We start from the raw sequence: 65,176 nt of genomic DNA on the forward strand, positions 1-65,176 counted from the left end.
CTCTTTGTGGGAGTCCTGGGAGAGTTTCCAAGCCAGTAACTAAGTGTGAGAACCAGTTAACTAAACCAACTGGACACTTGGTGGGTAGGCAACTAGACTTGCCATGCAAGGACTGAGTGCTCACTCACATGCTTATAGCAGCACAAATCGATTTTCAGCTTGAGGAGGCCTATTTAAAGGCATGCACACACACACACACACACACACACACACACCCATGCTCACACACACACAGTGCACACACACACACTTACACATACTCTGGGAAGGTGATGCCGGTTCACACACCTTTTGAAGGAGAAGCAAGGAGGGAGGTGCTGTCGAATTCTCGCCTCAAGAAGCTCGATTAGATCAGAAAATCGAGAAGATTATCAACCCTTAATCACGGTAACCACGGTTTAATTAATGCTATCTGTAAATTCCTTTCTCTACCATCTAAATTTCTCGTCTATTATGCTTATTCCTAGTCGTAATTCTCTATAATTACTCTCTAAATTCTCCTTAACCATATTCTATTATGTAATCATCATCCCATAGCTGAATTATCAGCCATTCATCACTTTTAATTAATGAATAAGTGCATGATTATTAGAATTTTCTCTCTCTAGGTAGCATAGAAATTAATCGGTAAGCTGGTAATTGTGTAGATTGATGAGAATCACTCTTTCTATCACGCATTAATATTGTATCTGATTTAGATTCATCTCTGTTATGCATTAAGATATAATTAAGGTAAGATTAATCTGTCATTAAGTCTCTAAGAGGTGGTTTTTCTCACACCTATGCATGCGGTGATTCTGCACCCTCTAATTGCTAGGAAAGAGATTAATCGTGCTTAATTCATCTCTCTGGTAATTCCATTAGTGAAATCCTATTATTCTTAATCATGTAAGCCGAGTAATTATCTTTAGAGCCGGTTCCCATAGGATTATGTGTCATCCATAATGATTGCTATATGGAAAAATCTAAACCTCTCATGTAGCAGGCATTGTTTGATGTTGCTAATCTATCATTTGGCTTGTTATGACGCTTACGGACATTAGCTCTTTTCCCCAAGTTAATTATTTAAAGTAGTGAGTTTAAAATGGCCCCGGTTAAGAGGACTCGCTTTGGTGGAGCCAGCGACCACGAGGCAGGAACGAGCAAGGTGAATGGGAAGGGAAAAGCTCCCATGGAGGAACAAATACCGGCCATCTCACGGGCCATCGACGAAGAAATGGAAGAGGTAGATCATAATTTCATTCAAGTTGTTTTTAACATTGCACACGTTTAGTTAGGAACGAAAATATCCCCAAACATGTTGGAGAAATCCGACGGAAACCTCGGCATTGAATTCATTGTACATTAAGTTCTAAAGTAGGAAGGAAATGATTGATGGGTATGCTGGTTGCAATTAGGAAAGAATGTCTACTAGGGAAAATTTAGCTCGACATGTTCATTTTATTTCCAGTGTTGAATCAGACCTGACCCCCCTACTGATCACAGGGGGCAGAGTTCCTCGTTAAGGGCTCTTGAATCCACGACTTGCGTTTTATGCGGTGGATACCCACGACTTGCTTTCTATGCGGTGGGAACCCACGTCTTGCTTTCTATGCGGTGGGAGTGTCCATGACGTTCTTTCTATGCGGTGGACATACCTAGTTGTATGGGCAGCTAGGCGACAACGGGAGGAGTGAACTCTCGCTGGAGGGGGGATGTTGTACCTCCAGAACATTGGAACTTTTATGAATAAGTTTGAGTAAAATTTTTACTAGAATTCTGTCTTGGTGCTGTTTGCAATACTAGTTGAAGGGCTGTATTAACGAACAATGTGATTCAAAATTAAACAAGGAATATCTATGTTGAACAACCTTTGTGGTAGTAATTAGGTCACACAAGGAAGTGTGAGTGTGGGGGTGGAAAGTGGGGGCTTGGCTCGGGTTGCCAATGCCTACGAGATGGGTGGTCCCGATTGGTCGGGAACTCTCTGTCCCCATAGTGCTTACTTCGATATTAGTAATACTCATTGCACCTAAAGCGGTGAAATCTCGAGAGTACGTGCCTCTGAAACATGGGAAAAAAGGCACTAGGGTTTTCTCTCCTCTTGGAAGGTGAGTCTTAGGATCGCTAGATAGTTCAAGTACGCTTCCCCTGCGAGGTGGAGCTAGATCTCCCTGCTAATAGGCTCGAACTCGACTCACCTTAGGATGAGAGATCGTCCGCTAGTCGAACCCTGAACCATTTTGTTTGCTTCCGCAATAGATCTAGTGGCCACCGGGTTCACCATCAGATCCGCCGTTTGATACGGCGGGGTGGGGACCTCACAGATTGACAACCTCTTGTAGCCTCTATCCACTAGAGGAGTCAGCTTTGTCCCATGGTTTGACAAATTAATCATGGTTCTCGCTAGTACTGCAATAAGATAGGATGGTGAGATTAGAAATGCGTCCCACAATGGGAGAAGTAGGGAGAGGTGCGTGTGTGAGAGAGAAGCCACAAATGTAACATGAAGAGGTTGATTAGAATGGCATAGGCACTTGTTGTGCTTGCATTATCTTTTAGCACTTGATTACACACGGATTTTTCTTGGTTTAGCAAAGGTTACTCCATTCTTATCCCTTATGTTTTGGACACTACTTCTATATATCATTTGGTAGAGCTATACCATTGACAGTCAGAAAGATACATTATACATATGTGAGCATTGGATTGATGCATTGATCATGTTCAATTAGTGTAGTGGTCGAGTGATCTCCCACTTTGATGCATCTACGGTTTCACTGATTATGACATTCATCATGTGTGATGGTTTCAATTTGACAATGACAGCTTGTGCAAGACAACAGTCTTGCTCATGCCAATATTTGAGATCTTATGGAGTTACTTGATATGCTCATGCGAGAAGCTCACGAGATTATGCTAGGACAAGTAGAACCACCTATGGTAGGCAGGACATGATGACCATCCGGATGTCAGATATGATACATCCACATGTGGCAGGTAGTCGTGATGACCAATCTTCTACACTTGGTTGAAAAAAAGGACTACTAATCAAGAGGAAACCGGGATAACCAATCTTCTACACTTGGTTGATAGAAATGCTATCAAGTTTTTGTTTTTGTTCACGCACACGTGACCCGACCCACACACACACACAATAGAAGTTTTAACATCGTAGAATAATCTAGAGAGAGAGAGAGAGAGAAGAAACTTATAGCATAGTATGAACAATCCCACCAGACCTCAAAGATCAATTGGTGGCTACGTGAACTCAAAGTCTCATATTCAATTGAAAATGGGAAAATAAATCCACCACACCTGCACTATAAAGCAACAACACATGCAACAACTCACCAGTTAGTGATCTCTGAGAGCCCCGACACCCTTGCCCTCATTTTTGTGAACAATGCAACTCTGTTGGCCTACTCCATGACACTACCTCCTTCATATATTCATTTGCAAGCAATGGCATGTTGAAGTGGCATGAGATAAAGAGAAACACACACAAACACATATAAAAAGATGAATTAAAAGAAGAGGACGAGAGATCCAAAAATCATTGTAAGAGATTGTGTAGATATATTCAAACTTGATATCTATTACTCAATAAGGAAATATGATAGCTAACATACCACACTTGGATGAAAGATAGACCATTCCAATTTTCCCCAGTTATTGACACACATGTGCATGTGTGGTGCAAACACGCGCGCGCACACACACACACACACACAGATTGATTGATTTTCATCCTCAGAGGTCAAATATGTCCTATGAGACCAAAACAAAAACATTAAAATGTGGCTCTATCCCATGACTCATACAACTCAATTGGGTGGGGCAGAAACTGGGGATGGTAAATTCTAGTTTTGGGAGAAATCATATTGAGGGATGGACTAGCCAGCTAACATAAGATGAGAATAGGTAGGGATAAAGTGAGAAAGAATCCTAAGGGGTGTTTTCTACCAGTTGTAGCAGGGCTTCTTAGGAGTTCAAAAATCTTGAAAGATAACTCGTCCATTCTTATGGACTACCCATTTGCCTTGTTTGCAGATGTCATGCATCTTCTTGAGCTCGCTTGCTTTGAGTTTCAGTTGCTTCATCGTCAATTCCTTGGCAATCCAAAGCTTCATTCCCTTGAGGAGGCATGATTGGCATAGCAGCTTCAAACGCTCCTGTTTGTCCTTTAAGGTAAGTGTGCATTGCCCGGATGGCAAGTGCCTATTTGTGTCCAAGAGACTGTGTTGGGTTTAATATTGGCTGGTTGGATTATTTCATTTAGCTTGATTATCACCTCTTCAAGATTTCCTTGTTGGTACACCATGGCGATGGGAGTCCCTCGATCCTAACTTTAAGACCGAGAGATTATTGTAGTTGACGCTCTTGAAGGGACGCTTGTAGCTGCCTGTTGATCTTCTTTGAGAGAGAGAGAGAGAGAGAGAGAGAGAGAGAGAGAGAGAGAGAGAGAAAGAGAGAGAGAGACCATGGGAAAGAGTCAACCAGGCACGTTCTATACTTAGAATATGAGCTTCAAAGAGTGTATAATATAATAACTAAAAGCAAAATAAACTTTATTGTTTCAAAAGACCCAAACAAAAGTTTTTGATCTCTTGGAGAGAGAAGAACATAAGAGAAGAGAAGACATAAAAGAAGAAGATTTGGATCTCCTACTCTATAGTAGAGTGCCCAAAGTTTCATCTCAAAGATTTTTAGGCAATAAAATTATAATCATGGTGGAGCTTCCAACTATGAGAGAGAGAGAGAGAGAGAGAGAGAGAGAGAGAGAAAATGTTTACAAGTCTAAAAGAGTGTAGCAAAAAGTACAAAAGGGCTTTGCTATCATAGTTATCCTCTTTTTTATGAGCTTTTGATCTCTCTCTCTCTCTCTCTCTCTCTCTCTCTCTCTCTCTCTCTCTCTCTCTCTCTCTCTATCTATCTATCTATCTATCTATCTATCTATCTATCTATCTATCTATATATATATATATGTGTGTGTGTGTGTGTGTGTGTGTGTGTGTGTGAAAATCCCCTCATAAATGAACCATACTTAAATAATTACATTAAATAACAATACTTTAAAACAAGATATAAGTGAATACACAAGATATCATAACAGTGAATAAACATTTTGTGTCTAGAATATTGTTCTCTCATACACCACTCAGCATCTGATAGTCAATACAATCATCTAGGATCTTTGACCATTACAAATTGGCATCTTGTTCTTGATTCTATGTGTGTCCACCCCTTGGAATGAGTCTCCACTACACCTATAAGGAGAAGGATACAGCTGTTACTTGCCTCCATACAAAAACATTCAGTTAGAACTAACTATGCTTGTGTGTGTTGCAGGTGTCGGCACTGGATCAAGTTGTCATCCATGTCACACATGTATTACGTTGAGCTTTTAAGTAAGATAATCTCTGAGTGTAGAGTCATGAGTATCATAATATGCATTGTGTTTCCTACTACCATATGTGATGCAAATACCACGGTTAGAGCATTGCAAAGAACAAACAAAACTCGGGCAACATCTCCCTTGTAATTTTGAGTTCAAAAGCTCAATTTAAGCCATCTCCCACTGAGACCCTCCATGGGAGGTTTACAGCTTTAGTAAAAAGACATGTATCTCATGTATCAAAAACTAGCAATACGTCTCATGTCACTAGCTCATAAACCCATCTTCATAAAAATCTAGTGTTTTCTTGTTTGTAATGCCAAAAAGGATTAGAGACTACTACACTTAGCAAGTAATTCCTTTTAACAATGTGTTGTATCATATCTGTTCAAACATGAATGAGAATCAATAATCCTCGTGAACCATGCACTCATTTCATTGAACATACAAGTCTCAATAATTTACTGGCTTATTTAATGTTAAACACCGTGTAAGAATATGAGTGAAATGTCTATACCGCAAACATAATTACTATTCCTTACCTTGGATAGTGGCTTATCAAAAAATTATAGCATTCTCAATGCTTTCTTTGATGAATAAATATTCAGCTATGTTATTCATGAAGTAGAAACTTGCCAGAAAATAATAATGTGATGAATGAAGTATCAATATGTCAAGTATACTCAAATTGAGCATCTACTCACATGTTAGCCATACATATGTCCTAGTAGCCCACACAAGAGTTCATGTCTTACTTAAATTTAAGAAATTTTGGCAACATTTCCCTTGTATATTGGATAAAATCTCCCAAAACTTATGCCATCTCACCGAGAAACCCTCACAAGAGGATTAAGGTCAAACCATTAAAAACTGTCACTTGGATATTCCATCATTAGTTTGCTTGTAATATTTTATGAGTACTAAACTTATTATCGAGGAAACTATATTTGTTTTGAATAAGCATCTAGCCTATAAGCGACAATAGAATGCATAACTGCAAAAAATGAAAGTTACCTCTTAGTGTGCTAAACATAACGTAAATCTGTAAAAGCATCCAATTTTCTAAGTAGGTGCAATTGCACCTACCTGTATGTATCCAAGTTTTCTAGCTGAGTTTGTATCCAAGTTTGTGAACTGAGCAACCTATTCTGATGTGTTGTCTTTGACACCATCCATATATCGACGATGATACTAGCTCTTTTTGTAAGCTACTTGTAAGTTCCCAGCTTTGTAACGTAGCCTGAACAGCCTTTGTTGTTGCTTGCATCTTAAATGCGAAGAAGACAAAACATCAAAAAATTCTAATAGTTTATGCTAGTATGTCAGTATGTGTGGTGTGTGTGTGTGTGTGTGTGTGTGTGTGTGTGTGTGTGTGTGTGTGTGTGTGCACCCATGTGTCCAAGAGGCCATAGATGGTGTCCTTTGTACCTCATGGGTATGTGATTATGGAAGGGACACCATTTGGCTAGGTGCAACAAAGGCAAGCATCATAATAGAGATATATCGAATGGTGCCTGAACCAAAAATATGTGCACTGTTCCATCTGCAATAGCAGTTGTGTGAGTGTGTGTGTGTGTGTGTGTGTGGGGGGGGGGGGGGGGGGGGGGGGGCTGTTGCCTACCAAATCGTGAGAGATGCATAGAGGTGGTGAGAAGAACACGAACCAGAAGGACTGCCGACTATTGACAACCTTCAGCAAGGCTTGTAGTGAAGAACACGTAAGGGTTTGTCCATAGCCACATACGCAAGCAAAGCAAGGGCTAGCATAGAGGGCAGCATAGAGGGCTTTGGAGCCTTCATGAACAAATCAAATAAATTGTGTAGCACAAGCCATCTCCCGATGTGTGTGTGTGTGTGTGTGTGTGTGTGTGTGTGTGTGTGTGTGTGTGTGTGTGTGTGTGTGTGTGTGTGTGTGTGTGTGCGCGTGCACGCGCTAGATCCTATGAGGGATAACAATGATAAAAAGCTCGCATGAGATTGCAGAGCATGATCCTTCATGCGATGGATGAGTGGTCAAAGAGACATGATGTGTAGAGTGATTCGTTGAGAGGTTTAATAAGGATAGGCCACGTTCCCCTGAGGGAGGCATTAAAGAGAAGTATCATTAAATACCACCGCCACTCCTATGAGCATATTACAGCTCAAGGTTTATGAAAAAAATAACAAAATGAACCGATAATGTGCCACGATACTACACAAGGGATAGAGTGTGTGTGTGTGTGTGTGTGTGTGTGTGTGTGTGTGTGTGTGTGTGTGTGTGTGTGTGTGTGAGAGAGAGAGAGAGAGAGAGAGAGAGAGAGAGGGAGAAGAAGAAGAAGAAGAAGAAGAGAATTTTAACGTTGTAGGAAGCTATCCCAAAAGACCTCAAGGATATATCTGAGAGAGCTAAGTAATGACTGCTTATCAATTGTCTTATTTGTTTTATTTTATTTTTTTGAAAAACTCACAATTGTGATTGAATCGTATTGATCAATTGTCTTATTTTCTAAACATTATGTAAACATGTATGAGTAATATTCACGATGGCACGTTAGATCTCTATCGTGCTCTGTTTTTATACAGGCTTGGTAAGTATACTAAGAGCAATCCTAATTCAAAGCTCTAGATAAGGCAATATCATCAAAAAAACATATGTAATCAAGTAGGTATGTAGGTCATCCACACCAAAAAATATCCTTGTAAATGTGTGTGTGTGTACATGCACGCGTGCATGCGCGTGTGAGCACGTGCACATGCGCCATGCATGTGAAATCATGTTTGTCATCAATTTTTTATTAGTATTGTAGGTGGTGGAAAGAATGTACAAACTAAAGGGCCAATTCATTTATAAATAAGTTCCTTTTTCAAAACAATTCGTGGTTCTACAAGTTACTATGAGCTAAAATTTTGGAAATCCTTTGACAGTGAGAGGCGATGCAAGAAAAAATTTGTGTATGCATTTGAATTAAGGTTTAATTTTTTAAAAGAGTAGATGTGCTTGACCTTAATTATTTATTTAACCAATGCACTATACTTGGGTGACCTATGTCACTTGGGTTACCAAAGGTTTGTATAGTTTCTTTAATTCACACACACATCCACAGTAAAAGAATTTTTATGGTTTTGAACAATCGCATTAGTCTTCAAAGTCATGATTCCAAGGAGTATATCCACCTTGAGTGATGATGCAAAATGAATTGGGGTGTCAGAAAAACTAATTCTTACTTTAGATTTAGCAGAACTTTAACTTATAGAAGGAGAGAGAAAATAAATTGGGGTGTGGGAGAATCTAACTCTTACTTTAGATTTAGCAATATTTTAACTTCTGAAAAGAGAGAATTTTCCTTACAAGAAACTAAAGAGGAGACTATAGGTTATACTCTGTTGATTTCTTTACATATTCACACATTAGAACATTAAAATTATACACATAATACAAAGAGATAGCACATTCAAGATTGACAACTTGATGAGGATCCGCAAATTTGCTTGGAGCCAATCCCCCTCCAAAGGTCTTTGATTATAATTCTCTCTCGAAGAGAGCTTTGATTACAAAACAACTTGTGCTCTTCTGGACCTTTCCTTGAACTAAGAAGATGGTGTTCTTCAAGATTACATGGTGTAACCCTCCTTCCCTAGCCCTAAACACCCCAGCGGGGAGAAAGAGTTGTGGGGTAAGAGGTAGATGAGGATAAAAGACCTATTTTTCAAGCAAGAGAAATTTTACTTTGTATATGTTTACTCCACAGGCAAGCTCTTAGCATAGCTTAGCATAACAGAGTAGTAGAATTTGATGAAGAAAAAGGACATGAAACTTCCACTTGCTTGGATTTGTATCCATAGGGTTCTCGAGCATGGAAACTATCTCTTAGCTACCATGAAAGAGAAGGAGAGAGAGAGAGAGAGAGAGAGAGAGAGAGAGAGAGAGAGAGGAGGGAGGGAGGGAGGGAGAGGGAGTGGCCAGAAGGTGCACTTTGCAAGAAAGAAAAAATGAAAAAGATAGTGCAAGAAAAACCCCTCGAGCCCCCTTGCTAATTTCTCATCCGCTACTTGCCCAATGAGAAGTAAAGTCTAAAAAAGTAACTACATGCTTATGCTAACACTTCACCCTCCCTCACCTTTCTATTCTTTCCCAAGTGGTGTCTCTTCCTTTTGACTTATGTTTTGCAAGGGTGCACACACACACACACACACACACACACACACACACACACACACACACATGCACACATCAACTCCCACAAAGCAATTGTGAGCTACCTTGGACAAGTGGCCTAGCCAAACTTGGAAGAGAAGTTCTAGGGTCAACTTGCCAAAAATGGCCCGATTGATCTGAACTTTAGGCTTTTTATTTTTCCTTGCATTAACTAAAAGCCATAGACTTATCTTTAATTTAACTAGTTCGGGTACAAGACCTTTGCACAAACCTTGGAGGCTTTATGAAGCTGACCTGGCTTACAACCTATCTGCTAATTTAGGACTTGCTAAATTAAGATGGAGTTTGGTAAAAATAAAGCCTACCCTTGGACTTTAAAACTTCACCTCATGTTCAAAACCTTAGCACATTGCTTTGGAGGTTCCATCAAGCTGTTTTCAAAACCTGCTAAAATCAAACCTATTAAATTTAAACTATTTGCGTACAAATTTTCCCTAAGACTTCCAAAACTTGATACAAAGTCTAAAGAGTTATTTTAATGTCTTGAACTTAACATGGCTACTTTCTATTTTTAGACTCTTATATTTACTCTAGCTAACCTCCTTTGCTGTGTACCTTTGGTCAAGGCTTCTTGGGATTTATTTATCCTTCCTTGACATGTACCTATGGACTTCTCCTCTTTTGATCCCAAGCCTTTGTTTGGTTGGTCCATAAGCAAACTAGAATGTATATTGAGATAAGGAAAGTACAACTGATATAGAGTACAATAGTGAGAACCAAGGAATGCTTTGAGCTAACACCAAAAGACTATAAGAGTCCAACTAGCTCCAATGGTGGCAATAGACTCCGCCAAAATGAGTAGTGAGCCCTATTTGTAGGTGTTGGGCCTCGGAATACTAGGGTTTGTTTCCATTGTCTATATTTCCTTCACTCCTTTCATTGAATTTTGGAATATTTTTAAAATTTCAAGTGTGTTGGTGAAAACTTCAGGTTTGTTGTTGAAAATATGTCTTAATCCACCCACTTTCCTTCCAGGTATCTCCTCTATAAGAGATCGCAAGTTCCTCTGGGTGCACCTTACTTCTTGCCAACTCAGGTTAGGCCTCTCAAGTCTTTATGCTTGTGCACTAGCTTGCATATTTGAACATTGTGTGGATGTCATCATTTCCTTTTATATGGATCCTTCTTCTCAATTTGGAATAGACCGAGGTGGAGCCTGAATTGCCAGAAATTGACCTATACCTTGACCATTGGTGCCACAGTTCTCCTTCTAAATAGACCAAAAAATAGCTTCGTGCTCTAGCTATTCCCTGTGATCAATCAACCATCTCCACTTTATAGGGTGTTAGGGCATTCCAGGTCTTTGTATCCACATCATACAACATTAACCTTCCTCTGCTTAGCATGTCTCTTGCCAATTCATGATAGACTATGTCATTAAATCTAATATCTAACCAACCCAAATGATTTTCTCATATTAAAATGATCATTTAATGTGGGATAATAAACAGGAACAAGGGTTAGAATATAGACATGTGCTTACGGATCTATCTCAACACGGGGCCAATGGTAAAGGGGCCCAAATGAGAGATGGTATGTCAAAGAGCAAGGTTAACTAATGGAGCTTAAAAGACCTTAGGGTTAGCTTCATTAAAGACCTCCAATGGTTAGTGTTAAAATTCCTTTGACCATAGGCAAGCTACGGCTGTGAGCTTGAGGTGGGAACCTGACCTAAACTTACCTTTGATCTTAGGCAAGCTAGGGCTGAGCTTGAGGTGGGAACTCCACCTAAGGTGCTTGTCATGCTTAATGACTAAGATACTTGAGGTACTTGTCATACTTAATGAGGAAGGTGCTTGAGAAGCTTCACATGCATGGGGGGTAAGGTGCTTGAGTCAAAAAGAGACCCTACAAAATTAATGAGGAAGGTGCTTGAGAAGCTTCCTATGTATGAAAGTCCCAAAGTTAGGGGAATCTTTGACCTAACATTCCACTCACCCAAAGGGCACCCCTTTTCTCAAAGGGCACATGGGACACATGTCAGACGCTCCCTAAGCTTAACCACATGGTGTGCTTGAATGCTATTCGTTGGGCTAAAGAGGGGTCCAATGAGATTCTAGTTCCATCCAACAAATAGAGTGTTGGTGTAGGCTCTCAACTTCTCTACTAGCTTGGAGAAGGAGATGGAGCTCTTGCACTTCGCACTTCACACAATGAGAGGGTGTGTAACTGTGTGTGGGAGTGTATACCTCCCAAGCTAGCCCCCTTCTTGCTTTGGTCGACCCCCTCTTCTAGCTCATGAAAGAAGCTTATTGGACCCCTTCAAGCCTGACCAATCACATGCAAGGTTCATATCAAGCAAGCATTCTAGCCTTGGGACAAGTGTTCCCCTTTCTTTTTGAGAGAGAGGACTTGATAAATGCATAAACCATTAATTAATTTAACTATATTATCATGGGACCCCTTGGGAGACCAACCAATAGGCTTTAGGTACACCATGAGGGCAACATGAGGAGGAGCTTGACAAGTGTTGTATTTGCCTTCTTGGTACCAAGCTTGCCTTGTGTGTGTGTGTTCTCTCTCTAGCCCCTACAATTGCCCATTCATGAGTAGGGATTAGATTTGACTTTTTGAACACCTTACCCTCAAGCACCTTAGTCATTGAGCACCTTAGCACCTTAGTCATTAAGCACCTTAGTCATGGAGCACCTTAGTACCTTAGTCATTAAGCACCTCAAGCACCTTAGTCATGTAGCACCTTAGCACCTTAGTCAGTAAGCACCTCAAGCACCTTAGTCAGCAAGCACCTTAAGCACCTTAGTCAACAAGCCTGACAAGCACCTCAAGCTTGTGCCGGGTTCCCACCTCAAGCACAGCCCTAGCTACCTAAGGTCAAAGGACTTTTAACACTTACCATTGGAGGTCTTTAATGAAGCTAACCCTAAGGTCTTTTGAGCTCCATTAGCTAGCCTTGCTCTTTGACATATCATCTTTCATTTGGGCCCCTTTACTATTGGCCCCATGTCGAGATAGACCCGAAAGCACATGTCTATATTCTAACCCTTGTTGCCATCTATTCTCCCACATTAAATGATCATTTTAATATGAGAAAATCATTTGGGTTGACCTAAGATATTAGATTTTATGACATAGTCATATTACAAAACACCGAAGGTAGGTAGAAGCCATCTAATAAAACATAATCTTATCATAACCATGCTATTATGAGACCAATATTAGCAATGCTACCACTTAAAAAATAATAGCCAAGCTAGCCAAATAACAATAGAAAAACATCAAGGGACTAGTCAGAAGAAACCATCTAGGAAATTGGGCAAATCCTTAGCTATAGAAGCCAAGTACAATAACCATCACAAAACCAACTGGCAAGAGAAACAATCCCACCATAAGAGCAATCACCACGATGCTAAAACCTATCCCTAGAAATTAATAATGTGCTAAAATACTAGAATCAAGCCTGCCAATAACTACAAAGCATGGTTAGAGCTATAGAACACCTTCAACCAGTAGTAAAAACCTTGTTGAAAACCAATGATGACCAATAAGGAATAAGTCAAGCATAAGTATCATAAATTCCCCAACATAGCCAAAAAAACTCTAAATTCATATCGAAGTAAAGTCCATGTAGTAAGCTAGCATAAATTGAAAGTCTATCAGCTCCTATCATCAATAAAAACATCAGAAGGTATATACCCACAAGTTTTTTAGTACATATTCATATAGAGTAGATCAAAACTAGTCAGAAAAGAGCCAAGTAAATGCCCTAGTTTTGTGCAGCATTTTCTCATGATCAAGAACTACAACTTTGCTCAACTTGATTGAATACCATTCAACGAGTCTAAAACCGTTGAGCTTGTCATCTATGATTGTACATCCATTTGTGGATAAATGAAGAAGAGAATTTAAGCATAGTACCCACATTCTAACACACTACTCTCCAAAACAAATTGGTAAATCGGGGTCTCTATCTGACACGATAGACTTAGGCATCCCATGCAATCAAAAGATATGTGAGCCAAGAAGCGTCAACCTTCATTGTCTTCTTCAATGATACAAAATGAGCCTGTTTACTCTAGCACAATAGCCCAAATACCACCATGCTTGCTCTGAGTCTTGGGAAGATCAAAGATAAATTCCATCTTTATACTTTTCCATGATTGATCTAGAATTCATAAAGGACGTAGGAGTCCTTTCAATATGTGACGGTCATACTTCACCTTCTCACATACAAATCAAGCAAGCAAAAACTTCTTCACATCCTTCTTGAGTTGCGCCCAAAGCCAGAAGAAAGTACTAGAAGAAATTCAGAACATTATCATCAACGCCAGGTAGACCTTATCATACAAGGCCACTATCATTAAAGGAAGAGTCAACACGTATAGGAAACAAGTTTTCACAAAAACCAACAACCAGCAGTAAGATAATCTCAATAATATCATGCTTGGTAAATACTAAGATTGAATTCTTGGCAAAATGGATGGAAGAGGACTTGGCAAATACTGAGATTGTAAAAAATATATCATGAGAATCAAGGTAGATATCGGTTAAACATAATACCAATTGACTAATTCCTTTGCCCTAGAAGCCAGGTAAATCAAAAACCAACAACCAACAATAAGATAATCTCAGTAATATCATGCTGCTAGAACCAATCCCAAACTTTTGAGCTATGCTTAAAGACCAAAATCCCAGTAGGACCCTCTTATTGGCACATTCGCCTTTAAGTGGGAGTTTGTTGGGGTTAAAGGCGGATGTGCCTTTGCCCTAGTCAAGACGTCAGATGTCAGACAACCCACTAATTGTACTAACTTGTATTCTTTATATACATAGAAGAATAACAGGTGAGGACTTCTTCCTGTCACTCTACTCCACCCACACACTCTGCTTCTACTTCTCCCCCTTCCTGCACGCACGCAATCGCACACACACAATTGCCCATTCAAAATATTGGTTAAGAACTTCCTCATACACATCCTTGAGTACATCATCATGGAAGGGTAAAAGGCCACTGATAAATTTTTTGACCAAGGCTTCACAAATGGTAAGCCAAGACCAAAGAATACCTAATGAAATAACAATTGTGATATGTGGTCAAACCATTGGGGGGATAATGAGAGAATTGAGACCAAACAAAGCGTTACTTGATTTTACGCAAAAGATGAGCAAGCTTTGAGCATACTCTTCACATCACTTGATGACAATTTTGTGCACTATTTAGTTAGTTGTATCCCGAGAGACTTATGTTGTTGCGTAAATCTTTCACATGTGGATTTGTAGAAACATACAACACTCAAAATAGACAACCTCTTATGTATCTTGGATCATGCCAGAGGAAACACTTTAATGCTATATCAAAGCACTCAAAGATTGCTCTCAAAATGTAGCTTTATGGCCTAATGATGGAGGCAACATATAAACTATCCTCTCTTGTCAATGGGCTCAAAAGCATATGTACACAATTGGCCTACATCCGAAGCCTAGTGGACAAGGATCAAGAAATAGCCTTACTCAAGGTTGTGACCAATGAATAGAGTCAAATTGGCATGATACTCAAAGAGAAAGATCCAGTGTCGAAGCTTGAGGATATCATAAATTCTCACCAAGAGCATGAAAAGAAGATGAAGCATCCAACCAATGGAGGAGCATTTGCATTGACCAACCTCAAGTACAAACTAGAAAAACAAGAGCAACCTCAAGTACACACTATGGCCGTACAAATCATCTATCAAAGGGTTGTTATGAAGTGAATCCGTGTAAACATTGTGGCAACAACAATCACTGATCCAAGTATTGCAAGGACAAAGATAAAAACAATAAGCTCAAGGCAACCACAAGCAACAACGACTAGTACAAAGACAAAGGCAAAACTCAAATCAATGTTGCTATTGGAATGTTTACCTACCCCTACTGTGTTTTGAGGGGAGATAGTGTCACTGCTTTAGTGCGATAAAACCACAAGGGAGGTTGTTAGGATGTGGATTTTGTAGCATCTAATATGTGTAAGCACTCTCTTCTGAGTGAAACTATAATCAACCTAGAGACATGTAATAAACCATGTGATTTAACCCATGTGGAATCTTCGTGTGGTGTGCAGCCTACTTGACAATCCCAATGACATCATCACTTATGTGTACAAATATGCTTAGCTCAAGGTTATATTTTCCACATGTATCTAATCTTTTCAATAATCAATAATCATTGTGTGTTTATGTTATTCTCTTGTGTATATTGATTATATAAGTGTGGTTATGCAATTGTATATTCTACTTGGTAACTCTGATATTTTATTCAGAGGTTCAGGAGATTCCTTCCTACCATGCGTATGCCAGGCTGCCAGCCGTTGTCAACCTTCACAGTCAATTGATTTCTCTAAAAGAGAGAGGAATTGACTCGAACTCGCGCAATTAGTAGCTACGCCTTGAGGGCGCTGAAGTAGCCAACCCACCACAACCCTAAGGATGCTGAAAAAGGCAAGCCATATAATAATAAAAAATATATTGAGCATGGTTTGCATGTCCAACAGAACTTAACATCGCAAGCTTTGCTTGTCTGTCTCCTGCCTCTCGCAGCCCTTCCTCGTATGTCCAGTGCCTTGATGATCGCGGCGCCTGTGCCCTTCCCCTGTTAAATCTCCCCGCCTCGCATCTTCGGTGATTCTGCATGTTTTTCGAATTAACACCAACTGGTACCCCTACTCTCTTAATATGTTATTAGCATAAATCATGTTACATTAGAATTATCCACCATAATCCAACATTAGTATGCTGTCTCTCATCAAAACCATATGTGCTTAAGTAGTCATACAAAAAACCCACCACATATAATCAAAGAAGCCCTAAAACGAGAAGTGAGATCTTCATTTGGTTGTGTGGCAACCATGTCATCTACATTCAAAAATAAGGAGCCTGCTTCAAGAAACACAAAAACCTCTTTAGGTAGCACACCTTTTCTTTTAGCTGCAATTGTTGAACGAAACCATGAGTTTGGCAAAAAAAAAAAAAAAAACCATAAAAATTGTGGTCTTACGTAGAAACACTATATACTTATCTACAAAATATATATTTATATTTATATATATATGCGGTGATCTTAAGAGGAAGGGGTGGCCGGTGCTTGCACACAAGTCTTAAGGCGCTGCACCTGCACACATACTGAAGAAAGCCATTTTGGAGTGGGAGCATTGGCCAAGCGAGAATGTGCCGGTCCGTAGAACGTTGAAGTCGCATGAGGTGGTGGTGGTGGTGGTTCTGACGTTTGCATCAGTTGAGCTGTAAAATTCCAGAAGAGAGCGCGATACCTCGAGCTCTTGTGAGACGGACGACGTGGGGGCCGTTTTACTAATAATAAGTTTACTTGCAGGCTTGACTCTACATGCCAGGTCGCTTAATCCCGATCCTTAATTACTCAAGATAGAAACAATCTCGAGACTTTAAAATTAACTTTTATCTTGAGTCGGTTCTTATCCAAAGGTGCTCACATCTATTGCAAGCGAACGTGCAGGAGTTGTGAGTGAAGGCAATGGGCTCTCGTCCCAAGGGTGACGGTTCAGTCCCAGATGCAAGAGGAGATGGATGTCTCAAGTTCGAGCGTCGCATTCTACGATCATTATTTCTACCACCATTTTTGGCATCCCAAAATTAGTTTTTATTAATCGAGAGCCTTGATCATCAGAATCACTCACCTTTCAAGTGGGGTTATTTTTTTCCATGCTTGGGACCCGTGGCACATAAAGGGGACGGGTGCAGGCTCGGAAAAAGATAGGTTCGCTTTATCCAAAGCTTGTTCTCAAGCCGGTTCAAATTATGGAATTTTTAGTTAAATATGATATGATTATCCCTTTCAAATTTAGAGGAGCTTACTCATATGCCTCTGAAAAGGTTTCAAAGCCTTGTCCACAAAAAAATGTTTTCTAAGCCGTGGATGGGTGGCCCCAATGCAATAGGTAGTATCATCACACATATACAAGCACACACACACCCTCAACCTTGGCTAAAGTATAAAAGCTAATTTTTGTAAGTTATTTTTAAGCTAACGTTGCTCACTTCTCTTTGTATCGCGCTTCCTACTCCCTTCCCAGTTGTCACATTGCAGTGCCGTCAGTTGTGTTGCAACCGCAAGTAAGAGCTCTACGCATTGAGGTAAACATATCATGGTAATATGTACCTTATGGCGTCGCCGATCCGCGGCTTAATTTCATCATAAGTAAGAATTTAAGTTAAAAAATCACAAAGTAAGCATAGGCGGGGTGTTGAGGCATCATTGCTAAGCATTTAGATGCATTCGGGATCAAAAACTCACTGTTGTTCTAGGACGTCCTGGAGCAATTATCCTCCCCAAGAGACCAATGGTTCAAGGCCCTCTGCTTTATGCACATGCAGTTCAAACTAAACTTGTTTCAAATCTTTTCTCTACATTAGGAAGGGAATGCGGTATAGAACGGCCTCTTTATTTTCCATGGGATTAAAAATGAGACTAAGGAATGAGCAAATGGGAACTGCCATGTGGACTGAAATGGTGGGTGTGGCAGGCTCTAAAATTGAGTGGTCAAACTTATAGGCCTAGAGGTGGAGGGGTCTTTTCTTTATTAATAAAATGCAAAAATAAGAAAAATTAAACCTTTTTTCATAAAGCTGGGATAAAAACGCACTTTTTCTTGGGGAAGGGCTTCCTTGACTCATGATCCTCTTTACAATGATCAAGACAATTTAGTCTCTATTTCCAAAAGTTTGATGATTTTGATAATCATGTTGATGAAAGTGAGAGTACAAACATTGAGTTGGATGCAATGGTTGAAGTTCTAGAGACAACCAGTCAAGAAGCTCCTTTGGAGCTTCTTCTTTATCACATAGTTCCTGAGGTGGCTCCATGTGTGGATGAGGGGGATGATAGCCACTTACACGTGGACAAAGGTGAGGACATCCTAAAGACAATAAGGTGAGTGTCCGGTTGTGCCTTTATGTAGACTTATTCCATATGACCATGAGCACTGCGATAAATCACTTGTCTGTAACTCACAAATAACTTTCTTGAGGGACTTGCTCATTTTTTTCTTCGCTCGAAAAAATTCGCTCACCATCTTGTAAGACTCAAGATGTTGGAGCTATGGAGAAAGAGGTTGTAGAGCTGGAAGGAAATGTTGGAGCTATGGAGAAAGAGGTTGCAGATCTAAAAGGAGATGTTGTAGCTATGGAGACAGGTTGCAAGTTTACAAGGAGATGCTGCAGCTATGGAGGAAGAGGTTGCAGGTTTAGAAGAAGATGTTGTAGCTATGGAGAAAGAGAGGTTGCAAATCTAGAAGGAGATGTTACAGAGGTAGAATGATGTGGGTAGGCTACTTTACAAAAAGATACCCTAGCATGAGAAGAGGAGGGAGAGAGATGTTAGGGCATTTTAGAGAGAGTGGGGATAAAGATTACAGATCTGCACTTTTCAACAGCTAAGGGGAGAGAAAGAGAGCTTGGGAAACTTTTGGAGGGGGAGAAACAAGTAGAGAGAGAAAACAAAGAGGGAACAAGAGAGTGAAACTTTTAATATTTGAAAATTAAGAAGGTGCTTTTGGGGGGGGAGTAGCTCCAACCAAATCTAGTAAAATCTGCATATACATTAGAAAATTTCGGAGGTCATTTGGAGGGCCTTCTAAGAAAATGTATTTTTTGCACTCTCTCTCTAGAAAAAATGGCAAATAAAAGAGCTGGGTCTTTCATAGTAAAAGTTCAAAAAGTGTACTTTAAGTAGATTCCTTACTTTTGTGAACATTCGTTCGTAGTGATTGAGGGATAATCCTCTTTTCAGTTGCATTGAATGAACCTCGTCAATATGGAGGGAATGAGGCTAACATGGAGGGACGAAGGCGCAGCCGCTATTCACTTTCCATTAAACCTGCACATTTGGCTAATGGCGCACTCCTCAAATGGCACAAATGTTACCCAGAAACGAGCCAAATATCACCTTCACATTGATTTGGACAATGAGTACCAACCATTGATTAAGCGCAGTAAAACAAACACACATATACCTCCCGCTTCCATAGACACGCTCAGAGCTCAAGGAGCTAAACACATAGATATCTGGACGAGAGGCTCTCTCTACCCTAAGAATCCAATGACTAATGCGTCTCCACCATTTGTCAATCCTACAAGCTTATTGACCTTTGCTGGTGATAGAGAAAAGGGCCTTCTGGGTTATTGTAAATCACTTACAAGAGAAGCTGAAACTTACAAGAGCATTCTCCAAGCTCAACAATGTGAGATTGTTCGCCTTTCACATTTACATTCTACAGATCAGGTTACCATTTTGCAACATAAAACAGAGGTACAAGAACTGAAAGGAAAGGTGCGAAGTTGTCAAATGAAGGACACCATCTTGGGTGGTTGTATCCGAAAGAAGAAATTACGCAATCTTGAAACATTGCAGGTTGCATCAGGAGGTCTCAAGAAAAGAATCCGAGCATTAAGGTGATGCTTCTTGGTTGGCTACATTGTCTTAGTTAAGTAATCTTTTTGTTTTTTCTTGTTATGCATTGTTTTCATGTGCCTAAATAGTGTTAGTGAAGCAAAGTTTCTGACATTTACTTATGCATTGTCTTCATGTAGAGATTCAATCTATCCTGACAAGGAAAACATTGACCTCAAAGTCAATATAGGAAAGAGATTGAAGCCACTTATAAGTAGAAGCCTGGCAGCATATATAGTACATGACAAGAAGTTTAAGGTCCTACAACGAAATGTAGTGGACAGCTTTATTTCAGAGAACTCAATGCCTGCAAAAGAGATACAAGGCACACTTGATTCACTTGGTGTAAGCAAAAGAAGATATTCGGCTATCCAAAAGTCTGTCTCATCCATCTTTGTTAGGAAGGGTATAAAATCCAAACTTCTACCATCAGCCTCAAGTGTTTGGAAAGAGAGGCTTCAGCTTAACGAGGCACAGGGAGACTATCTTGGACAGCCCATTCATATTAAAGCAACTTACAGTGGCCATGGAGCAAACATGGCATATGATGAGTTCAACAATATTTTTATGGACCTGCGGATATTACAGAAGAGAATGGTGGAGTTTTACAACATCACATTTGAAGAGTCACGTGGGGTATTACATTTTGTGTTAAAACTGGATGAGTGTGAGCTTGTTAAAGAGAAAAAGCTAGAGCGTGTTACTATTACTTTAATGAATAGAGCCCTCTCAAAGTGTCCCAGTGATGATCCTTTATATTTTAGTGTTCAATCAGAATCTAACATATGGTGGCTTGGTGCGTTTGAGGTAAGCGAGATTCTCAGGTAAGCTCAAATGTTCACATCTACTTAAGTCTCATTTATTTTGTGTTGCAGGTAAAGAAAGAAGATCATGAGATTCTATATTGGGTGTTCCATCGAACTAATATTCCGGAGGTGATTGATCGACAGACTAACCAGGGAGAGGTACTACGTCTAGATGGAAGGGGAGACTTTCAAGTTCAGTGGCATCTTGCAGGTGACCTCAAAACATTAAAGTGCATGTATAATTGTGGAATGGGTGCAATGGCAAAGTCACCGTGTTTGTTCTGCATGAAGCCTGCAAAGGTCATGGACCCAAAGTGGTGGAGAAAAGCTCCAACACGTCACATTGAGGATCCTGCTTTTCGACCGGTTTTGAAAATACCACTTGTGAATGTCCACATTTGTACAATGCATGCCTTTTGTAGAATTGTGGAGAAATTGGTCTACTTATACATCGGGTTTTCTTGGAAGATTAAGAACTCCGCAGAACGACAAGTAGCCCTGCAGTGCTTAGAAATGGTACTGTCGGATATGGGGCTTCATGGTGGCAATGTGAAAATCCAGCGGGATGAAAAGAGATCAACTGTTGAGAAGGATGTCCCATGCAAACCATCCATCGGTGGGGTGAAGGCACGGAGATTTTTATCTAAGCCCCAAGGTACAAGAGATCCAAAGCTAACAAAACATGGAAAAATATATAACACATCTTATGTTAGCAAGGTAGAGTATCAGAGCTGGAAAAAGCTACATATTGCAGTCAAAGACCATGAACCAACTACTCGTAACGCGAAGGCTGAGGTTTGGCGATCAATAGACATCCTATTTTTGATGTGCGACAAAGATGACTGGTCACAAGGTGATATGAACAAGTTCAAGGAAAATCTCAACCTTCAGAAAAAATCATTCAAGACAGCATGGACAGACACCCAGATTACTCACTACATGGTATTATCATGTATTTCTTTCTCTCTTATGTGCAAATATGTGACTGTAAAACATTCTAACTAATCTGTTTTCATATCCAGCACATCATCTTCAATCATTTACCATATTTTATACAGAAGTATGGGAACCCGGCAATATGGAATACCCAAGGGATGGAAAAGTCTCATTACATGGCGAGAAATGCTTATTTCAGGCACACACAACATGGTGGCTCTCCAATCAAGGCTAACAGTTTGAGAGAACTATTTGAATGGTTTTATCGTAGAATCATTCATCGAATGCAGGCAAAAGAAGTCTTGGCAAATTCAACAACAGCACAAGCCATCAGACATTTACAACAACAAAAAGTTAAAAGATCAATGGCATAAAACAACTCCGGAGCTCGTGAAAGTCAACGAAGGTGGAGAGAGACAATGGTGTATGTGAATCACAAGTGGAGAAAGATACTCTGAGTGGATGACATTGTACAAAATTTATGTAATACATGATCTTATACAATTGCTACTTGAAGTGTATCAAGATTTTGAAGGTTCAATTTTGTTTTTTGGCACGTCACCCTTGTAACGAATCATGAGATGTTTGCCATACTCTAAAAGTTCATCTGGGTTTTGTCTATCAAGAGCTAGTGCCATTGCTGTGTAGGTGTAGTAATACGCTGCCCGACCACCTGTATAGCCCGGGCAGTAACCAAAACAATCTCTAGCAAACACTTTGTCCACAAGAATGACTTTATCTGCACTTTTGGGCAGCACCGGTCCACCCAAGAAGCGTGATAGTGTCTTGAATGTGTAAGTTGCTATTGAACCCTCTTGTGACATGGAATTGTGAAAAACTACTATCGGCGACTCGCAAAGCTTTGAAAGGTACTATGCTAGGGCCGCATCCCTTCCTCGATACTCTCTTGTCCGGCGCCGAAGGAAGTCATCCTTGTCAGCAATCCAAGACTACACATACCATGTCAGAAGTGACACAAAGAGAGAGAGAGAGAGAGAGAGAGAGAGAGAGAGAGTTACCATGAAGCTCTCATCCTGCAGAAAGAGGTTTTCTTGCCACAGGTCTACAGATGTAGTTGACCCCTGACCTGAATGGTTAAACCAATCCTCCACTTCTTTGTTACTTGTTGATGGTCTTAGGCTTTGTCTTATTGCTTGGAAGGTGGCTTCATCAGGTAGTGTCTCCTTGTATTTTTCAGCTTTTTCAAAGCATCTTCGAAGGCATTCCATTGGATTGCTGGATGTTTCCATTGCCTCATCATCACTACTATCCTCTGAAACAAATCCACTCCTCTCCTCTTGGACTCTGGAAATAATAGCCAGGGATAAATCCTCCCTTAAATAAAAGACACTTTGCACATCATGTAAGAAGATATAGGTCCTGTCTCCAATCCTGAAGTCAGGCACAGCAGGCAACATCATCTGAGCATGCTTCTCAGTGAAGTTACTGACATCCAATGGAAGTTTGATTTTTGTGGTTTTCACAGAGAGCATCTTACTTCTTTGTACTTCAATTGCCTCAACCTCAAGGTCGACTGTGTCTTCAACCTCCTCGACTTCTTGCATATGAGTTGTCTCCTCGCATTCTTCATCTGGAGCTGCATCCTGCTCCTCTAACACCTCATCAGGATTCTGCATGAGGAATCCAAACAGGCTGTTCAGGTAAATCATAAAGCCAAAGGCTTCCTGAATGAGTTTGCATTCTTTTTTATGCAAAGGGCAGGCTGAATGTCGGCAAGAAGGTGGTAATTCCCTATACTTCTTCAGTCCCTGTCCCTTTCCACCACAGTCATTTAAATGCACAAGAGTCATAGTAGGCAGAACAACCCTCCCTACCTGCACCATCACTTCAAACTTATCTCTGTAGGACTGCAAGAAATTACTGTGCTGAGCTAACAGGTCTTCAATGTCAAACTTTGGATTAAACATAGAATGAACTATATCAAACTTGTCCCCAGCACCACAAGATGCTGCAAAATCAAACAGCCTCTCATCAGTTGCAGTTGGGTCTTCCAGAGAAGACACATCCTCTTTGTCTTTACATTTAGTTGCACAGGGACTTCCTTCTAACACATCTGCATCATCTGAGAAGTCTATATTCCTCTTTCTTGTATTTTTCTTCAGAAGTACTGTAGAGGGCACCACAGCCTTGTAGGGTGAGGGATCCTCTTGCCCTGGTGACCTCTCTGATTGATCTTCACCAATTGACTTTTCTTCAGATATGTCCTGACAAAAGTCAACAGTTCTTTTGGCAGATACATTAAGCAACAAAGCCTGCAAGGGTTGAAATCCTGGCACAAGCTCTGGATCAGGTATCAGCCTCTCCTGCCTACTGGACCTTAATCCTATTCATCAGGAAACATGACAAGTCTCTCTCTCTCTCTCTCTCTCTCTCTCTCTCTCTCTCTCTCTCTCTCTCTCTCCAGATAGATATATATATATATATATATATATATATGTCTCTCACCAAAGCACAAACAAAAACACACATAGTCTCTCTCTCTCTCTCTCTCTCTCCAAAGAACACTAAAAAAATACACATAGACTCTCTCTCTCTCTCTCTCTCTCTCTCTCTCTCTCTCTCTCTCTCTCTCTTTTTATGTGTCTATTTGTACTAAAGGCGCGCAAGGACGAAAAAGTGCTTTTTGCAACTCTCTACGCGCACCATAAGTGCAATTGAGGGAAAGACGCGTAAAGATGTAAACGTGCCTTTTGAGAGAGTCATAACTATACTATAGGCGCGCGGAGAGAGCTGGAGCCAGTGTTTGGTTGACTCTGCGCGCCGTTAGTAACGTGGACAGAGAGGGGAGGGAGAGAGAGAATGTGTATATATCTGTGTGTGTGTCTGTGTGTGTCTCTGTCTATGGAAGTATGTGTTGAGGTGTATGTGTTGAACAATAGTCTGGGTTTTCTCTCTCTCTCTCACACACACACACACAATTTGTACCAACTGTTGGAAATACAGAGAGAAAGAGTGAGAGATCACCTTTTGTTGGTGGGGTTTGCAGGAACTCCAAAGGAGGTGTCTCCTCCATTGCTTTTTGTGTGTCAAACTGACTCTGTCTCTCTCCCTCCCTCTCTCTCTCTCTCTGAGAGTAAGGAGTCCCTCTCTCTATCTCTCTCTCAATCTGTGTCTCTCCCTCTCTCTATCTCTCTCACAATCTGTTCTCTCTCTCTCTCTCTCTCTCTCTCTCTCTCTCTCTCTCTCTCTCTCTCTCTCTATATATATATATATATATATATATATATATATATATATATATATATATATATATATATATATATATATATTGTTCTCTCTCTCTCAAAATCACACTTATAACGGATACACACGACGGCGCCCCACGTGTCACTATAAATTAGAGTATATTTGCATGTTGTCACACGTGCGGTCATTATTGAGACCGTATACTTTTGTACGTCATATAAAGAGGTCAAGAGAGAGAAAAACCACACCTCGTGAAAGAGAGTGAGTGAAAGAGAGAGAGAGAGAGTGCAAGAGCCGTCGTCTGCGTCTCCGACAGCAAGCCGACCCATCGACATAACGAAGGTCTGCCTCTCCCTCTGCCTTTGCCTCTATCTCTCTATCTCTGTTTCTGTCACAGTACCAAGCACAGTCGTAACAAATAACCCACACAAACAGTCACACACACACAAACACACTCACACACACACACACTCACAAACACACACACACACATATAAAACATACACACACACACACAAATATAACTTACACACACACACAAATACAAGCACGCACACACACACACACGCATACCCTCTCTCTCTCTCTCTCTCTCTCTCTCTCTCTCTCTCTCTCTCTCTCTCTCTCTCTCTCTCTCTCTCTCTCTACCAAAGGCGCGCGTAGAGAGGCATAACCGGTGTGCATGTCTCTATGCGCGCCGTTAGTACTGTACATTGACGAGTGTATGTCTGAGTGTTATAGAGAGAGAGAGTGTGTGTGTATTTATTTTACCTTATACTAACGGCGCGCGGAGGTGTTTGTTGAGGTAAAAACGTGCTCCGCGCGCGCCTTTAGTAATGGGCTCTCTCTCTCTCTCTCTCTCTCTCTCTCTCTCTCTCTCTCTCTCTCTCTTTAAATATGCTAAGCTATAGAAAGGAGAGAGACAGAGATAGAGAAGAGAGTAAATATGCTAAGGTATAGAAAGGAGAGAGACAGAGATAGAGAAGAGAGAGACAGAGAGAGAAGAGAGAGAGAGAGAGAGAGAGAGAGAGAGAGAGACTCTTCTTTTTGTGTACAGTGAAATGGCTAGAACAAAAGCCACTGCAAGGAAGGCAGGCAAGGGACCACGATTAGCATCTAAAGCAAGTAGTAGATCTGCAACCCCAAAGAAAAGACCTGGAAAACCAAATAAAATTCTGAAAGGGCCAAGGATGCAAAAGTTGCAAACCTGCATGGGACTTTTCAGAGAAATCAGAAAGGCACAGAAATGTGTAGATTTATGCATACCAAAGCTGCCCTTCCAGAGGATGGTGAGGTCCATATGTGATGAAGCTACCTGGGGCACCAAAAGGTGGAAGGTGGTGGCATTAATGGCTCTACAGGAAGCAGCAGAGGACTTCCTATTGGAGTCCTTCAGTGACATGACCATTGTTGCAGCCCATGCCCACAGGGTTACTATAATGGACAAAGATAGTGAGACACTGAAAAGAATAAGGTGGAGGTATGACAAACTACTGGTCCCCAATGTCTGCAAGGATAAGAAAATGAGGGAAATTTTGTTATACCCCCCGGAGCTAGTGCCACAACTCACAGTTGTAGATGTCACACATGATGTGAATACAAGGGCAAGGGCAGAGACTATTGCTCGCCAAACAGAGGACATGAGGGAAGCAGAGCTTAAGGAGAAAGCAAAAGTAGCAGTGGAGTCTCAGAGGCAAACAGAGTGCAATGTGACCCTGTCCATAGAGGCAAGCAATCAAGAAACTCTACTTTCAATGAAGGATGGTTTGCTTGCAGAGATACCATTTGTAGATGGAGCCAGAAAGCTAGCTCTGGAAAAAGTGGACATTAATTTATTGCAGAATCGAGATGCTCAGATTTCAAACACAATTATCTATGCTTGTCTTAAGTAAGTGTTACTATCTTGCTAGCTTTGAAAACTCAGATAATAGGTTTGCTAACTCAGGTAGAGTCTCTGCAGCCTGATCAAAAGTCAACTCCCACTGCACACCCACACAGAGGTGTTTCTTCTTGATCCACAAATGTCAGTGATTATTAGACAAAAGAACAGTCCATCTGGGACCTTTGAGAGTTGGTTTCCACACTGTGCTATGCTGGAAGTTACTGTCATCATCTTTCCATATGAGAACAACCATCACTGGAGTCTCATATGCCTTGATGTTGACCAACCAGTAGTGTGGGTGTTCAATTCAATAAAAGGAACCCACCCTGAAATTAGGCTGTAAGTGTTTTGTATCAGAAAGTGTTTCTTATAGATATCCATGTAAATTTGAAGCCTCATGCTAACATCTTGACATTGCTTTGTGCAGTTGTATAAAGAGGTTGTTGCTTGCCTATGGCAAGCTATGTGGAAGGTATGAACTATACAAGGCCCCAATCAAAGATGTACCTGTCCCAAATCAAACCGATGGAAATTCTTGCGGCTGGAGATGTCTTCTCCATGCAGAATATGTCCTGCAAAGCTACTTTGCATTAAAACCTTTCATGACTAGGTACCCATTTGGTAATGCATTCAGTTAGTTTTGGTTTAGTCTATAAAAGAATTCTCACCATGTGGTCTTTCAATTTTGCAGAGTGCTTTAAAAAACTACACATATGATTATTTGCAAAGATACCGGGTAAGTTTAATACAACACCTGCTTACTATGTCTAGCCCCAGAGAGCTTGAAGATAGCGGCTTGGATGACCGCACTATTGATCTAACAAAACATGACGTGCCACCACGACAAACCCCTACATCCGATACAGTGGAATCACAACGGGCCGAGGGGGTCATATCAACAGAAGATGAAAGAGCCGAGAATGAGGAAAGGTCAAATGAGCATATGGAAGGTGCTAGTGTACAACCAAAGGAGACAATGAAAGAGCCAAGTCAGCCAGTGGAGGAGCCAAAAGAGCATATGGCTGAAACCCAAGATGAGGAAAGCAGGCCTATAGATGAGCAAAAGGATATGGATGAGGAAAGCAAGCCTAGGGATGAGCAAAATGATATGGATCAGGCAAGGATGTATGAGGCAAGCCGATCAACCGAGGGAGAGGAAAAGACCTTGGAGGAAACCTTGAATGAGGCAGAAAGAGCCATGGGGGAGACCCCTGATGAAGATTTGAATGATGAATATGAAGATAAAGCAGAGGAGAGCAACAACGACATGAACACTACAGAGACCCAGTATGGACCCTTGCTACCTGTAGATACGGTTGTTCCAGTAATGTCTATTCAAGTATGGCAAAATATGTTCAGCTTCTAACTACTTATATGTACTTGTCAACTTTTACAGAGGTTGATTATCTTGGACGTCAATGGATTGCTGCTGATGCGGGTGCCTCTCGGTGACAGAGGACCCTTTGAGGATTTGCAAACGTTTCGGATGGGAACTTGTTGAGTCGTGGTTCGTCCAGGAACCAAGGAATTTATTCAGTTTCTTCTTCCGCACTTCAGAGTTGCCATATGGTCTTCAATGCAAAGGCAAAACTTGTCGCCACTAGTTGCAATAGTTTGTAGTGTATGCCACGCTCACACGTCAGATTTTGCCTTTTTGTATAATCAAAGAAAATGCGTTACCTTTGAGGGCCACTACCACCCTAAAAAAACCACACTTACCTCTTTTGTACAAACCGTTTAGCCAAATCGATGTACCCTTTGATGCAACTAATACACTACTAATTGATGATACTCCTAAAAAGAGAGAACTAAATCCGCCGGGAACAACTGTCTCACCACCTTCTTTCGAGGGGCATTCCTTCGATTTTTACCTTGAAGACATTCTGATTCCATACTTACAGAAATTGTATCTCAGTCCATTGTTCACGGACGAGTTTGTACTTTCTAATGAATTAAGATGACTCTTCTATCATGTCTTTGTCTTGTCTAACATAGAGAGAGAGAGAGAGAGAGAGAGAGATTTGACATGGTAAAGAAATGTACTTCAAGCACACTTTTTCACAGGGCACAATTGAAAAATGAGCTCAATAAACTTCATGTCTTGAAAGTCATTTGTATACACTTGGGTTCACAAGAATATCTGTTACATTGACACTACTTCAACCCGACCATCCAACTCTTTGCACAAAATATCTTTTTCCCATCTCCGCATCACCTTACGGCCAGCTAGGAAAAAGGAAAAATCTGACAGGTCCTTGTCCATTGACTCTTCAATTATGTCATGCCGCAAATGCTGAAGACTGCATAGCTCCCTTATTGTAACCACCAACAGTAGGCCATGCTCTTTATCAATCACTTCCACATCCACAGCAGGATTATCTTCCAAACCTGCAGAAACCTGGTCCATAGGAATGTAATTACCGTTGAGCATTTGTGATCGCATATACCAAAACGAGAGTAACAGTGATTGGCTTGCAATCATGTACTTGACAACTAGAGTATCAAGCGCGACCTCGCACCATAAACCAATCTCTTACTTTGCATACCATCCTTTGTCAAGAAGTTTGTCACAGGATGACTGCTGAAATGACTTGCACATGAACATAGTTTTCGTAACTCGGATGTTGTAGCTATGAAACAGCTCTATGAAGAGTGCAACAGGACAGAAGTTTGCAATTCTAACCAGTTTGGTGGGAATAGAGCTACGTAGAGACCTTTGTATATCCTTGTAGAGCTTACTTCGCATTGCCTCCACCATTGTTTCCTCGGGAACTGGCCAGTCCACAGTGTTCCAATCGATTGGTAGAGGCACTTTCACCAACATGCCATTCTTATTCCCTGAGCTGAGTTGGTAAAAGTGGTCATAAAAAAAGATTCCCTCATCAGCCAGTCTTTTGTTGCTCCTACCTGAATACTGTAGAGAACCAATGTGGGCATGAACAACATGGAAGAGGCCTATTATGCACTCCACAGGCTCCCATTGCTCATAAGAAGAGGGATAAACATCTGCAATATATATAAGAAGAGTTAAACTAAGAGTATCAATAAGTACAAATGACAAATCTAATGTAATTGAGCTGTGAAGAATGGAGACATTGCTCATAACAAGCGGGAGAAACATTGCAAAATATATAAGAAAAGTTATAATGAGAGTATCAGTAAGTTCACATGTCAAGAGTACTTACAATTGCAACGTGGTGGATGTATATCTGATACATTTCCACCGTTTGCTATCACCTCAGGATGGGTAAACACATGCTGAACAAGAACTTCCTTTACAGATCTTTTGCCGATTTCAACTTTGAAATCCAACACTCTGGCCTTCCATGCTGAGCGGTAAACGTTGATACCACTAGACCTCTTGGGTCTTCTTGGTTGCATGAGGACCCATGAACCTTTGTTTATCCTTTGTCCAACCCATTGGTTCTCTGCACTTATTGAAGTTGGTATTGTAATTGAGGATATGCTAGTACTTGGCCTTCTAGGCAAAGTGCAGTTGTTGGTTGTTGGTGTGAGAGACAGTAAACACCTGGAGCCTCTTGGGCGAGAAGACGTGGACGCCATAGCTCTCAGAGAAAAGCTTTAGTGGAGGGAGATTCACTTTGAAAGCATTCTAATGGAGGGAAAGTGTTTTAGAATTCCAATATCTTGTGCGGGATTAATGGTCACCCTTTAGTACGTTAATGACCATAAGAGAATATCAGAAGTGGGACCACATGCAAGCACCTAAAAGCTCGGTAAAAGGAAAGAAATTACGATGCTACAATCCTAGATTCGTGAAAGTTTTATGCTATTTTCCTATTTTTTGAGTCTTTCCACGTACTTTCCTACGTAACGTAGCCTTCGTGCTCATTGGACGCGCTCTATTTTTCTCTCTCTTCATATGGCCCTCCAAATGACCTCCGAAATTTCCTAATGTTCTCCAAGAAAATAAGCAAAAGTAATTTTGTAAAGGCATGTCTACGCTATCTACCCCTCCATTCTAGCCCTTGGTCAAAGCTTGCTTAAGTTTTAAATATTTCCTTAAACTGCCAAATAAAGAGGCCCTCCTATATCGCATTCCCTTCCTAATGCATCACAACAATACATGCAGCATGGCCTTTTTAGTTCTATGTCGTCCGTTGTTCACCTCTTTCCTCTGTAGAGACATCAGCAGGTACATCCCAATCCCCCTCTACGTAATGGCCAATTTTATATGATTTCAAATGTTTGGCATAAAACATCAAGCCTCCTTATGTTGAAGCTGAAAACAAAGGTGTTAGTGGAGATAACTATGATGACAATCATGAAGCAAATAATAACAAAGGTCCACATACTCAAGGACCCAGTGAAGGGGATGGGAATCGAGAGAGCTTTTTTAGGAAGCTTTTTAGGGAGCTTTTTTTCTAATTTTTACTTGCAGAAGCAGAAATTAAAGAAAGCTTCCCAGAAAAATCCCTCAGAAAGCTCCCTCGTGGCGAGAGCTTCAGGAGGAAGCTCTCTCTCTCTCTCTCTCTCTCTCTCTCTCTCTCTCTATATATATATATATATATATATATATATATATATATATATATATATATATATATATACACACGTTCGACTACAACACCTTTTAAGGGTTACACACACACACACATATACATACATACATATATATATATATTCTTGCTCTCTCTCTCTCTCATCCCTCTTACCCTCTTTATTTCTCTCTCTCTCTCCCCTCTCTCTCTCTCTTATTATTTCTCTCTCTCTCTCTCTCTCTCTCTCTCTCTCTCTCTCTCTCTCGCGCTCTCGCGCTCACTTAAGCATGAGCTTAAGCATGACTGAAAGAGAGAGAGGAGGGGGGGGGGGGGGGGGGGGGGAGGGAGGTAGAAGGAGATAGTGAGAGAGAGCAAGAGGGGGTAGAGAGAGAGTTATATATATATATATATATATATATATATATAAAATCCTTAATGGGGGTTGTAGCTAAACGACGTGCAGAGGCACTGTAACTTCTTGTGGAATGTGCTCTACGTGCCGTTCGGCTACAACCTCCTTAAGGGGACCATATATATATAAGAACATATATATACATAGATATGTACACACACACATTCTCTCTCTCTCTCTCTCTCTCTCTCTCTCTCTCTCTCTCTCTCTCTCTCCGGGGGGGTAGACGGAGGTAGTAGATATTTTTTGATATATATATATATGTATATATATCTATATTTCTATATTTCTATATATATATATATATATATATATATATATGAGAGAGAGAGAGAGGGATGGAGGGGAGGGAGGTAGACACGCGCACGCACACACACACACAACTCCTAAAGCTCTCTCCACGAGGCAGCTTTCTAGAAAGCTTTTTTGTTTTTGCTAATGCAAGTAAAAATTTTTTTAAAAAGCTCTCTCCATACCTTACTCCCTGATAAAGAGAAAGTCATTGTTGGTGTTGTTGAAGTTAAGAGTTTGTTAGCAGCAAGCTAACTCGGATAACATTTTCTGGAGTTTTTATTGTAAAAGAACTTAATATTTTGATGAATCGGGAAAGTTGTAACTCCTACTTTCCAGATAAACAGTGTAATTGATGAGCCGAAGCTACAAGCTTCCAGATTGTATCAACCTATCTTTAGTTAGAGCTCCTAGATTATTAGTTTTGACCACAGAAACCTTGGCTAAGGTATAAAAGCCAATTTTTGTAAGTATTTTGCAAGTTTTTGGATAATAGAACACATCGTGAGCTAACATCGCTCAATTCTCTCCTTCTCACGATTCCTACTCCCTTTCTCGTTATCACATTGCAATGACATCTGTTACGTTGCAACCGCTCGTAAGAGCTTTATACGTTGATATATACATTTCATGATAATTCATAGCTTTTGGTGTCGCCGACCCTCGGCCTAATTTCATCATAAGTAGGAATTTAAGCTAAGAAATCACAAAGTAAGCATAGGTGGGGTATTGAAGCATCATTACGAAGCATTTAGATGCATTTTGGATAAAAGACCAAGTCAAAAACTCACTACTGTTAAATATCACGATTTTTGCAGCTGACCTAAAGTGAGATTTGAAACCATAAGCATGTGGACTTAAGTCTTATAAACATGTCCTAGAAGTTTCATAACATTTGGATGTTGTTTGATGCTGTAACGGTTATGATTTGTTTGTCAATTAGCGACTAGCTCTTGATGATTTCTGTCATTTGAGTGTAGCTTGAGTTAGATGCGAGTTGTATGTTGTTTTTCAAGAGATTGACAATTTCTTGTAGCACTAGTCGAATCAGCTTCGTCCCATGGATTGACAATTATTTGCCTGGTTCTCGCTATGTGTGCAATAAGATAGGAGTGAGGTTAGACACCCGTCCCACATTTAGCGCCGCTGTCGGGAATCGAAGAGACCTAAACTAGGAAAAAACACAAGTGTCTTGTGTAGTTTTCCTTTAACTTCCTCTAAGATCACCTAGAGTCAAAACTTTTATTTTTAAAACCGCATAGCTTAAAATTGTCGTCTTTTGCTGTGTAGAGGTAGCTTGAAAGTAGGTTGTACTTGCTAAGTATCTTTTAAGATTTTAAGATTGTAAATTAAATTAAGATTTTGAGAATGATTGATGGACGAGACAAGTCTTAAGATCGAAGCTCAAAAAACCATAAAAAACAAGAAAACGAGTGTTTGTGGACACATTCCACAACCCCATTGTAGTAGAATCTAAGAGTTGAGTAAGTAGAATCCAAGGTGGGATCTTAGAACATTGCTCTATCCAAAAGAATCACTTGCGAGTTGTTTATGTGAAGTTGCAAAATTTCAAGTCTTTAATTGGAAACAACACCAAAAGATTGTCAACCACATTGAATCTAGCTGAAAATTATGCTTTAAAAGTTGAATGAACCAGTGGGTAAGCTTAAGGATGCATTTGAGGTAAAATTTTCAAGAGTTTTCAAAAACTTAGATTATTTACTTTTTCTTGACATTTTAGGCCAAATTAAGTTTTGACTTGACTCAGAGGCTTAAAATAGATCATATAAAGACTGTCCACTGAAAAAGTTGAAAAAAGTGTTTATTTAGGATCAAAAGTAAATAATCACGATTATTTACTTTCAGCTCAAAAGTGACCAAAGTTGGTACTAGAGACTCTATGCATGTGTACAAACGTCTTTGTAAAGGCCCATGGAATTTGGATCACCAAACTGACCAAAACCTTGGTTAAAACTGAAATTTATACTTTTTGTCAAGAACTTGAGTGTGAATTGAAAAAAAAAAAATCAAACTTAGTGAAACTTGACTCGGAGACTTATATTAAAGTGATAAACAAGTGTACATGCTCAGTTGACCAAAAAGATGTAAAAATTTATTAGTAGTAAATAATCACGATTATTTACTTTTGTCCCATTTTTCAAGTTTTTTTACCAACTCAACATACCACTAGTTTTAGCATGTTATATTAAGCCCAGAAATCAAATTTGGTAAGATTTGGATCATTGGAGTGAAAATTGTGACCAATTTTGTAAAATCGGTTTGTAAACACAAAACTGCTGACCATTTGAACAGGGATTATCCAACTTTGATGAAACTTGGCTAGGGAGCTTAAGTTGTTCTGCTTAACCATTTTGTGTCAATATTGTGACAAAAAATTGCATAAGAATACCATGAGTAAATAATCACGATTATTTATATATACTATAAAATTAGACATTTTTTCACATTTCAGTGTACCACAAGGTCAAGCATATCAAGTAGACCATACAAATCAAATTTAGTGAAATTTGGATCACAAAAGTGAGACTTAAGCCAAATTCTTGAGAAAACTGAGTCTGTGGACACGAAATAGTTGATAACTTGGACAAATTTTGTTCAAACTCAGTGAAACTTGTCCAGAGACCTTAACAAGTTGATACTTGGCAAAACAAGCTAAAAAGTGCAAAAAATTTTGAAAAAAGTAAATAATCGTGATTATTTACTTCTGATATGCAGAGACATAATTTTGAACTTTTGAGCTTGTACAATGTTAGAACAACATAATACAAGGCCACCAGTCAATTTTGGGTTCAATCAGATCCAAATGAGTACATGTTCACTCAGTTTCCAAGTTGCAGATTAGTCCTTTGGCTTTTTGCAAAAGTAGAATTTGAAAGTTTCAATTGCTGACTCACTTAGCTCAAATTGAAGTGATACACATAAACCAGCCACAATAGTTAGCAAAAATTGTACAATCTTTGTGAAAGAATAGCTAACTTGATTAAAATTAATACAAGAATCAGGTTGCAAACAAGGAATTGAAAGCTTGAAAGGAGTTGCGATCAAGTCAAGTGGAAGAAACTGATAACAAGTCAATCCGATGGTAAGTACTCTATCTAAGGCTTCACAAGTCTACATGAACCTTAGATCTGGCCGTATACTAGCAAACCAAGGCATATTTGGTGAGATCGCTAGGAGAGTATCCAACAAAGAGAGTGTGAAACAAGGCGATCACTTGGACACTATCTTTGAAAAAGTCTCATACACTTTTTCAAAATCAACATCTGAAATGTCTTTCTATTCAACTCATTCAGGAACCGAAATGACAGTGCGATATAAGCACCTACTCACCTTTTATAAAACTAATGGCCATGGAGCTGAGGTTTACCTAGATTCTAATAAAGAGTATGCCATTCGCATTGATGACCACGACATAGAGGTTGAAGAGGAAATCAGAGCAAACAAACAAGAAAAAATATACATGGATAAAAACGAAACTCCGTATTTACAAGTTGAAAACCCTGATGTGATAGACAAATGGGGGTTAGAAGTAAATATCGTAATTCTAGATATGGCAGCAAAAGAAGGACCACCTACTTTAGAATTCGAGGGATATAATCAGTTGATTTGAAGCCTTTGAAACGGCTTAGCACGGATAATCCTAGGATCAGAGTCTATTGTTGGGAGGATAGTAATGTCAAAGATCTTCTATGGACTTCTCATGCCAAATCAAGACAGTTAACACCCATGAAGATCATTTATATCTTCAAAATCAAAGACAAGGATTCAACAGATCTACCAACCTACCTATTTAAGGATTGTTATAACAATAACTTTGTTATAATGAGTCCTAAGGAGGTGGAACAAACCAAATACCAAGGGTACTCCATTAGAGATTGGATATTGGGTCAAGGACCAAAAACTATTCCAAGAGAGGAACTCCGTGAGAGATCTTCTGGGAGTAATGTTAAAAAACCTAAACCTACTCATCGCAAAGAAAACCGTCTGACACTAAAGCAGTCCAGAGCTACATGAGTCACTATTTCCAACATAATGGTTTGAAGGACTCGGGAGAGGACCAACTATCAGGAGACCGAGAGTTGAACCAAATAGACGTGTCAGACCAGTTGATTTTCAAAAAATGGGTCAGAAAATACAGTGGATGTGGGGATCCATATGACCACTTAGCAAGCTTTAAGCAAGTGCTAAGAGCAGAACGCATTTGATTTTCATACTCAATTTGAGGGATCTATAATAACATTAGAAGGAAAAGCACTTACATGGTTCCAAAACATTCCACCAAGGTCAATCATGGACTTAAATACATTAGCTCAAGGATATGTAGCTGCATGTTTCAAAACAGGGATCAAACATAACAAGGTAGCTCAAATTTGTAGCTTTAAACAAAAACAAGGTGAGTTTGTTAGGGATTGTGCAACTAGAATGAAGCAATACATTGCAAGATGCCCAGAACTAGAAATACGTGCAGAAGAAAGATTAGTATCATTGTTTCTAGAGAGACTGCTAAACAAAGAACTTCATGCTATATTGTATAGCAAGAAACATATGACCCTAGAAGAGTGTGTATCAAATGCTATTGACTTAGGAGACAATTGTGATATATAGCCATAGCCATGACGGCAGTGTGTGAATCATGGGGAAACCAACCATTGGACAAACTCCAATTAAATTGCAATAGGTTGATAGACACATCAAAAACCCCTTAGGACTGCTTGAAAAAGTGATAGTTAGTTCCCGTGGAATTGATTATCAACATATTTTTACAATAGTGGACTTTGGGAAGAAACTCAATTATGAAATCATCTTAGGAAGACCTTTCATGCCACAAGTACAACTCATCCAGGATTGGAGAAACAATTATTTGTACTTGAAGCAAGTGGGATCAATAACAAGGGTTAATCTAAAAGATCACATTTATAGAGATGTCATGAAAACGCCCATACAAGAATTTGACTCGGTCTCTTCGGCTGAAACAAAGCTTCCATCTTGGTTGAAAATAGACACCTATTTGGACATGTGGAGCTTCAGAAAAGGGGAGCTTAAAACGAGAGGAATGTATCTTAGAAAGGGATTGCACAGATGAAGCTTTTGTACCTGAACCCTTCCCGGAGCATTTGTTTGAGCCATTTGAGTGGACTCAAATTTTAGCAACAATGGATATATGAGTGAATGCGTCTATGCCTACTCAATTTTACAATGAGAACGGCTATGACATAATTTCCATACAAATGATCTCAACCCTTCACATTGAATACGAAATTCAAGAATCAAGGACTTAATGAAATCTCAATAAGTCTTTTCAGACCTCTACTATGATGCAACAGACGAGATAGAAAAACATTCAGCTACCTCAAATAAGTTGGGGTCGGGAAAAGAACATGTGAGAGCTAAACTACTCATGAAAGGAGGGGAGGAAGTTTTTTGACTTTCCAAATCAGAAACCGAAAAGATAGAAATGGTATAGAAGAAAAAGAGACACCAGAAACTTGAAATCTAAACCCATGCCATCAGTCTCTAATAGAACACAGTTTTTGATGCAAATAGATGCACATGATTGTGTCAAAGACAAAATCATTGGTAGATATCCTTTAAACAAAAAGCAAGAAATATCAAAAACATCAAAAAAAACGAGAAAGGATACTCAAGCAAAACCTAAATACCATGACAAAGATTCAACCATGACACGAGTTGAACGAAGAAAGAAGTATCAAGAGTTAAAGAAAGCACTGAAGGAGATTTATACCACTGAAATGGAAACCACCAAGGAGGAAGGTAAAAATATGATGAGTGTTCTATCCTATTATAAGAAAAATACTCTCCAAAACCAAATGATCATAGTCGAACAACCTGTTAAAGAACTAAGAAGACAGGGCGAGTCCTACAAAGGACTTAAAAACGCAAAAAAGATAGATCTGGCCGAACTAGGAAGAGATCCTAGACCTGCTTACATTGCAAACGACCTGAAGAAGAAGAAGAGCTTTTTTTAAGCTTACTAAAAGAATACCGAGATGTCTTTGCTTGGTCTTATAAGGATCTCAAGAGTATTGATCCAGAAATCTGTCAGCATACTATACCTATGAGAGATAATGCGAAACCAAGCAGACAGTGACCATACACTTGTAATGAAACATTTGCCAGGAAGATCAAAGAAGAGATAAAAAGGCTAAAGGAATCCGAACTCATTTATGAAATTGAACACATAGATTGGGTGTCTCCAATTGTGGTAGTACCCAAGAAAAATGAAAAATTAAGAGTATGTGTCAATCTCAAGAAAGTGAATGTAGCCACCATTAGAGACTACTTGCCTCTTCCAATCACTAAGCATGCTTTAGAACGAGTTGCAGGCAAAGAAGCTTAGAGATTTTTAGATGGGTTTTCGGGATACAATCAACTTTTGGTTGACCCCAAAGATCAGCATAAAACTGCCTTTGCAACTGAATGGGATATTTTTGCCTATCGGATTATGCCTTTGGGTTAAGTAATGCTCCTGCTACCTTTCAAAGATTGATGAGCCATGATTTTAAGGAATACCGTCGGAATTTTTTGGAAGTATATATGGATGATCTATGTGTATATTCATCAATCTGAGTTGATCATTTTGGACACCTCAAAAAGGTCTTCAAAAAATGTAGAATTTATAGGATTTGCTTAAATCCTGAAAAGTACACATTTATGGGCAGACAAAGAAAACCTTCTTGGACATATAGTGTCTAAAAATGCCATAGCTACTCATATGGATAAAATTCATGTTGTTGCTGAATTGCCTAAACTGATAACAGTCAAAGGGATTCAAGCTTTCATGGGACATTGTGGATATTACAGACGATTCATTTACATGTACGCTATAATTGCAAAACCCATGTACAGCTTGATTACACTCTTTGAATGGATTGATGAGTGTGAAGAATCCTTCACCCAATATTGAAAGCACCAGATTGGAATAAGATATTCCACATACATGTAGATGCTTCCAATTTTTCCATTGGGTGTATACTAGCTCAACCAAGAGACGGGAAAATTGATTTTCCTATTTCTTATGCTAGTAGACAGTTGAATATGGCAAAGAAAAACTATACAACCACCGAAAGGGAAGGATTAGGAATGATCTATGCCATTAAAAAATAGACATTACCTATTAGCTAACAAATTTGTGTTCTTGTGGACCACAAGCCTTATTGTACTTGGTCAACAAGCCATGCAACACAGGAAGAAAAGTGAAATGGTTCATCATTCTTTTGAAATTTGATTTCACTGTAGTTGTGAAAAAGGGCACCACTCACCAAAGAGCAAATCATTTATCAATGATTATTTCAAGAAAACCACCAAAGGGAGTAGACGATGATCTACCAGATGAATATCTATTCTCCATGGAAATGATACTTCGATGGTCAAAAAACATGGTATCATTGATGACCATAGCTCAAGTGGATTCTCAAATACCACTTCCTATTACAACCGGATTAATTGAGCAATCAACTATGTATCAATTACTAGCTGGAAGGCTATACAAAAGAAATCGAGATGGAAGTGTATTAATCCTGAGGAGAAAAGCCAATACCTAAGTCAAGCACATATTACCATAGTGGGACTTCACTTTGCGGAAGACCAAACTATGCAACGGATCTTAAGACTTGGAGTATTTTGACCAACCATGAGAAGTGATGTTAACTTATTTGTAAAAAAATGTCATCAATGCCAAAAACAAGCACCCATACCTCATGTGGCATTGTTCCAAATATCACTCGTTCTTAAGTGGAATAACTATCTAGTTGCTTACTTATCAAACTGAACATTTCTTGAGGATATGAGTAAACGTCGACAAAGAGCAATTGAAACTAAAGCAAGAGACTATGCTCTTATTGGAAACCAATTGTATCAAAGAGGAAAGGATCAACATCTGCGCCTTTGTGCAAATGAAGATGAATATATTACCATTATAGAACAAGCACATGCTGGATTAGTTGGAGGTCATTTTTCTAGTGAAACCACCACAAAAGCAATCTTAATGGCAGACATATGTTGGCCAACACTTTTTGCATGTATCAAAAAATATGTTCGAAGGTGTGATGCATGTCAACAAGCAAAAATGCCAACACGTGTAGATAGCATGCCTTTAAAACCAATGACGGAGCTAGAGCTTTTGCAAAATGGAGTATAGACTTTGTTGGGCCAATACAACCGCCTGCTTATAGAATCCAAGCTCAATATACCATTGTAGCTATGGACTATTTGACCAAGTGGGCAAAGGCTAAAGCAACCCAAAAGAATGATGCCAGAACCACAACCGCATTCTTGTATGAGAATGTCTTCACAAGATATGGACTGCAAATACAAATTGTCAGTGATAGGGGAACTCATTTCCTGAATGAGGTAACTGAGTATCTGCTTAATGAATTATGGTCATCCATAAAAAATTGGCTCTCTATCATCCACAAGCAAACGGACAAGCTGAGCACACGAATAAAATTCTTAGCTCGGTATTGACTAAAGTGGTAAGTTCAGGACGGACTAATTAGGAAATGAATATCCATGCTGCTCTATGAGCTTATAGTGTTTCGTTCGAGACGGCTTCAAATGCTACACCCTTTAACCTTGTTTATGATCTTGATGACATACTGCCGATAGAATTTCTAGTGCCAACACTAAAGGTAGCTAAGGACCTTGAGTGGACTGGACATGAATTGTCAGAGAGGCTTGAAGATTTAGAAAAACTGGATGAGCAAAGGCTAACAGCTGTAGCTCACATCTATGCACAAAAGCAGAAACAAATACAATTTTTTGATTCCCATCTAGTCACCAAAACCGTCAAAAAAAAGGGACTTAGTTTTAATCTATTCCCTTAAGCAACACATTCCTAAGTTTAAGAAAAAGGAAAACGGACCATTTATCATTGAAGATGTATCCCCAAGTGGAGCAGTTAAGTTGTCCACTCTAGATGGTGAACCAATGGCTAATTGGATTAGTGGATGCCATTTAAAGAAGTACAATTTGCCACTAACCAATGAACTGCTAGAAAAGATGCATGCAACAAAACAGAGAAGGATGAAACGACAACAGGTCGTTGATGAAGCCCAAGAGGAAGCTCGGTTTCGCGTACTCAAGAGGAAAGATGCTCTCAAAAATCAACAAATACATATTCCCATCAACACTCTGGAACTAGGTGAACGACTATGGGAATTAGAGAAGGATGCAGTGTCAACAGATAATGAATGGTTATTAGATGGAATGGACCTTCGCATCAAAGTACAGCTGAACAATCATAGCACAAATGCATTCGTGGATACAAGAGCTCGAGTAAATGCAGTCAGTTATTCCACATACAAGAAAGCAACGAATCACTCATTGACATCGAGAATATTGGCTATCAAAGGATGCAACAAGAACCCAACACCGGCACTGGGAGTAGTCAACTTAAATGTGGTAGTACATGGATTTTCATGCCCTCATCAGTTCGTATGCTTACCAGATGAACACGTGAATGAAATGATGATTCTTGGAATCTCATGGATGTGGACGTACAAAGCAATATTAGATTGGAATACCAATCACTCAAGCTATTACCTAAAGGCGAACAACTCATTGTTCCAATTGCACCAAGCAAAGAAGAATGGAAAAGAGATTACCAGCAAAACAAACCACGAAGAAATCGATCTTCTCTATCCTATAAACAAGCAAATGCTACAAGTAGCATGCAAGGAGTCAGCATATCTGGGTACCAAAAGCACAACTCAAGGACAAGGCATTTCAAATTTGGGTGGCCAAAACATCATCTACTGTACCAAAGAAGGTTCGAAGGTTCAAAACACAAAGAAGAGCATCTTCAAGCAAGGAACCTAACACAAGATGGATTTGGAAGAAAAAAGAGCACTTATCTTCTATGCACATTGTAAAGCCGATGAAGCAATGGAGAGTTAAGTCTCAAAGCACTGAAGCACAACAATTTATCAAAGAAAAACCAAGATGCGAATGGCGAGTTAAATCTCAACCACCGTCATCATTGATACCGATAGCTAAGGAAATCAGTGTGCCAAAGCATCCTGACGGTACAATAAAGCAAAAAGAGCACACAAGCTACAAGATTTGCTCTTTGGGAAACAGCAAAAGAAAACCTCGACCTCAGAGACCCTTGAGTTAATTACTAAAGACCCAACTCTTGCACAGCATAATGATTTGAATTGCATTGATCTTCCAAGCATGGTAGAGCCAACTAAGGCTATGCATAGACACAATTGTTCGACCCATGCACACAGTTGTTCCGAAGTACACCATCTAGGAGGGATAGAAGGGAACTAAGTATTTAAGGGCAATGTTTGAAGGAGAGGGGGGGGCAAAAGTTGGACATTAACGTGTGATTTTTTTGCAAAATTACCTAATAATACCCTTACAAAATCATCGATAGGGAAAATATAACTGATGAGATCTTCCCGTTGAGTGTAAATAGTGTATATACTATCAAAAAATGGCCTTTTTTTGTTATTTTCTTTATACTGGGACTTAAAAAGAAAGAAATCCACCAAAAAATAATAAGGCAGTGTTTTCCAATGGATTTTCTTAATTATTGATTTTTTGCTTTGCTTTTTTAGCACGTCTTATTATTTTCTTTGATTTTTTCAATAAACTGATCAAAAATTAATAATAAATAGCAAATAAGCTCAGTGAAGAAACTGAAGATATGTTGAAGATCAAAAGGACAAGAATAGGCACAAAAAATTTCAATCAAATTGACAGATGAAAGGGAAGCCTAAACTACGCCGCTGAGACCTACTTTCACAAATTCTGCAGACTGCGCTAACAAAATCTGATTGAAGAAATTTTTGAGTCTAACATAGATTTAACAGCCTAGTAGGACTAACAGGGGAATTTGGGAAAAAATAGTTTGGAAAGTCCGAGTATAGATATCCAAGGTAGCCCAAAATTACCTCATTTTCACTAGTCACTCTTGGAGGATAGAGCTTTTTGCCTTCTTCGTGCGCGATTTTCGGAGTCTACAGTCGTTCATTTACAGCACCGTCTCACACGAGACATGAGGGATAAGTTCTAAGCTTATCAATGAACAATTCTATATGGCCGGGTAGCAAGTTTAGGCTCAGGAAAAAACCCTAGAAACCTTGTGCACAAAGTCCTACGACACAAAATTGACCATAGCGACCTATTAGCTCAACCGAATTGAATGAGACTTGAACTTTAGCATGCCCCTATATCATAGAACACTTTCATATCACCAAATGACCATTTGGTTGGGATCGAGGGGGTCCCAAGTAAATAATCTAAGTTTTTGCCATATGCCAGAATTTAATTCTGACTCCACAGGCAGCTTATAGACTGGGTCTATACACAATGTACGTAGATGGTTTCATGGAAACAGTCAAGGTAAGCTCTCAAATAGCAAAAAAATAGCTTAAGGGATACAAAGCGTCAAATTTGACATATGAAGTCAAACTGACTCCAAAGGGGCAAAAACTATATGGGTAGCATCAGGACTATGTAGTGGACAAGTCCATAGCTTCAAAAGTGACTAACCAACTCCACATGCCATCTAGTCACAAAAATCAACGATTTCAGAGTCAACATGAGCACGAAGTGATGCCTACACGACCAAACTTTACCAAATTCATTTTAGGACTTGTTTAGATGTATTTAGGTCATCAAATTGTCAATTCTTGCAAAAAAAGTGATTGTTGTTTATCACGATTATTTACTTTTATGCTTGTTTGGCTTGAAATCATATCTCTTCGCTTCAGCTATCACTTGTACACATCTATTACATGCCACATGTCAAGTATGAGTCAAGAAAAACTTTGAAATTGTCAAAAAACCCAACAAAGTCTTTTCAATCCAATTTTTGAGTTATCTGTTACATTTTTTGATCCAAATCACCCCATATCTCACACACATATTCTACATCATGCCTAGAGCCAAGTTGCGACAAAAAAGTACAATTTGATGAAAAAATTAATAATCGTTGTTATTTACTTTTTTGCCAAAAAAGGTGCAATTTGCAATTTTGACCTTACGAGACCAAAGAACATGATGTCCAAAGACCACTAATCAAATTTGAGCAAGTTTGGATCTCAAAAACTCAAAATCTCTTTATATCTACTGTTTCAGAGTCTCAAAGTTTAAATCTGGCTCCATTTCCACCCAGTGCACTCAAATGAGCCCACACATCACTCAGAGTACGTAAATGCCATATGTTTCAAGCCTATGATGTCAAAAATGCAAAAAGTTGGAAAAAATCCCCAGTTGTGAATAATCGCAATTATTTACTTTTGTTGCATTTTTTGCCTGAACTATATGATTTTGATCTCTATATGTTTCTATGCATCTATGCATGCTCCAAAATTGATTTGGAGCAAAATGGACATCATTGTCCGCAATTTAGAATTAGGGCATTTCCGAGCAGAATTTATAAAATTCTCTAACTTTGACACTGTATTCACTTAACAGGAGCAATGCAAGCGGCCAAAAGGCAAAGAAGAGGGTGTCCCAGAAAGAAAAGCTGCACGAGTTGCCGCCATACCAATTAGATCCAAGCTCAGTGAAGACAGCAAAGGTAACTTACTTGTCTAAAGAACAGCTCAAAGAAAACGACAACGATTTTCACTGGCAAATTCAAGAGCGAAGAAGAACACTAGGTCAAATTGCAAATGCTACCAAAGGAGGTATATGATGTAGCAGCAAATCCAGACACCAAGAGCCAATAGAAGGCTAGGCCTAAGAGATTTCTACGACTAGGAACCATGCGGCGTTGATTTTCAGAAGGCATATGAATTACTATCCTTAATCAAGGAAGATGGATCAACCCAAATCATTGATCAACAAGAGAAAAAAGTTGAAGTGGCAATCACTAAAGAAATAGTGGCCGAGGCACTGAAGCTGCCAACAAAGGGTATATCTATGCGGGCAAGAGATAGAAAAACAACAGGTACTTCCACCAAAGATACTGCTGCTGCCATGTTTTTTGATCTCATCCAAAGGCAAGTGGAGGAACCAACTCGCGTATACCATCAACATTTCCACTTCCTCTCAAAGAGACCGCCATGGTACACAACTCCAAACCATGCAGTTGCGACTACTTTCACTCAAGTATTGAAGTCGAGAACCAGGCAAGAAATAGATCATGCCTAGTATGTGCTTACAACACTGAAGGGCACAAGGAAAGAGGGAAAGATCACCTATTTGGGTGCTTTAGAAGTGCTAAAAATAATAGCATATCATGCTATTGGAATGGCCGACAATTTGCCGCTAGCCCTAGATCAGAACACTTGGATTGTGTCATCTCAACCTTCTCCAAGGACCACTCGATCAACAAAGAGAGTGTACAAGTCAGATGAGAAATATGTCGAAAGTTCCCATGAAGCCCAAGTAGTGAAAGCTCTGACAATGAAGAAAGAAAGGCAAGGATTGAAGCAATGAAAAACAAAGTAGTAACAGCTCACCAAGAGAAACTGCAGCAAAAGAAGGCCAGATTTGAAAGAGAAAAGCAACATACAAAAGGAGCTGCCAAGCTGCAAGTGAGAACCCGAAAGATGGAGTCCAAGAGATATAAAGGGACCAAGAACCAAAAACCCTGCAAGGAAAGAACCAGAGCCAATGAACTATTAACCACTACTATGTATGTACAAAAGATCCAAGTGCAGCACTCGATGTCTGTAATTCCTCATTGCACTACTCCAAGCAGTGGATCAATGATCAAGCAGCATTTCTAAGAAAGATAAGAGAAAACCCTGATGTAGCCTCAATCAAGGGAACAGATGAAGTCTACAAGACTTTGAAAAAGAGGAACAAGGACCTTGAGCTTGAGCTGAAGCTAGAACAAATGCAAAGATGAGACCTTGCATTGATGCGGGTCCAAAGAAAAGAGCAATTGCTCAAAGAAATAGAAGAATTGAAGAGAGTCAATCAGCTACTAAGAGAGGGACAAACAGAGACTCCGGATGAAGCAGGAACCTCTGAACAACCAACCATCAAAATACCCTCAGTCTCTTTTGCTGATATAGAAACACAGCTGTCAGAAGGGCTTGCACGAGAATTGGATTTTCAAGTACCAATCACGGACAGTCTAACCACAAACCTATCGTATTTGAACTGCATAAAAAATAGCATCCATTCAAAGTTGGATGGCTTCATTTAGATAGTTCATTGCTTAAACTTGCTTTAGTTAATGCAAAAGTTGAAGCAGTCTTGAGAATGCTTCCACTCTGCATAACAATGCATTCATTGAATGAGATGTAGCCATAAAGCACACTCAAAAGGCTTTAACTCATTACAAAAGAAAATCTAAGGTAATTAGATCTTACAAAAGAGTGATGATTAACAAGAAAATCTTATTGCTTGAGGAAAACTCCTTAGTAGACCAGTCTTCCCTAGAGCTTAGCAATTTGAAGGAGCAGCTTAGGAAGGAAGAGCTTCTTGAGGCCTAGGGTGCCCTTGCTTGGACCAGGCAATTTTGGGTAGGCAAAATAGACAACCTCAACAAGTATATGTTTGTTTTGTTGAAGACAAAAAAATGTAGGGATTTAATCCCCTTTTTTATCATTAAAGATGGTAGTCATGCCACTTCCCATAAGGAGAATGTTGAAATTACCAAGGATTATTTTTCCAATTTTTTCTCTTCTCTTCCCTTGAGAAACATCAACATCACCAGTGCTAGAGCTAAGATTTCTCAAGTCAAGAAAAGATCAGTGCCAAATAATGTGGCTAAATTGTTGGAGTTACCCATCTCAGAAGCGGAGTTAAGAGAAACCATTGGAAATTTAAAACCTAGAAAATCTCTTGGCATTGAAGGTGTACTTAATGAATTTTATTTTTTATATCAAGATTTTACGGTTCCTTGTTTAATCCTGCTATCAAGAAGCCTTGGCTAAATTGATACATAAGAAAGGCTCGGGGGATGACCTTGCTAACTAGGGACCATTCACTTGCTTGACTTCTGTGTATAAGTTATTTTCTTTGTCCTTAGTTAGAAGACTCAACCATGTTATGGGTCAGTCTATTTTGAAAGATCAAAAGGCCTTTCTTAAGGGGAGGTTTATCCTTGATGCAATAATTTCACTATGAGAAGGCATGGATTATGCATAGGAGACTGAGCAAGAGTACATATTCTTCAAAATTGATTTTGACAAGGCTTATGACAAGATAGAATGGGAATTTATATTACAAAGTCCAAATGACATGGAAGTGGGAAAATTGTTGATAAAATTTGTACATACTTTATTTGGTAATGCATCATCCAAAATCTCTGTAAATGGTACTCTTACTGAATCTATCCCCCTGCACAAATCCATCATACAAGGCTGCCCTCTTTTCCCTTTAATGTATGCAATTTCTTTTGATGATTTAGGATGGCTAGTTAAAGATTCTATTCTTCACGAGAAAATAAAATCCATTGATATCACTTGATTCTATGAATTAGTTATGTTTGCAATAGTTTGTAGATGACACAAATGCATTAGTTAAGAATGATGTGCAATTTGTAGGGACTTTTTGGTCTTTTCTTAACACATATTGTTGACTAGTGGTTTTGATATCAACCATGCTAAGACAAGTTATAGAATCTCAGGAGGTCCCTGTCCTCAAATCATTATCCAATCTAGATGCAAAGCTATTGAGGATGGACATGTTATCAGATTGTTGGGTATTCCAATGGGTTTTAATGTTTTGTTCAATTACAGATGGAATTGGGTCTTGGAAAGATTCCAAAAAAATTCTCTTCTCTTGGAAGAACCATCAGCCCAACATTTTTGCAAGAGCTTTTGTGTTAAATCACTACTTATTATCTTCTTTGGTGATTTTCTTTTGTTGGTCTCCTTCATAGTACCAATTGAAAAAAGTATGTGACTCTGACATGAAGATTTCTCTAGGGAGGATCAGAAGAGATTAACAAACTTCCTAAAGTCTCTTGGGAAACTTGTTGTAGACCCAAGAAGCTAGGAGCCCGGGGGATTCACTATGGATTTCCGTATGGTATCACGTGAGTGTACAAGAGGGGGGCTTTTTAGAGGTCAGACATAAGCGTATACAATAGGGGTAGCCCCCCATTATTTCATGCTCGTAATGTATGCATAAGGGAGGGGGGGACCTACCTGGGGGGGGGGATATTAAGTGCTTATGCCATAAAACACATGCCTAACAAGCCAATTAAAAAATCTTTCACATGAGGGTGTTGTTCTTGGTATTTCAAAGAGTTAATTTACTCCACTAGCAAACTAACATAGCTATACCAATGAGAAAATATGGTACCTCCCTGTCCTCTCTCTTAGCTAATATCTTTAAGACTTGTTCAACAAGCTTCTAGATTTGTTGGGGTCGATGCTACCATAAACTTGACTATTCTTCATCTATGTAGCCACTATGCATCAATATCTTGGACATTCAAACCCTCATTAGCCTCTTCAACATCATCATCATCAATACCACCATCTGCATAGCCTTTGCTCCACATCTACACCCTCATTTTAATTGTTGTTGTCTTCTTGCACATCATCCAAGTCACTCTTCTCTTCTTCTTCTTCGTATGCAAACTCCATAGCAACACCAATGGCATGATCAAGAGCTTCTCCTGCACCCACGATACCAGTTTTACAACCATCATTGTAATCAACTCCTATTTGATACACACACTCGTTCGTGCTTTCTGTGACAAAGGCTCAAAAAGCTCGGCACACATTTTCCAGGTGCCGCCCAAGCTCCACTAGGTCAGCTGCATCCATTGCCTTGATGTAATATGGGCTAACATTACAAAATGATAGAGCTTTATCTTAGGCCCGTGCCACACACGAGCGATCGAACATGTCAGAAAGTACAATATTGGGCAACGTATGTGTCAATCACAAATCAAAAAAATTAAGAATGTGTCTTAAAATAGGATGTGCAAGCTTACAACTTCACTTAGAAACTCGAATTGATGTAAAGAAGGAATGTCTAGAATGGAAAAGCTTCATGTATGTATCTTGCGATCATAATTTGTACTACTGTGGAGGTCATGAGTGAAGGCATATCTCCGATGGACCCCCCAATCTCTCTCTCTCTCTCTCTCTCTCTCTCTCTCTCTCTCTCGCGTGTGCCTTGTCTCATTGTGTGTCAAGTTGCAGAGCAAGCACATTGGCTCTCATAGGAGAATTAGACTCGTGCCACTTGCATGTCGGGGGTTGGGCGGGGCTCGAATCCCTGCCACTTTGTCTATAGTGTAGAGAGAGATAACATTTACTTAGCTTTTCTACATTGGGAAGCTTTCTCCACCGTTGTTGACCATGGTGCAACGTAACATTTAAGGTTTGAAACGTGCTACGAGATATAGTTAGTAATTTAACAAGAATCAAAGAAGCATTATTTTGGTTTATTTTTTCTGGCAAAGGAGTACCTTGGTGTAATATGAGTGCCTTGTGTTATGTACTTTGTACTCAATTCATTTTTTAGCTAAAGTTGCTACGTGTTGGTTGTTTGTGTATGAAGACGAGTTCTTCCAAGGATGCTCTTTTTTTGGCCTGCCCAAAGGACTGAGGCCATAGTGATGTATTCCCTTTTTCCTAATGAAAAAGGAGAGGTTTTTATAAATTGTGCATTTTTTTCAATTGGTTGGAATAGACAGAGGATACCCTACTATCACTCACTTTGCTTGTAAAGGCCATGATGGAAACTTAATCATGAATAGAATATTGATATTTACACCACAATTCAAATGCATGCTTCTAAATCTAAGAGCCAAGTCGCGCCCGTGTCAGTGGGAGGAATGGGGGGAATGGGATGCATAGAGTCGCACCCTACTTACAATCAATGTAGAAAAGACCAGCACACCAAAGGCCAATACACATGCTTTGATTTCATTGGCTCCCCTAACCCTACATTGAAGGAGAAAGCAACTCTCCCATAACCCTCGCTTAAGCGTCTATCATCTAAGTTCCACCTTCCATGTACCCGTACACTAAGAACCTCTCTTTGCCCACCTTGCAATAGCCTAACAAGGGCATCAAGTTTCTATGATAAATCTTGCCCATACTCTCCATCTTTGTTGTGAACTCTATGTCTCTTTGATAGCTTAATTGCGGCAGCTTCTTGATGGGAACTATAGACCCATCTTTTAAATCAACTTTGTATACGTGCCAAAGACCCTATGCCAATGAGGCTCTCCTGTCTAAAACCATTTTTTGCTTCTATAAGCTGTGGAAAAGCAAGCTTTCCAAGAGGCCTCTCAAAAGTAGCCACATTGATGTTGAGGGTCTCCCTCTCCCCCCCCTCTCCCCTCCTATATTCTAGTTGCTATGTCCATGGCAGGATGCTAGATGAAGATTGTTGAGCACATATCAAAATCTACATGTCCCTCCTTAGCCATCAACATGAAGATTGATGAGCACATCATCAATATCTAGTTGACCCTTCTTAGCCCTCTACATGAGGCCTCACACTTTCCACATACACGAGTGCAAGAGCCCGCCTAGACTCGAGATCTCAACATCCAGTTTTCTAATGTTCTCTATAAAATACCTCTATGGCTCATCTACACTCAAAAATCAAGAAGCCCTACATTGAGTTGCTTAAACAAAACTAATTGCATACCACCGAACTTTGATCCTACCATCATGATGCTCAAAATCAGCAGAGCGCATAAACAACAAAAAGAATGCAGTAGGTTGCAGAAATTAAATGTTATAAGCTCTAAAAAAATATGCTATGTTAAATCCACATACATTAGCTAGTAACCTTTTCCATGGGAATTATGTGCCATACAAGCCTCTCTCATATTTCCCCTTGAGTTCTTCAACTAGAAAAATTGTTCTAGAAATGAGAAGTCAAGCATATAGGGTGGGGGATTTTGTCTCCCTAGGACCTTACCAATATTTTGGGTGAGCTCCCTAGGACCACAACAATGCGAAGCAGTCACTTCACTTAAGCAAGCCTCTTAGCCTACAGGGCTTGCACTAATTGCAGACGACTATATACACTTCAAACTAAAATGGGCATGCTTCACTATAGGCACAAGTCCAGGCTCTGTAAATTGACTCGTGATGCAAAATTTAGAATGAGCTCTTTTCGTGTATCCACCTGGTTAGTCAAAATATTCCATTAATGCTTGCTATGCTTCTTCAAACCAACTTTTATGATTCTACTCATACCTTGTCTCCCATGAGTGATGTAAATATTAAAGTGGCTTCTGCAACATCTTCTCTGGTCAACTGCTTAAGTAGCCTTCTAGCTGGGTCCATTGTAGTCTCCCATAGCTGCAAACGCATCATCTCTCCTAAGCCTGCAAAAAGATGATAATGAGAAATGAGGTGTGACACACAAATGACAACAGGGCTATGGAAACCTTCTTCAGCTTTAAATCTTTGGATATTGTAAGATGCATTAGGAGGAAAGCCTTTCTTGAGTCTTTCTAAATCATTTTTGTTGTAGCAATAATGAATATGCCGACCTCTTTCGACCTGTTGAGTAATGGACAAGTAGGTCACACAATGTGGAAAGTTGGTGGCAGCCATATTAACCAGTTTCATACCTTATATAGGGTGGGAAACCAACATATATGCAGCCCTCCTCAAACAATGCTTTCTGAAAGTGAAATAAACCATAGAATTCCTTACTCTGCTCACGCTCACACACCACAACCAACAGTGAAGGTACCAGCTAGTACAAATACCTGATATCAAAAAAAGAAAGTTAATAATAACATTCAGATGTGAGCAGCATCTACATATGCATCTAACAAAATAATTATTTTGTGGTAACGTAGTGCCTCCTTCCTAAAATCTTCACCCTGTACATCCACAACACTGCATCATTCAGAAAGTTGAGGAGAGTAAAATGACCATTTTTGAGCTTCAACCATCTTACTAACTTTCATTTTAAGCCCTAGGCTTGTTATCAAACTCTATATTTCTGTGTTCTTGTAAAGAGAGGCTTCATCCTTGCACTCTATATAATGCTTGAGCAAGTTCAGCAGTTGACTGAATAGAGCGCCCACCTACCCCAGAGGGAATTTCTCCTCCAAACATAGGACTTTGAGGCACCTCCACAGGTCGTCTCCAGCTCTCTTGCTTGTCCACGTCTGGTCTATCTGACTCCCCTTTCTCCTAATGATGCCAATGCTCAGATCCTCTGCATTCATCCTTATTCTCAAAATTAGCAAGTTCTCTTCTGCCTTGACTGTCTAACCGCTCCAATCGACCACTGTCTTGCCTCTCATTATGCTCTCATGTTGTCTGCTCGCCTACTTCTCTCATCCAGCTTCTCTTGCTTCTCAGTACCATAGCCTAGACTTCCACTGCTCGTACGATTTCCCTCAATAGGTGTGCGTACACTGCTGCTTACATACAAGATAAAAGATTGATGGTGAACACCTTTGTAATATCTAAGGATGTATGAGATGAAAGCCATGCTGAATCTGACATTTGAGGAAGTTGAAGAGCAAGACCATTGCATACCTTAAAGGTGAAGGTGCAGAACTATGAGCCAGGTCTGCTCCCACAATCACAGACTCGTCAACTCCGCGCTCTTTCAAAATTTAAGGTTTGGATTCACCCATACTCATCTTAGTACACATAGCAAAAAACTAATGATGAAAATTTTGACCTTCTAAACTGGAATGACAACACATACCAATTCTCTCAGTCGAGCTCCACCAAAAACAGACATCCTAGTTACAAAATAAATGTGAGTTTGCTTCATTAATCTCCACGTTTGGTCTATCTGATTCTCATTTCTCCTGATGATGCCAATGCTCAGATCCTCTGCATTCATCCTTCTTCTCAAAATCAGCAAGTTCTCTTCTGCCTCGTCTGTCTAACCGCTCCAATCGACCACTATCTTGCCTCCCCATTCTGGTCTCATGCTGGTCTACTTGCCTACTTCTCTCATTCAGCTTCTCTTGCTTCTCAGTACCATAGCCTACACTTCCACTGCTCGTACGATTTCCCTCAATAGGTGTGCGTACATTGCTGCTTACATACAAGATAAAAGACTGATGGTGAACACCTTTATAATATCTCAGGATGTATGAGATGAAAGCCATGCTGAATCTGACATTTGAGGAAGTTGAAGAGAAAGACCATTGCATATGTTATAGGTGAAGGTGTAGAACTATGAGCCAGGTCTGTTCCCACAATCACAGACTCGTCAACTCCGCGCTCTTTCAAAACCTAAAGTTTGGATTCACCCATACTCATCTTAGTACACACAACAAAAAACTAATGATGAAAATTTTGACCTTCTAAACTGGAATGAAAACACATACCAATTCTCTCGGTCGAGCTCCACCAAAAACAGACATCCTGGTTACAAAACAAATGTGACTTTGCTTCATTAATCTCCACGTTTGGTCTATCTGACTCTCGTTTCTCCCAATGATGCCGATGCTCAGATCCTTTGCGTTCATCCTTCTTCTTAAAATCAGCAAGTTCTCTTCTGCCTCGACTGTCTAGCCGCTCCAATTGACTACTAGCTTGCCTCCCCATTCTGGTCTCATGCTGGTATGCTCACCTACTTCTCTCATCCATCTTCTCTTGCTTCTTAGTACCATAGCCTAGACTTCCACTGCTTGTACGATTTCCCTCAATAGGTGTGCGTACACTGCTACTTACATACAAGATAAAAGACTGATGGTGGAGGATGTATGAGATGAAAGTCATGCTGAATCTGACATTTGAGGAAGTTGAAGAGCAAGACCATTGCATACCTTATAGGTGAAGGTGCAGAACTATGAGCCAGGTCTGTCCCCACAATCACAGACTCGTCAACTCCGCGCTCTTTCAAAACCTAAAGTTTGAATTCACCCATACTCATCTTAGTACACACAGCAAAAAACTAATGATAAAAATTTTGACCTTCTAAACTGGAATGACAACACATACCAATTCTCTCGGTTGAGCTCCACCAAAAACAGACATCCTGGTTACAAAACAAATGTGAGTTTGCTTCGTTAATCTCCTTCGTGAAATTCAACAATTTCCTCCATATGATTCAAAAAACCAACAAGCCAAAGAATGCCCACTACAATCTATGTAATTTAAGGATGTCAAGGATACAAATTACATCAATAAAGAAAAGCCCAAATTCGGTAGTGACAAAAAGCACTCAAACTTGTTCTCATGAGACAATACATGTTCTTCTGATTTTTCCAAACCTGGTCCTTTGAATGCTGTTTTCCTAGATAGTGCATAGGGCCAGTGGCAAACTCATCAATCCATTAATGTGTGTCACTAACTGTACAGACTACTCTACATCATTAATGCTTGGGAGTGAGTGTATAACAAAATATGAACTCATGGTGCCTTGGACAAATCTACCCGCCTCCCCAAGACACGCACACAAGAGCATCCATTTGTATAAACAGTACATTTGTAGTGGGGTAGCTGCCTCTAGCATAACCAGCCATGACCACCGCCATCATAAAGCACAGAAAAATGAATGAACAAAAGTAAAGTAGGATGCTATACCTTTCCTTTACAGACCTACTGCCTGCAGGCACATTTTCCCTCGTAATGGGAGAATGGTTTGAACAATGAAAACAGTAATATTCATATCCTCTCTCTCTCTCTCTCTTTGTCTCTGTGTGTGTGTGTGTGTGTGTGTGGGGGGGGGGAGGGGGAGGGGGAGGGGGGGGGGGGGGGGGGGGGGGGGGGGGGGGGGGGGGGGGGGGGGGGGGGGGGGTACCAGGTGGTTGAATAGTTTCTCATAAAGCTAGCATTACTCACCACTCACTCAACTTCGCTATTGTCACTCTGTAATTGGCAGCACACAGTGGAGTTGGCGGGCATCCCTTGGCTGTCTCATTTCGTCTGCCTAGCGCGCCCGTAGACTCCCTGAGTCCCTTGGTGAATCCTCCACCTCATCACAGACCAGTCTAGAGATACCGGACAAAGGACGACAAAGAGGGAAGGGGAAGAGAGAGAGAGAGAGAGAGAGAGAGAGAGAGAGAGCTCGGAAGGAGGAGAGAATTAACTCTCTGCTCTCCTCACGAGTTGCCATTATCATACACTCAACACTTGGCGGTGCTTTTGACCTTTATCTCTGTGCACTGTAGATATACTTACAGTCGGGTCACACCCTGGGAGAGTGGGAGCAGGAGGAACTGTTACCATTTTCAGAAATTTCAATTTTTTTTGTAGGAAATCCGAACGCTGCCAGTAATCCTACTATTACTTTGGATGAAGACAGAGCAACACCAGAAGCAAATTACGTGTGGGCAACTTAAAAACTATGCTTTCTATATCAAGAGTGGCTGCCCCATATAATGCACAAACAGGGAGATATAGTCCATCAATGTGTTGCTTGATAAAAATATTGAGGCTAGAGTGTCTGACTTGGGCATGACAAGGCTAATAAGTGCACTAAACATTGACCTGAATGTGAGCACATTGGCAAGGGCCTAAGTGTGAGCACATTGTCAAGGGAACCTGGTTATGTGTCTCCAGAGTATTATCAAAGTTTTAGGGGCGATTGCAAAGGGGATATCTCTCATTTGGGGTGATCTTGCTACAACTTCTCATTGGGAAGAAGCTACCTATAGACAAGGAAATTTTTTTGAAGACAGAAATCTGGTGGGCTAGGTAAGGTAGCTTAGAAATGATATGCTTATGATTGAGCCACTAGATCCATGGCTTTTGCAAGAAGATCATGGGAGCAGTTAATGTGAATTCCTACAGTACTTGTGGATTGCATGTGATTGTGTTCAAGACATTCCATCCAAGTGACCCACACATGCGATGGGAAGTAGCTAGCTTAGATTGATGTGCCTTTTCATTGGCAGGCCTCGTGATTTAATGACTTAAAGTTGCATTGCTCATTTATTTCAAGGAATGTGGAATATATCTAAAGGCTTGTAATCAATAAATTGACTTTCTTGTTCATCCATGTATGCAAGGAAAGTTTATATTTCATTGATTAGCTTCATTTCTACTATTTTGGAAAGTAGTCGGACCAAGAGAAACCATTTAGGAATAGCAGTTGTTGCATATAAAATTACATATTTTTTCCCAACTTAAATAATTGTTTGCTTCAAGATCCTAGGATAGAGACAAAATGGGAGTTTATTTAGCCAATTTAAAGGCAATCAACACGATGACTCTGAAGGTAGATTATTTCAATGTGAGGTTACTCGCTCCTTTCCTTGCTCCTCGTTAAAAGAAATCATTTGGTGGAAGATTTTTGCAATCCTCTCCCCCCTCGACTAGCTCCCATGGTTCGTGATGTGTGCCTATATCTCCTTGTGCCCCCCCCCCCCTCCCCTTACGCGACCAACATCCCTAAGCAGGACAATTTTCTAAAGCATCCCTTGCATTTTGAATTCTTTTACCCATATCAACATCTTGCATAGAACGGCCAAAGGCCTTCAAGGTGAAGGTAGGGCCCTATTCATGGAGATAGATGTGAAAAATAGAATCTCTTGGAATTCTTCTTCTTTAGATCTCACTTATATGAGTGGGTACCCCCTACTCATTGCGTCTCTTAGAAAAGTAAATAAGAGAATATTTTTGCACTTTTTTTTGCAAGTAATGTTTTTTCGAGTAAGATTTCATGGAAAATCGAGTAGCCTCACTATGAATAGAGCCCGAACTTGTGTACCTTTCATTGAGTTTGCAAACAATACATTCGCAATGAAAATTCGAATGGTATTTTTCATTTTGTTTTGTCGGGCAATAAGTGCTCGAAATGTATAGCAACTCACAATACTTCATCTATGAGGTAAGGTATTTTGTAAGAAATAGAAAGATTAGGGCTACAACATTGATGAAATTTATATATTTTTAGTTATCTTTTTATGTTTAACTATGTAACATGGAAAGTCAAAAGAGAGTAAATCCCACTTGAGAAAACGTTGCAAGATAGCTCTTCTAATAGTTTCCCTCTTTTTGACAATTAGGGAAAGTTCTTTCCCTTCACTTTTTCCACTTCACATTTTTTATCCCACATGGAAGAGGATTATCCCTAAAGGGAAATTGGTATTCCCAAGAGAGAATTTGACATTCCCTTCAAAATCCACTCCAAGGATTTTAAGCACCAAGCGGAAAAAAACATGGGAATGTGAGTTCCCTTATGGTAATTTTAAGTGGGAATGTGTGAAAAGTTTCTTGTAACTCCATCTTCTCCTCCGGCCTCCACATAGCTATGGACTGCGAGCCCCATCCGGATTCAACTGCTGCACATCCCAGAAGAGCTCTTCTCCACTCATTTTTTTGGCGAAGAGGAAAAGGTCGCAAAATTGAAAGCCTCTTGTCTACGGAATGAGAGTCTTGTGTACGGAATGAGAGAGACATTTTAATAAGAAAGAGATACATTTAGAGAAAAAAACTATAAGTTAATACCTTTTGTAATGTATTTTGATTTAATAAGTGAAGTTTTCCATGGTTCTTTATGAGCATACCATTATTTGTTATTTAGAGAACAATCTATTTCATATGTGTGCCTTAAATTCCAGGTGGGAAGCCTACTAAGTAGGTGGCTAGTATCATTTGTTTTGAGATTGAGATTTGTATCAGTTTACAAGGGAAATGATGTCCGTCTTTTGACAAATTACATTGAATTGATTTGTTTATTTGAATTTAATATTCATTATATTTGTTGCTTTTCATGGTTTGTTCTCTTAACATCCATTGCAGCTGAAAACACACTACAATCTACACTTCTGTTCATTTGCACTTCAACATGTATTTTTGCAAAAACATGTGCTTCTAAAATTGTTGTGTTACTAGCATACATAAAATAGTAGGTCATTACATTCCATACGAAATTGTTGTGCTTCTAAAATTGTTGTGTTACTAGCATACATAAAATAGCAGGTCATTACATTCCGTACGAAATCCGTATGATGGGGGATGGCTCATTGCGAGAACGTCTGTATCTTGTCCGTATGTAGGGGGGTAGGTTAGAATGTAAGATACTGTACATAGGGGATTTCTTTAATTTCGATGCACGCAGGTGACATCTCCCCATTACTAATAGTGAATCCCCCGGGGCTAGGAGATTTGGGGATTCTCAATGTGCGGCACTTTTCAAACAAGTTGGCTAGCAAATGGATTATGAGGACATCATCCTCTTCTTATTTTTGGATTATTATCATCAACAAAGAAAATTCATTCAGTTTTATCTAAAAAATACAGAGCCTGGTATGGGGTTTCTTTGCAATAACTTTTTATTTCTAACGCTAACATCACCCCTAGAGGGTCTTAGCTTCTCTATAGGTTCTGGAAGGGTTCGAATGACTACAAGAATAGTTGGACTCCTCCCAAAATCTGGGAATTCTCTTTTGAATTCTAGCTACAAGATTCCATCTCGTAATGCTAGTAGTTATCCGGGAGGGCACGCAAATCTTTTAAAGCAAGAATCGAATATTGGAAAGATGTATACAATGAAGGAAAATGGCTTGCTATAGAAGAGATCAGTCAAAAATTCCAAATCTCTCAAGCGTCTGCAGCTTTAGTCTCATATAGGTGTCAGAGTTTTCAGGATGACGAATTTCAAAGATGTGCTAGAGGATTGCCTGTCTCAGTCTCTCAGAACTGTAAAAATATTTATATGTCTAAAGCTACAAATTCTAGAATGATTCTAATCCTTATTAGGAAGCTCAATCTCAAATGGAAGTTATCCTAGAATGCCAAACAATAAGAATACATATTTAAGTGTATCTTGGCTTACCCTCTTGCCATAAAAGATAGTTCTCTCATGTGGTTACTTCTTCATCAAGGAGTTTGGACTGGTATCAAAGCTAAAAGAATTAAGGTTTTAGATGGAATTTGTCCTAGGTGTAAAATGCATAAAGAATCTTTGGTCCACCTATTTGTTCACTATAAATTTAATCAGATGTTCAAGGCTGAGCTTTAGAAAGTCTGCAGTGTAGATGTCTCATTGCTCAACTGGAGATCTCTTTTACTAGGGGAATGTAGCTTCATGGATGTGACTTTATGGACTTGCCTTAGGGGTACTCTTTTATGGCATATATGAATGGAAATGAATAAAGCTTTATTTGGTGTAACATTTAATGGCCTAAAATCTTATGTGTAGCGGAAATTAGCATGAACATAGTGGGCATTTCATTAGAATAGATTCCTAATGAGAATTACAAGAGTGCTTGGGTGGAGAGAGCAACAAAAAGCATAACACCTAGTTAGATAGCATCGACAATACTTTCAAAAGAGAGAGCAATTAAGCTATTGACAACAGTTGAGGACCGGATTTGCATGGAGCCGGTCCCCCCTCCAAAAGGCTTTGTATTATGGTTTCTCCCATCAAGAGAGACATTGTACAATACAATTCTTTGTGTTCCTTCAAGACTAGCTAGTGCAATGAAGATGGAAGCTTCATACACCAAGCAAAACACTTAATCAAACACAACTTGAATTATCCCCGTTCTCAGACCCAAGACCTCACACACCTTCGAAGATGGTGAGAGCTAGCAGGGTATGAGAGTAGATTGAGAGGAAAAAGAAGTATCTTACGAGAAAGAAGTACATCTCCTCACATAATCACTCATATTAGCATAGCTTAGCTTAATAATTAGCTTGGTAGAGAAGATGAGCATGCATTGAAGCTTGGCTCTTGGTTGGATTTGCATCCACATGCCAAGAGAGTGTTGATGTAGGCTTCTATCTCACAAGCTTGGAGTAGGTGATGAGCTCTCCATTAAAGCTTGGGAGGAGATAGAGTATTTTCCCTTCACACATGGTCAAGTGTGAGAGTGTGAGTGTCAATGCCAAGCAAAAATCAGCCCCCTCTCTCTCTTGGGCGAGCCCTAGCTGCTAAGTTAGTCTGGCTTTTGCCTCATTGGACCTCCCCAGGTCAAGCCAATAGGGATTAAGGAGCATAAGTGATAGCCTTCTGACATGTGTCCCCCTTTCCCCTTTTGTGAGAGCTTTAGATAATTAAATAATTAAACTAAACTCTCATTGGACCCCTTTGCCTCCTGGCCAATAGGAATCAGGCAAGCCATGGGGCTCCTGAATGCTCATTGGACCCCTTGGGAGACTGCCCAATAGTCTTCTAGGACACTTAATTCTTATTGGTTTCTTTTATTAAATGTTTTTAAATTAATTAAACTAGATTTACTCTAGCCTAATTCTCATTGGTCCACTTCAAGGGTCTTCCAATAGGAATTGGGCATACCTTGTGGGCATCTGGCCTAGGGAGCTGACATGTGTCCCTCATTCCCTTTGTGTAAAGGGAGCCTGTGTGTGTGTGTGTGGCTTTCTCTCTCATCCCCTAGCTTTGGGGCTCGCCCCCTCCCATGTAGGGATGTAGAAAGACTTTTTGGGCACACACTAAGCATCCAATTTTCCCTAAGGTTGACCTTTGGACACAACCTTTGAATTTTGGAACCTTAGCATTTTGGAAGTCTTAATGGGCTGAACCTTAGGGTCTTTTTAGCCCGTTGTTTCACATGGCTCTTTTGCAGATGGCCCCCCCTTTGGATCCCTATTTTCCCTCCTTTGGATCCCTACTGTGGCCGGTCTGCTAACTTAACCAATATTCTAGCTTTTTCTCCCTTGGCACTTCCCCACATTAAATGATCAGTTTAATATGAGAAAATCATTTAGGAGAATTAGATATTGATTATTATGACATTACCTCTCTCTTGAAATCATAGTCGTCCTCGACTATGGTGTAGAGAAGATAAAGCATATGCATGAGTCCTTTTCTTAGCGGGTAGAGGATCCCTATGTTACCCTACGACATCATTCCATAATGGATGACTAGTCCATTTGGCGCTTGAGAGCCTGAGGCTGCCGCAAGCATGTCTGCACATTAGTCCTATCAGTCTTCCATAGTAGAGTGACAAGCTCTACTTGGTGTTCGGGAGACGTCGTCTCCGCAAACTTGATCTAAGCATGCATACTACTTCATTTTTGTGCACAAATAAAGAAAAAGAGAGTCTTATAAGACAAAAATTTTTGTTCATTTTTAACATTTTGTACATTTGCTTACTCTTGGGAAGCATTGTAAGCATTGACAAGGTTTAGGTTATCCTTTAATTGTATGCCTTGCATCCATCTAGCATCTTCAAAAGGATAATTCTTAAACTTAATAAGATATCGTCGGATAGTCTTACCGCCTCTTAATACCTTGTCTTCATGTCGGAGAATGGACTCGGGCTGCAGCACCTCCTCGTGGTCCTCGATCTCCGGTGGGTCTTCAATAGTTGGTTCTTGAGGTGGCTCTCCTTTGTAAGGCTTTAAGAGGCTCACATGAAAAGCATTGTGTATGAGCCAATGATTGGGCAACTTAAGTTGATAGGCCATCTCATTGATTGGCCTAAGAATCTGGAAGGGACCATAGTACCTTTTTGCTAGTTTAGCATAGTACTTTTGGTGGCCCGTAGGATTCTTGCCCGTCGTGTGCCTTAATCGAGCCTTGGGAAATTTTAACAAGACCCAATCGTTTTCTTTAAAGGCTTGGGCTCTTTTGTGCTTGTCAGCAGCAGCCTTTTGCCTTTGCTGTGAGATAGAGATAGCATCCTTAATCTTTTGGAAAGATTCTTGTAGGTCTCGGCTATACTCATCTGCAGCGAAGATCTTCCCATGTACCTTAAGTAGCAAGGGACTTTTTGATCTTCCCTCAATTACCTCGAAAGGTGCTTTTCCTGTAGAAGTATGTACAGTGTTATTGTAAGCATACTCTACTAAGGGTAAGTACTTCTCCCATTGGGATCTTTGATCTACTTCCGTTACATAGGCTTTTAGTAGATCAAGAATAGTTAGGTTAGCTATTTCACTTTGGCCATCAGTTTGTGGATGATAGGCCGAAGAGAAGTTTAGCCTTGTTCCTAAATTCTCAAAGAGACCCTTCCAGAAATTACTGGTCATTCTAGGATCTCTATCCGACACTATGGACATTGGCAAGCCATGGTACTTGAAAATTTGTGAAATGAAGAGGGTTGCCATTTGATGGGCTTTGATAGTCTTTTTGACAGGTATAAAATGAGCTTGTTTAGTGAACATGTCTACTATCGTCCATATTCCCGTATTCCCATGGATAGACTTAGGCAATCCAAAGATAAAATCCATGGATATGCTCTCCCACGGTGAATTAGGGATTGGCAAGGGTTGAAGCAATCCAAGTTGCTTCCCTCTATCAAATTTTGTCTTTTGACATACCACACATTTGGAAACATACTCATGTATGTTCACTTTCATGGTAGGCCAATAGAAATATGTTTCAATTCCCTTTAGGGTAGACTGAATCCCTCTATGCCCCGCATATGGGGGAGCATGAGATTCATACATTACTTTCTCACGTAGTGAGTTAGTAACGCATAGTCTATTGCCATAGAGAAGATAACCATCTTGTAAAGTAAATGGTTCTTCTTTCTTCCCTAATACAAGGGCTGAAATCACATCTCTAAAATCGGGATCAATAGCATACTCATCTATCATTGAAGATAGATCATTGTGAGTTGCTATGGAAACCGCATTCACTCTCGGGCGTCTTGAGAGTGCATCGGCTACTTGATTATGCTTGCCAGCAATGTGAGCAATATGAAAATGAAATTGCGAAAGAAAATTTGCCCACCTCATTTGTTTGTCGGAGAGCTTGGTCTGCGTCATGAAGTACTTAAGACTTTGGTGATCCGTTCGCAGAATGAAAGGAGTCCCCAATAAATAGTGCTTCCATGAGTCTAAGGCATGTAGAACTGCAAGGAGTTCTTTTTCGTATATGCCTAGAGCTTGCTCAACAGGGTCGAGCCTTCGACTCTCATAGCCTATGGCGTGCCCTTCTTGGAGCAGAACAGCCCCAAGGCAATCACCACAAGCATCACATTGGACCTCAAATGGTTTTGAGAGATCCGGTAGTGTAAGCACAGGTTGAGAGATAAGCTTTTCTTTAAGCTTTTCGAAAGCATTGTTCTCCTTAGCAGACCACGTATACCTAACATTTTTCTTTGTTAGGTCATGTAATGGTCCCGCAATTTGTGAGAACTTTTCTATGAAGCGTCTATAGTATGCACACATACCTATAAAGCTTCTTAGTTCATGAAGAATCCTTGGTTTAGGCCATCCTTTTATTACCTCTAACTTGATGGATCCATTTGGATTCCATCTTGAGAGATAATGTGACCTAAATATTGAATCTCTTGCAAGAAAAATTCACTTTTCTTTCGATTAACATAAAGTTTATTCTCTCTTAAAACTTGAAATATTACCTGGAGGTGTTGCTTGTGTTCCTCCAATGAATTAGAGTAGATGATAATATCATCAAAGAACACTCCAGTGAAGGTTCGATGAGGCCTGAACAGCTTCTCCATCAAGCGGTTAAATGTGGCTGGTGCATTGGTCAAGCCAAAAGGCATGACAATGTATTCGTAAAGACCAAATGTAGTACGAAATGCGGTCTTTACAATGTCTTGATCAACTATCCTTATTTGATGATAGCCACTTTTTAGGTCAATCCTACTGAAGTAGGTCGATCCTTGTAGCTTATCAAATAGGTCTTCTACCCTTGGAACGGGAAACCTATTCTTGATAGTGATCCTATTTAGTGCTCTATAGTCGACACACATACGATATGTGCCGTCTTTCTTTTGCACTAATAGCACAGGTGAGCAAAATGGAGATGAGCTAGGCCTAACCATGCCCTTCTCAACTAACTCATGCACTTGCCGCATAATCTCCTCTTGTTGAGCTTGAGAAACTCTATAAGGAGGTTTGTTAGGCGGTGAACTTCCTGGAAGAAGTTCAATTGCATGGTCGTCATTACCTCGTTTAGGAGGTAGCTCACAAGGGATGTCGTCAATAAAGACATCTTGAAACCCCTTGAGAAAATTGGATAACTCTAATTCCTTTTGCTTGCTTTTATTTTCTTTTGCTAAAGCATTAGGTTCATTTTGAGAATCTTTAACAAAAATCATGTACACGGAAATAGAGCTCTTTATTGACTTGTTGAAAGCTGGTGTATGTACAATGGGGATGGTGTTACCCATCTCCCTAGCATCTATATACATGTCCTTTTCCCTGAACTTAAAGGAGATTCTCCTTTCAGGAAATTTAACATGGGCAGCCAGGCGGTCAAACCATGGTGCCCCTAGGATTACATCCTCATGCTTGAGAGGAGAGATAAAGAAGTCCTCTTTGTCCACATAGCCTTGGACATGAAGCCTCAATTTCCCGATTAAGGGAGTGACTGAAGCTTCTTGCCCCTTGAAGGCACTGTCTGCGGGTAGGATATCTCCCATCTCGTAGGATTGTATGCCTAGCTTGGTGGCTAACTCCATAGATATGAAATTGTGAGTAGAACCAGGGTCAAAGAGAATAAAAGCATCATGTTCTCTTACCTTTCCCCAAGTATGGCATAGAGGAGATCCTTTGTGGTGAGTTTGATGAATCTCCTCCTCTTGGATTTCAACCAAAGAAGCTCTAGGAGGATCTTGGCGGTTGTTCTTTTGGGGACAAGCGCGGTACGCATGCCCTTGTTCGCCGCACTTGAAACACCGGTTATCTTTACGATAACGCTCAAGTTCTTCAGGAGAGAGTTTATTCTTTCCTTTGTAAACTCCCTGTGAACAATGGACTGAGATACAATTTCTGTAAGTATGGAATCAGAATGTCTTCAAGGTAAAAATCGAAGGAATGCCCCTCGAAAGAAGGTGGTGAGACAGTTGTTCCCGGCGGATTTAGTTCTCCCTTTTTAGGAGTATCATCAATTAGTAGTGTATTAGTTGCATCAAAGGGTACACCGATTTGGCTAAACGGTTTGTACAAAAGAGGTAAGTGTGGTTTTTTAGGGTGGTAGTGGCCCTCAACGGTAACGCATTTTCTTTGATTATACAAAAAGGCAAAATCTGACGTGTGAGCGTGGCATACACTGCAAACTATTGCAACTAGTGGCGACAAGTTTTGCCTTTGCATTGAAGACCATATGGCAACTCTGAAGCGCGGAAGAAGAAACTGAATAAATTCCTTGGTTCTTGGACGAACCACGACTCAACAAGTTCCCATCCGAAACGTTTGCAAATCCTCAAAGGGTCCTCTGTCACCGAGAGGCACCCGCATCAGCAGCAATCCATTGACGTCCAAGATAATCAACCTCTGTAAAAGTTGACAAGTACATATAAGTAGTTAGAAGCTGAACATATTTTGCCATACTTGAATAGACATTACCGGAACAACCGTATCTACATGTAGCAAGGGTCCATACTGGGTCTCTGTAGTGTTCAT

General features: G+C 39.9%; 1 protein-coding gene across 17 annotated transcripts; it reads right to left on the reverse strand.

Annotated features, from left to right (window-relative positions):
- Window positions 1-22,243: 22,243 nt before the first annotated feature.
- Window positions 22,244-55,004, reverse strand: LOC147466079 (uncharacterized). Of its 17 annotated transcripts, none has more exons than XM_086523719.1 (13): window positions 54,728-54,998; window positions 53,885-53,921; window positions 53,710-53,789; window positions 53,269-53,606; window positions 53,084-53,173; window positions 52,635-52,972; window positions 52,460-52,529; window positions 52,215-52,338; window positions 52,000-52,133; window positions 51,535-51,675; window positions 51,349-51,463; window positions 51,155-51,285; window positions 48,166-48,603 (listed from the first exon to the last, which is right to left on the reverse strand). In XM_086523719.1, exons 5-6 carry the CDS (start codon window positions 53,089-53,091, stop codon window positions 52,732-52,734), a joined length of 249 nt encoding a protein of 82 aa, XP_086379845.1. In that variant the 5' UTR covers window positions 53,092-53,173; window positions 53,269-53,606; window positions 53,710-53,789; window positions 53,885-53,921; window positions 54,728-54,998; the 3' UTR covers window positions 48,166-48,603; window positions 51,155-51,285; window positions 51,349-51,463; window positions 51,535-51,675; window positions 52,000-52,133; window positions 52,215-52,338; window positions 52,460-52,529; window positions 52,635-52,731. The 17 variants fall into 16 exon arrangements, with proteins under 17 accessions (XP_086379837.1, XP_086379832.1, XP_086379828.1 ...); XM_086523711.1 differs by lacking the exon at window positions 48,166-48,603 and adding an exon at window positions 22,244-24,071 and having other exon boundaries at window positions 52,215-52,335; window positions 54,728-55,004; XM_086523706.1 differs by lacking the exon at window positions 48,166-48,603 and adding an exon at window positions 22,244-24,071 and having other exon boundaries at window positions 51,535-51,587; window positions 52,004-52,133; window positions 54,728-55,004.
- Between the last annotated feature and the right edge of the window lie 10,172 nt (window positions 55,005-65,176).

Source organism: Adiantum capillus-veneris, chromosome 1, assembly GCF_014529385.1.
Source record: "Adiantum capillus-veneris isolate H3 chromosome 1, ASM1452938v2, whole genome shotgun sequence".
NCBI classification, from domain to species: domain Eukaryota; kingdom Viridiplantae; phylum Streptophyta; class Polypodiopsida; order Polypodiales; family Pteridaceae; genus Adiantum; species Adiantum capillus-veneris.

Coding starts and splice junctions, on each gene's coding strand:
- LOC147466079 (XM_086523711.1), bottom strand. CDS start 23,655: ATGTTTAATCCAAAGTTTGACATTGAAGACCTGTTAGCTCAGCACAGT.